We start from the raw sequence: 70,411 nt of genomic DNA, 5'->3' as shown, positions 1-70,411 counted from the left end.
CTTTGGGTAGTACTGACATGTTAACAATATTTGTTCTTCCTACCCAGGAGCATGGAATATTTTTCCATTTTTTTGTGTCTTTTTCAATTTATTTCATAAGATTTCTATAGTTTTCAGTGTATAGATTTTTCACCTCTTTGGTTAGGTTTATTCCTAGGTATTTTATGGGTTTTGGTGCAATTGTAAATGGGATCGATTCCTTGATTTTTCTTTCTGTTGCTTCATTGTTGGTGTATAGGAATGCAACCAATTTCTGTGCATTGACTTTATATTCTGCCACTTTGCTGAATTCATGAATCAGTTCTAGCAGTTTTTGGTGGAATCTTTTGAGGTTTTTGTGTAGAGTATCATGTCATCTGTGAAGAGTGCAAGTTTGACCTCCTCCTGGCCAATTTGGATGCCTTTTATTTCTTTGTGTTGTCTGATTGCTGAGGCTAAGACTTCCAATACTATGTTGAATAACACTGGTGAGAGTGGACATCCCTGTCTTGTTCCTGACCTTAGGGGGAAAGCTCTCGGTTTTTCCCCATTGAGGATGATATTAGCGTTGGGCCTTCATATATGGCTTTTGTGATCTTGAGGTATGATCTTTCCATCCCTACTTTCTTGAGAGTTTTTATCAAGAAAGGATGCTGTGTTTTGTCAAATGCTTTCTTTGCATCTACTGAGAGGATCATGTGGCTCTTGTCCTTTCTTTTATTTTATTTTATTTATTTATTTTTAAAAATTTTTTTTTCAATGTTTATTTATTTTTGGGACAGAGAGAGACAGAGCATGAACGGGGGAGGGGCAGAGAGAGAGGGAGACACAGAATCGGAAACAGGCTCCAGGCTCTGAGCCATCAGCCCAGAGCCTGATGTGGGGCTCGAACTCCCGGACCGCGAGATCGTGACCTGGCTGAAGTCGGACGCTTAACCGACTGCGCCACCCAGGCGCCTCATGTCCTTTCTTTTATTGATGTGATGAATCACATTGATTGTTTTGAGGATATTGAACCAGCCCTGTATCCCAGGTATAAATCCTGCCTGGTCATGGTGAATAATTTTTTTAATGTATTGTTGGATTCAGTCGGCTAATATCTTGTTGAGGATTTTTGCATCCATGTTCGTCAGGGAAATTGGTTCATAATTCTCCTTTTTAGTGGGGTCTTTGTCTGGTTTTGGAATCAAGGTAATGCTGGCTTCATAGAAGGACTTTGGAAGTTTTCCTTCCATTTCTATTATTTGGAACAGTTTCAAGAGAATAGGTGTTAACTCTTCTTAAATGTTTGGTAGAATTCCCCTGGAAAGCCATCTGGCCCTGGACTCTTGTTTTTTGGGAGATTTTCAACTACTAATTGAACTTCTTTACTGATTATGGGTCTGTTCAAATTTTCTATTTCTTCCTGTTTCAGTTTTGGTAGTTTATATGTTTCGAGGAATGTGTCCTTTTCTTCCAGATTGCCCATTTTATTGGCGTATAATTGCTCATAATATTCTCTTATTATTGTTTTTATTTCTGCTGTGTTGGTTGTGATCTCTCCTCTTTCATTCTTGATTTTATTTATTTGGGTCCTTTCCTTTTTCTTTTTTTTTTTTTTTTTTTTTTTTTTTTTTTTTTTTAATTTTTTTTTTTTTTTTTAACGTTTTTATTTATTTTTGGGACAGAGAGAGACAGAGCATGAACGGGGGAGGGGCAGAGAGAGAGGGAGACACAGAATCGGAAACAGGCTCCAGGCTCTGAGCCATCAGCCCAGAGCCCGACGCGGGGCTCGAACTCACGGACCGCGAGATCGTGACCCGGCCGAAGTCGGACGCTTAACCGACTGCGCCACCCAGGCGCCCCTCCTTTTTCTTTTTGATCAAACTGGCTAGTGGTTTATCAATTTTGTTAATTCTTTCAAAGAACCAGCTTCTGGTTTCACTGATCTGTTCTACTGTTTTTGTTGTTGTTGTAGTTTTGTTTGTTTCAATAGCATTGATTTCTGCTCTAATCTTTATTATTTCCTGTCTTCTGCTGGTTTTGGGTTTTATTTGCTCTTCTTTTTCAAGCTCTTTAAGGTGTAAGCTTAGGTTGTATATCTGAGACCTTTCTTCCTTTTTTAAGAAGGTCTGGATTGCCATATACTTTCCTTTTATAACTGCCTTTGCTGTGTCCCAGAGGTTTTGGGCTGTGGTGTTATCATTTTCATTGGCTTCTATGGACTCTTTAATTTCCTCTTTAACTTCTTGGTTAGACCATTCTTTCTTTAGTAGAGTGTTCTTTAGTCTTCAAGTATTTGTTACCTTTCCAAAATTTTTCTTCTGGTTGATTTCGAGTTTCATAGCATTGTGGTCTGAAAATATGCACAGTATGATCTCGATCTTTTTGTACTTACTTAGGCCTGATTTGTGTCCCAGTATATGGTCTATTCTGGAGAACGTTCCATGTGCACTGGAGAAGAATGTATATTCTTCTGCTTTAGGATGAAATGTTCTGAATATATCTGTTAAGTCCATCTGGTCCAGTGTGTCATTCAAAGCCATTGTTTCCTTGTTGATTTTTTGATCAGATGATCTGTCCATTGCTGTGAGTGGGGTGTTGAAGTCTCCTACTATTATGGTATTATTATGGATGAATTTCTTTATGTTTGTGATTAGTTGGTTTATATATTTGGGTGCTCAAACATTTGGAGCATAAATGTTTACAATTGTTAGGTCTTCTTGGTGGATAGACTCCTTAATTATGATATAATGCCCTTCTTCATCTCTTGTTACAGTCTTTATTTTAAAGTCTAGATTGTCTGATATAAGTATGGCTACTCAGGCTTTCTTTTGTCAACAATTAGCATGATAGATGGTTCCCCATCCCCTTACTTACCATCTGAAGGTGTCTGTAGGTCTAAAGTGGGTCGCTTGTAAACAGCAAATAGATGGATCTTATTTTCTTATCCATTCTGTTACCCTATGTCTTTTTATTGGAGCATTGAGTCCATTGACATTTAGAGTGGGTACTGAAAGATATGAATTTATTGCCATTATGTTGCTTGTAGAGTTGGAGTTTCTGGTGGAGTTCTCTGGTCCTTTCTAATCTTTGTTGCTTTTGGTATGTATTTATTTATATAAATATGTATTTTCATCTTTTCTCCCCTCAGAATATCCCCCTTAAAATTTCTTGCAGCGTTGGTTTAGTGATCACAATCTCCTTTAATTTTTGTCTGGGAAACTTTTTATCCATACTTCTATTTTGAATGACAGCCTTGCTGGATAAAGAATTCTTGGCTGCATATTTTTCTGAATCAGCACATTGAATATATCCTGCCACTCCTTTCTGGCCTGCCAAGTTTCTGTGGATAGGTCTGCTGCAAACCTGATCTGTCTTCCCTTGTATGTTAGGGACTTTTTTCCCCTTACTGCTTTCATGATTCTCTCCTTGCCTGAGTATTTTGTGAATTTGACTATGATATGCCTTGTTGATGGTCGGTTTTTGTTGAATCTAATGGGGGTCCACTATGCTTCCTGGATTTTGATGTCTGTGTCTTTCCCCAGGTTAGGAAAGTTTTCCACTATGATTTGCTCACATAACCCTTCTACCCCTATTTCTCTTTCTTCCTCTTCTGGGACCCCTATGATTCTGATGTTGTCCCTTTTTAATGAGTCACTGATTTCTCTAATTCTTAAATTGTGCTCTTTTGCCTTAATCTCCCTCTCTCTTTTTTTTTTTTTTTTGCTTCATTATTCTCCATAAGTTCATCGTCTATATCACTGATTCTCTGTTCTGCCTCATCCATCCTTGCTGCTGCTGCATCCATCTGTGATTGCAGCTCAGTTATAGCATTTTTTTTTTTAATTTTTTTTTTCAACGTTTATTTTTATTTTTGGGACAGAGAGAGACAGAGCATGAACGGGGGAGGGGCAGAGAGAGAGGGAGACACAGAATCAGAAACAGGCTCCAGGCTCTGAGCCATCAGCCCAGAGCCTGACGTGGGGCTCGAACTCACGGACCGCGAGATTGTGACCTGGCTGAAGCTGGACGCTTAACCGACTGCGCCACCCAGGCGCCCCCAGTTATAGCATTTTTAATTTCATTCTGGCTATTTTTTACTTCTTTTATCTCTGCAGAAAGGGATTCTAATCTATTTTTGACTCCAGCTAGTATTCTTATTATTGTGATTCTAAATTCTGGTTCAGACATCTTGCTTGTATCTGTGTTGGTTAAGTCCCTGGGTGTCGTTTCTTCCTGCTCTTTCTTTTGGGGTGAATTCCTTTGTTTGGTCATTTTGAAGGGAGAAAAGGAATTAATGAGGTAGAAAAGTTAAAATTAAAAAAATTAAAATTGAAAAATTAAAAACAAACACATACACACACACAAAATTGAATAAATGATGCTAGACCCTAGGTGTGTTTTGGTCTGGGTGGTGAAAGGGTCTTGGTAGAATAGAGAAAAAATGGGGTAAAAAAAGGATATCATTTGAAAATTTGAAAAAATGAATACACTCAAATATAATAAAATGAAATGATGGAAGTAAAATTGAATTTGAAAAATTTACAAAAAAGTAAAAAATATAGTTGAAATAATTAAAAAATATATATTTTAAAAAATAATTGAAAATAAAAAGATTTTTTCTCTTTCTGTATTTGAGAAAAGAAAAGAAAAGAAAAAGAAAGAGAAAAAAAAAGAAAATTGAATAGATGGACCAGTAAACAGACTGAAATACATTTGAAATTACTTTGTTTTCTCCTAGAAGTCTAACTATGAAGTGCTTTATAGTCCATAAACTAAGCAGGCAGAGAGATTTGTGTTCCTGAAGAACAAGGTTGGCCCAGTTGGGCGGGGCTTCATGTAATGGTCCATTCTCCACTAGATGGCGCTGCTTAGCCTACGCTTTGGAGGGAGTGTTGTGGTGCTTTTAAGTGTGTATGCGCATGCGCGGGAGTGGTGAAAATGGCGTCACCCAGCTACCAGTCTCTAGTATTGGAACTCTGTTCTCCTCGATCAGCAATCACACACCCATCTTTTGTTGTCCTTTCTGTCTGGCTTCCATCCACTTTCCACTTTTACACTGTCCATGACCAAGCCTCTGGCAGCACTTCCCTCCTGAGTTTTATCTCAGATGTGGCTATTTTTCCCAACCCCTTACTTCTGAAGCACTGCGGCTTTGACCCATTCTGCCCCTCTGTGGGAGGGTCTTACCAAGCAATGGCCGGGTGTCAGCTGCACCCAGGAACGTTCACAGGACCGTGCTGCTGCAGATGCCTGGAGACTGCAGCTGGGCACCAGCCTGCCCCAGAAAAAGTTCGCGTGATGGTGGCAGCAGCAGTGTTTCAGGGATTATGGAAAATCACAGCACACATCTGGCACATGGCTTCACCCCCAATGACCTTGTTCCAGCCCCAGCAAATGTGGTTGTTCTCCCAGGTCCGCTGGGGCCTTTGGGGGAACCACACAGCCTCTACCAGGTGTCCTCCCAGCAGGGGAACCACCTTTCCCCATGTGGCACCGAAGACCTCTGGACTTCATTCTGTTCCTGGGGATTCGCCCTTCCCTCCAGAGCACCACCAGGTATCAAGCTGCAGGGTTTCAGACTCTGCACTCCCCCTGTTTATAGAGTCTTAATGGAAGTTAAACCCTCTCCTTTCTCCTTTCTCCCTTTTTAGTTCAGTCCCTGTGGCTGTTTCCACTTTTCCACTTTCTCTCCAGCTGCTTTTGGTGGAGGGTGTTTTTCCCGTATTCCCCCCCACCCATCTCTGTCCTCTCTCCGCAAGCAAAAACAGCTCCCTGTCCTCTGTGGCTTCTCTCTCCCCCAGTTCACTCTCAGCGCTGTGTACCTCCTGAGTGCTGTGGTTCAGGTTGTGCAGCTTGTTGTGTTAATCCTCAAGTCAGTTTTCTAGGTGTGCAGGATGGTTTAGTGTTGGTCTGGCTGTATTTCATGGAGGCGAGAGGCACAAAAAACTTCCATGCTGTTCCTCCATCTTGGCTCCTCCAGTGCATATCCACCTTTATCCTACATTTCCCTACTTAGGATGATGTATTTTGTATGTTTTATGCAGATGTTCCATGTTGCTAAGTTATTTTCTAATTCCTTTTACTATGAGTTTTTTAAAATTATGAATGACTGTTAAATTTTACTGAATGCATTTCAGTGATCTATTAGAGTGGTTCTGTAGTTTTATTCTTTAAGCTATTCATGGGTAAATGACATTTAGCTATCTTCTTCTTTTTTAAGTTTTAATTTTAATTCTAGTTAGTTAACAGCATCATATTAGTTTCAGGTGTACTATACAGTGATTCAACACGTTTATACATTGCCTGGTACTCATCATCTTCTAATATTAAACTACCTTGCATTCTCAGATAAACCTGACTTGGCCATGGGTGCAGTACTGTTAGAATTTGTTTGCTATAGTTTCATTTAGATTTCTGGATATTTATGCATGAGGAAAATGGGCCTTTAGTTTTTCTTTATTGTATATCCAAGTCTGGTTTGGATACTAAAGTTATACTAGCCTCAGAGAATAAATAAGGGTGTTTATACAAAGAGGGAATATTCCCTTATTGGTTTTATATATGATTGAAATGATCATTTCTTTGAATGTTTGGTAGGAAATGTCTACAACATTTTACATTCCTCTTCCCCCACCATACTTATTTTTCTGAGTGGGAAGATTTTATTTTATTTATTTTATTTTATTTTTCTGAGTGGGAAGATTTTAAACTACTGCTTCAGTTAATTTAAGATTTATAAGGCTATCCAGAAATCTTATTTCTTCTTTTATTAGTTGTAGTAAGTTATACTTTTCTAAGAATTTTTATCTAAGTTTTCAAATTTATTGGAATAAAGTATTTATTGGAATAAATTCTCTGGTTACCTTTATAATGTCTACTACAGTTGTATCTACCTATTATTAATTATATATTTCTGAATTTCTCATTTTTTCATTGTTTTTACCAGAGCCTTGTCTATTTTGTTATTTTTTCAAAGAACCAAGTTAAAAAATATATATTTATCACACTGTATTTTAGTTACCAGTTTATCAGTATCCCATTTGACTGGGGGCTCCTTGAAAGCTAGAGAGTGTCACATTCATTTTGCCTTGAAGTAGGTAACAGATTATTTGCTAAATGAATAACAAACAATATTTCTATTCAAATTCTGTGTATTTTTCCATGATTACTGAGTGTTAAATCTCCAAATATGTATGTATGTAGGTATGTATGTATTTATCTATTTATTTATTGTCAACTTAGCTAACATACAGTGTAGTCTTAGCTTCAGGAGTAGATTCCAGTGATTTATCACTTATATACAACACCCTGTACTCAACCCAACAAGTGCCCTCATCATTGCCATTCACCCATTTTCCGCACCCTCCCAACCCTTCATGCCCATCAACCCTCAGTTCTCTGTTTTTAAGAATCTCTATGGTTTGCCCCTCTCTCTTCTTGTATCTTATTTTTCATTCCCTTCCCCTATGGTCATCTGTTAAGTTTCTAAAATTCCACATATGAGTGAAATCATATGGTATCTGTCTTTTTCTGACTGACTTATTTTTCTTAGTATAATACCCTCCAGTTTCATCCACACTGTTGCAAAGATTTCATTCTTTTTCACTTCCAAGTAGTATTCCATTGTGTGTATATATATATATATATATATATATATATATATATATATATATACCACTTCTTCTTCTTCTTCTTCTTCTTCTTCTTTTTTTACACTTATTTATTTTTGAGAGACAGAGCACTAGTGGGAGAGGGGCAGAGAGAGACAGACAGACAGACAGACAGACAGACAGAATCCAAAGCAGGCTCCAGGCTCTGAGTTGTCAGCACAGAGCCTGATGTGGGGCTCGAACTCACAAACTGTGAGATCATGACCTGAGCCAAAGTTGGACGCTCAACCAACTGAGCCCTGACATCTTCTTTATCCATTCATCAGTTGATGAATATTTGGACTCTTTCCATACTTTGGCTATTGTTGATAGTGCTGCTATAAACATTGGGGTGCATGTGCCCCCTTTGAATCAGCACTCTTGTATCCTTTGGATAAATTCCTAGTAGTGCAATTGCTAGGTCTTGGGTAATTCTATTTTTAATTTTTTGAGGAACCTCCACACTGTTTTTCAGAATCCACAACTATTCTATAATCTGATTTAAAATCCTCAAATTCAAAGAAGAAACTTATACCAAAGCTTTGGCTCAGCTTGTACTAAATCATTTAAAAAATTTGTAACTTTGAGGCATTTTATTATAAGAAGCTGGCACTCATACATAAACTAACAAGAACTTAAAATTCATTACACATTTACTTCATTTTTTTAGCTTGACTGTGTAGTAAATCTTTAGCTTCCTTGATTTTGGCTGCTATATAAGGAGATTCTCCCTTGTCTGGGTGATTTAAAAGGATACTTCATCAGCAAGCATCTCTTATTTTTCCTTTATTGGCAGTAGGGCTTGTGCCTAATATTAATGCTGCTTCTCATTTTGTCATTTTGGGTTCAAATGCAGCTCTATAATAGCCAACACTGAAAGCAGATTTTTGTAGACTTTGAAAAATTTGTTATGCTTGAGGTTCCATATATGTCATGGCTTGAAGAACATAGCAGCCTGCAAATCCTGCAGCAGCCATGGTCAGTCCAACTGCTGCCCCTATACTGGCCATGATTCTGGCTCAGCTCCCTGACCTCCACTGAGCACAAGCATGTGGTCAAAGAACCAACTTTTGCTTTTTTTTTAGCTTCTCTGTTATTTTTTGTTTTCTCCTTCCTTGATAGTTGTCTTATCTTGGTTACTTTCTTTGAGTTTACTCTTCAGCTCTTTTTCCTACCTTTTTTCTTTTTAAAGTTTTTTTTTTTATTTTTGAGAGAGAGAAGGAGAGAGGGTGTGTGCATGCATGTGCATGGGGGAGGGGCAGAGAAAGAGAGAGAGAATTCCAGAAGGTTCCACACTGTCAGCACAGAGCTCGACGTGGGGTTTGATCTCACAAACCACAAGTTCATAACCTGAGCCAAAACCAAGAGCCAGATGCTTAACCAACTGAGCCACCCAGGTGCCCCACTTTTTCTTACTTTTTAAGAAAAAAGTACACTTAAGTGTATACTTAGCTCATCAATTTTCAGTCTTTCATCTTTTCTGATGTATTTTAAGGTATAAATTTTTCTCAAAGTATCACTTTTTCTGTATCCCAGAGATTTGGTATGAAGTGTCTTTATTATCATTCTGATCTAAGTATTTCTAAATTTTCATTATTGTTTTTTCTTTGACCCAAGAATTTTAGAATAATGTAATTCTTTGATTCTGGAATATTCCTAATTATTTTCTCTTTGAATAGTGCTTTCCTCCATTGTCTCTAACCTCTTCTTCCTGAACTTCTACATGTATCTTCCTTGTATTTTTATTTCTTTCTTTATAATATTAAACATATCTATTTTACAGCTTCTGTCTGAGTCATCTTTTCTTTCCAGTCTTTGTGATATTCACTCTGATGTTTGCTTTATCTGCTGCTTTCCCTCTTGTGAACTATTTCTTGTGCTGTTTGTATTTTTTGACTGTGAGCTCATCTTTAATAGAGTGTTTTCCCTCTCTGGGTGTTTGGTGTTTCCACATTTGTGGAAGGTGGTTTTGTATTGGACTCTGCTGAGCCCCTTTGGATCTTACTGACCCAGAAAATTTAAAAAAAAATTATTGGCTTAGAATTCTTGCTTTGCAAATAAGTTGTATAAACTCAGGCTCCACATCTACACATGACACACATTTATAGTTTAATTTCTCATGGATGTCTTTTTTCCATCATCTATAGCCCTGAGTGAATGGCATGGTTCCTCAATGCTCCCCTAGGATGATGGGAAGAGTTTTTCTAGTCTTTTTATTGTTGTTGTTGTTAGAGTTGGGACACTTCTATGAGGTTCGGATTTTGTGCAGGGAGTTTAGCTGCATCTTCTATCTTGCATGAGCTGAGGTCATGTTCTCTCAACTTGCAGCGGTGGTAAACCCTGCTGTTAGCCACTGGAATTTGTGTCTGGTCTGACACATCTTTAACTCCTGCTCACTGTTCTGTTTTAGGCCTTCTTCTCCTTCTCCGTCTCCTTCTCCTTCTCCTTCTCCTTCTGCTTCTGCTTCTCCTTCTCCTACTCCTTCTCCTCCTCCTCCCCCTCCCCCTCCTCCTTCTTGTAATGTGAGGATTTCTTTTCTTTCTTTTGAATTTGACTATATATTTCAAAGAATTTTCTCTGTGCATATGTTTTTATAGGTAGAAGGGCCCTTCTGGATCAGTTCAATCTCCTGTTTTGTTGCTCTTTAATATAAGAAATAGAGATAGGGGCACCTGGGTGCCTCAGTCAGTTTAGCATCTGACTTTGGCTCAGGTCTTGATCTCACGGTTTGTGGGTTTGAGCCCCACATCAGGCTCTGTGCTGACAACTCAGAGCCTGGAACCTGCTTCAGATTCTGTGTCTCCCTCTCTCTCTGTCCCTCCCCTATTCATGCTCTGTCTCTCAAAAATGAATAAACATTAAAAAAAAAGAAATAGAGATCAAGGACAGAACCCTGGGGTCCAATATCACGTAAGGGACAGAAATAGGAAGTGAAACCCCCAAGGAGATGGAAGAAACAGAAGGAATAGAACAAGGAGAGACCTGGCCCTTAGAAGAAGGAGAGCAGTTTTTAGAAAGGTTCTCTTATTTGATATGAGGCCAGCTTTCCCAGAGATGGCATATTGTTTATCCTGCAGACTCAAAAGGCCTCCTTGGAAGGAAAACTCAGAGAACTATAAAAGGAAGGAGATCAGCTGAATTTATAAAGGGAATAAAGGGCACTAGTTCCCGCCCCCCCACTATCAGGGATTAATTTGGAAAATTCTGGTTCTTCTTGTGAACCTGGGAGGGACTCTTCTCTGCCTTTTTAACTAAATGTACCAACATCCAACCCACAGAGACTCCAGAGACAACAAGGAGGGAGTTGCATTAGTTTGTATGTTGGGGGCTGGCTTGCCTGTTTGTATTCTTCTCTCTCTATTTTCTTCATCTTGTTATTTTAGGGCCACGTGTGATCTGTGTGCTAAATAAGAGCAAGCTGACATTACTCTGACCCTGTTCGCTCCTAACCCCACCATTCCTCCTGGAATATTCTTAGCCGTTGTCTTTTTGGATAATGCCTTTTCTGCTTCCCAAGTATACAAATTCAGACATGTTAAGGTTCCTTTTAGGCTCTGATTGGAAAGCATTTGGAAACCCAGTTCTGGTTCTGTGGATTTTTGTGGCTGCAGAGGGGATCTTGCAGCTTGGAATGTATCTTTGGGCTGTGCAGGGTGAAGGAACCTGTGTGCAAGTATCTGTGAGCCTGCAGTGAGCGATTTTTACGTCACTATCTAAGTTTTCAAACAAGGACCATCTGTGTCATCTCACCACAGTCCTGGAAATGGGTGGTGCTGGTGTCAATATCCGCACTTCACAGATGAAGAAACAAGGCTAGAGAGGTGAAGCAACATCCCCAGAGTCCATGGCAAGTTAGAGATAGAATTGGATTTACAGTCTAGGCATCCCATCTCTGAGTCTGGCATTTTCCCCTCCATTCCATTCTGCTACGCAGAGGCTTAAGTGGAGACACTGATCTCTACACCCAGGTTTCTGCCAACGTGATCACAAACAGCCCGTGAAGCCCCTCTGCCCTTCACCCTTTCCCCATGCCACATGGTAGGAGAGACTCAAGTTCCTTCCTCCCTTTCTCTCCTGGTCCCTGTACCTTTCAGACATCCACTGCTGCTGCTGACGGACCTCAGACAATGCCAAATGAATTGTTAACCCAGCTCACAGAATTTACAACAACATTTTTATAGCATTTCTGGGTAGAAACAATGGCTAACACCATCTTTCTTGGCATTACTTTTTATTGAATACAGGCTTACAGTCTTTATTTTGAATATAGTACTTTCAATATACAGTCCTTTAGTCATACATATATTTCTTTAAAGCACAAAACTATAACTTAAAATTGAAAGACTATAAATACACATGTATATATTGCCATAAATCTAGAACAATTTTATAAAAATAGAACTCAAATGTCAACTTTATATATTTTGGCAACTTAGCAGTATTGTAAGGTGGCCACAAGCATTTTTATTATGCATCACTGCCCTGAAATGACTGTCTTCAGATTTCATTCTCCATCTCTCTGGGGACACTTGAAACAGTCTCCATTACCAGGGTCCCCCAGAGATGCCCATGGCCATGGCTCAGCATTGCCTTTGCATAAAGACTCAGGGCATCCACCTGTTCTTGGAGGGGGAAGACCAGCTTCCAGATTCTTCCTCAGAAAGAGGAGGTATTCCCTCCTGCCAAATGTCCACAATCCTACACTTCTTAAAGCCCTCACAGTGTATGGTTGATATCTGAATGTACAGAGTCAGTTTCCTTTCCCTATGCTCAGGGAATGACAGACGTGAGCTTGGTTCTTTCAAACCAGTGTAAAAGTTTGAAATAACTTCACCTGAACAATGCCTGCTGGGGTAACATCATACTGACAGTGGACACCAGAGCCCAACTGCTTGTGCAAGGCCCTTTACAGACATGATCTGCAATCCTCAAAGCATTGCAAAGTTGGGACATTCTTGTCCCCATTTGATGATGGAGGGAATTGAGTCTCTGGGTATTTAGGTCTCTTGGTCAGGTCAGTGGGGTTGCCAGACCCCAAATCAAATGTCCAGAAATCCATGGAGGGAAATCAGAAGAGAAATCAGATCTGTACTGTGGTCATTTGGTGAGAACAGACAAGTGGTTTTGGGTCAACTTACATCAGGTGGACAGAAATTCCCCAGACATTCTCAGGACTCTTAGAATGCTACTTCCCAAGGGGAGCAGGAAGGTGGAGGTCTGTAGGAGTATGCACCTACAGACCAGTGACTTTGAAGGGCAGTGCAGAATCTCCTAGATCATCCAACAGAAATCCTCAATCTAAAACCAGGGCTCAAGGAATTTACTGTTCCGGGCGGTTTGTGTTTTCAGAGCTGAACAAAGGTCCCCCATCTCAGCCCTGCCTACTTCAATACTGGTCAAAGTGCAGAAAGCTTGCATGGTTGTCCAAAGGGACATGTGCAGGGTCCCTGGGCTAGAATGCAGAGCTCAGAATGCCTCAGAGCACAGTGGGAATGGGGCGAGGGGGTATTTGCAGGAATCTCCCGCTGGTCGCACAGCAGAAGTTAGTGGTGAGAGCCAAGCTCTGTGCCTCCTCTGGACAGAGACAGGCTGCCTCAGCTGTTTGCAGTGTGGCCTTTCTAGTCCCTTGCCTTTTAGATTTACTATAAAAATAGTCCCCAACAGGAAGTGATTCTCATATCTTCTTGATGATCACAATCTCTCGGGACCACCTTAACTTTGGCTTTGTGCACTCTCTGCCCCTCCATCAGGGTTGTCTCTGGATACAGCCATTCCCTCCTCCTGGCCCACTCCCCACTAGCTGTCTCCTTTCCCCACCCTCCCCTGCTGGGGGCAAGGAGAGTCCTGTTCTGCACTCCTCCTCATGGGGTTTAGTTGGAATCCCTGGGTAACATCCTCCACATAAAGGGGCCCAGCTGTCTGCAGGTGTCCTGCTTGGGTCACTGAGATAATTTTCTGAAATTAATTATACGGTAGTTTTCTTAAAATCCTCTCTTAAAAATAAATAAAACAAGGGGTGCCTGAGTGGTTCAGTCGGTTAAGCATTTGATTTAGATTCAGGTCATGATCTTGGGGCTCATGAGTTCAAGCCCCACGTCGGGCTCTGTGCTGACAGCCCAGAGCATGGAGCCTGCTTCAGATTCTGTGTCTCCCTCTCTATCTGCCCCTCCCCTGCTCACTCTATCTCTCTCTCCCTCTCTCTCTCTCAAAAATGAATAAACATTAAAAAAATTTTAAAGATGAATAAAACAACACAAATGAACAAGAGCAGAAAACCCCCAAAGTAACCCTCTCCTCTGTAGAAGGCAGATCACCTATAGGGGCATGATTCCTGTGAAGGGGAGTGGGGAAGGAATGAGAAAAAAAAAATGTGAGTGGCAGGATCCTTGGGGACGTAGACTGGTCCTCCTTCCATCCCTGCTGCTTGGTGGGCACTGTGCTGCTTACTCTGCTGGACTGTCCTTAATGCCCCCCCACCCCCCACCCCAGGGAAGCAGAGAGCAATACCACTCTAGGGCAATGGCAGATGGTTCTTTTTCCCCTTTCAAAATAGCAGGACCAGATTTTCCAAACTCAATGGAAGGCTGCCCCTAGGAGATTAGATGAAAACCAGGAGACATGTGGTTTTGGGCCTGGGTCACTACATTTTAAAATAACTTGGGCTCTGTGTGTGTGTGTGTGTGTGTGTGTGTGTGTGTGTGTGTGTAGGGGAGGGGGTGTTTACAGCACTGTCTGGCTCAGTGCAGGTCACCCTGAATGCCATGATCAGACTGCTGTGAATCTGAAAACAAAGGCCCCTACTCTTCCCCCCCCCCCCCAAAAGAGGTAATGACCTGGAGTTAGCCTCTTTCTTCATGATTCATGTAGGGACACTGCATGTAATAGGTTGACTCATTCTTTTTTGGGGCAAAAATCTCACCTGGACATACTAGGTCCTGCTCGGGTAGCAAACACCAACATTAAGCTTCTGATACCACACAGGGAAGGCAGTGTAGACTTCCCCATCTCACCAAGGCTGCCTCAGAGCCAGGCCAGTCTTATTTCCCAGTACACAGGCTAGAGGGAACCTTGGTAAATGATGACAATTCCCATGAGTAAGGAGGGACACTTTCCTCCTAACACCCCCGCTTTGTGTGATGCCTCAGTGTGGTCTCTGTGTTGGGCCCTGAGGATGGGAGCTACTGAAAGCTGGGGAGAGGGTGGGAAGCAGGGGTTTGGCAGGGTCTAGCAGCGGCAGAATGCTGGGTTTGGGGAGGTGAAATCTAGTGGCAGGAGTCAAGGTTGGTGCCCTTGAATGGGCCTTGTTGCTTTTTCTTGTGTTGCCAATGGCCTGCCCACCATAGACTGTGACAGACTACACAGGTCCCGCATTTCAACGAGGCTTTCTTCTACCGCTTTTGCAAACTTGGTAGAAGATGTCTCTTTGCAGCCATGGAAGCTGGAGATGCAGAAAAGGATGCTCTCTGGCTGGGGGTTGTAGCAGGCCCCGTACCCGTCGGGCACCACGGGACCATAGCAGCAAAACATCTCCATGGTTGTGGGCACCTAGAGGAGAGGACAGGTCAGAAGATGCTTGTCCTGAAATGTAACCTGCGAACTTGCTAGAATGCAGGGCGTTTCAACAACCCAGAGGCCTCAACGGGATATTTGCTTCTCTTTTCCACCTGGGCGTTTGACTGAATTAACCAAATGAACCAATTGCTTCAGCATGGTTGGCCACAGGCAGAGTCATAAAAACAAACCTATCTAACCACACGATGTCAGAAGAAGAGGGTCCATAAGCCACTCCCTGGTAGGAAATGTGCTGTACTTGTAGAGTCAAAATCTCCCAGAGTGACCTGTGCTGGGTCTCAGGCTGAGACTCTGCTTCACCGGGAAGGCTGTTTGAGGCACTGAGGCAATCAGGGTAATTAACTCAATGGGACCCTGGTGGTACCCAACAGTTAGATGGCTTCCCAGAGGGAGTAATTTATGAACAGAAGGAAATCTGGCCTGTCTTCTTTGTCGATTTTCCCCACATCCTTAATTACTGTCAGTATTGCCTGGCTGGTCTGATTTTCTCCCCATAGCCCCGCCATGCACAATTACCCAGCATTGGGCATTTCAAAGAGTGCCATCAACTGGAGTTTTAGTTATGCACCTAATACATTTTGAATTTAGAGTGCTGAGATTTTGTAATCGGGATCACAAATCAGGAAAATGTGTCTCTGAAGGCCTTCAAGCCATAAATGTTCATTTCTAGTTGGGAGGGAAAAAACACCAAACCACCACACCCCAAATTAATTTTATTAGCTGGTCTGACGGGGAAAATAAAACACATTCTTGAGTACTTGCAGGATGGGGTTTGTTTTAAACCTAAGGTTTCTGGTGCTCTGTAGCTGGGCCTTCAGAAATGACAGCAGCCATTTTAATGGGGCAGAACAAACCATTAGTCTTGCTAATAGAGTCACCTCATTGTGAGATAAATTTGCCGTGCAACAGCTGAAGGCCGTAAAACCATTCCAAAGCACTTTTTGCCCACGGATGGTTTCCTGAAGAATTTATGTTGTTGCGTCCTGCCCTCGTTTATTCACGTCTGCGAGCTCACTGCCGTAATGACAAAATCAAATTACTGAGTGGGCTTTTATCCTCAAACACAACTTTGTCAGCCCCTTTTATTGCCCATGTCCAGCCTTCGGCAGATGAGGTAGAGTTTTAGTAAGCTGACTTTTGGGGGTTTATTTTCTTTCCTAAACTGCTGCCTTCTCTAGTGGATTTCATTCTTTCCAACAGTGGTCCTCCCACGGAGGGAGGATGTAGCACTAGTGAGGAGATGCTGGGATGACAGCCAATCACCTGCTGTTGGCCACACAGACCTTTATAATAATGTCTGTGACCTGATTAGAGGATCCTGTCCATGCCAGGCACTGGGCTAGGCTTTCTACCCACATCGTCACCTCTTGTTGAGTCAGGACTTCACCCTAGTCCTATTGGGCTTCAGAACCTGTGGCCAGCATGGTGGAACACTACCCCTCTAGTAACAGATTGAAAGGTAATAAGCAGTAATGATTAGGGCACCAGTACCCATCCAATCCACCTCTGCCAAGGTGGCGCCCATGATTACACCCATTTAGGCAGTGGGGAAACCAGCACTCTGAGCATTTAAGTCATTTTGCAAAAGGTCATGCAGCTTGTAAGAAGCAGATCTGGGACTTGCCTGACTCCAACCAGTGGGCTGTAGTCACTTGGTTACACTAAGTGGCTTTTTAGAAAGCGCACTGGTTACACTAAATGGCCCCTCGGGTGACAGTTGCACTAGGGCTGTACCTGGCTGGTTGAGAGGATGAACCGGTTACTCATCAGGTATGTTTCATCCGTGAACATCTCGGGCAACTCCTTGCACATGTCCCGGGCCAGCTCCCGCAGCCCCAGCAAATGATTGTCGATGGCCATCCCTGTTATGGCCTGGGTAGTTAGGGACAAAGAACAGGACATAAGAATGGGCTCCCCTGCCCTCCCCCTTCTCTCTAGTCCACAATGCTAATGGTGACTGCAAGGGTCAAGGCTTGCACTTACCCAGTGCTTGCTGCAGACAGTGGGTGTCGGTGGCCACCCAGGACTGACCACTTTACTACTCAGCCTCTGCTTCTTGGACCCTTCCTATGTGCACAGGGCGAGTCCAGAGCAGGCTGGGTTCTAACATGAGCATGTCTGAGTTAAAGGTCTATGAGTCTGAGTATCCCTCACCTCTCAACCCCAGCATGGTCACCGCTCTAAGTGGAAGAAGTGGGCCAGGCCATCCCCAGTAACTTCGTAGGTAGGAGAAGAGTTTGGGGAGAAGGATGGGTTCTGTGCCCTGTGGACGGATGGGGAGGGGTGCCCTGGGATATCACTGGACAGACTCTCACCACAACTAATACTTTATCCTCCAGCAGAAGTCCAATGAATGAGTGATAGAGGACATTAAGGTCTGTTTCTAAATCTTGGTTGCTATTTCATGGGCCCAGAATCAGCTCAACTAAACTGGATTATAATCTAAGAAATCATTTTGAGACAGAAACTAGACATCTTAGCAGAGGCTCAGCTGATGTTTGCAAGAGGAAAGCTTGTTGAATGTAAAAAGATTTTTTTCTTTTTATCATAAGACACTTGAATTCTTATCAAAGGATAAAATATAGCAGTGGGGACTCCAGGATTTCTACAGAAGAGGAACTCAGAAGTGGTGGTGTGGCCGGTAGTGGGGCCGGGGCACTCATTTCATATCCTTCCCACTTGAGTTGGCATGAGTAGCATGCACACTGGTTTCACTTGGATTACATGTTTATTTGGGGCAATTATGGGAAGTGGTGGAGACTTGGGGGCCACCTCTGGCCTATAGTAGTGACCTATGGGTCCACGTCAGGGTAATTGTAAATCATAGGGGGTTCACAGTTGCATAAGATGCCCACTTAGTTGTTAGAGCCCCAGCGAGGAGGAAACCTCCATCACAATGAACTCTGTTCAAGTTTACAAGGCACGCTTTGGGATTTGGCAACTGTTCTTTCTCAGTACAGAATGAATGCATAAAGATGACTCAGAGGCCCCAGTCTCTTCCAGTGCACCTAATTATAGGTTAAAAGACATGTCACACAACCTCAGCTCACTTTAGACGTGCCCCGTTAGAACAGAGGGGAAGAACTATGAGCCTATCTTTGAAGTGGGCGTACTTCTAATTTCTCTGGTTACCTCTGTGTCATCGCTGATTGGTGGCAGATCTGGAGAAGCAGCCACTCTCTGCAGCAGCCACCCACCCGTCTTCACCACCTCAAGCTCACTGTGGCAACTGGGGTTGATTTAACAGATTGTTTGGATTAAGGCCACAAGTAGTAATGAGTAGAATGATTCATCACTCAGTCTTTCTTTCATTCATTCAGGGAATCTTACTTGAGCACCCACTGTGTGCCCAAGCTACTGGGTGCTGGGAGTGTGCGTGCTATGAAGGAAAAGCATAAGGTGCTGTGAGAGTCTGTGATGGGGCATCTGGCGCACACCTGCTCCTTCACTGGGATGTCCTTTCTCCACAACCATTCCCAGATACACCAGCCAGGGAGCTGGAGCTGCCTTTGCTTCTTTCCCCCATCCCTTACCCCATGTCACCAACCAAGCACCAGATTAACCTTCAAAGCATCCTTATAGCTCTTTCCTTCCCACCCCATCTCTTTTATTTAGCTGTTCCCACAACTTAAAATAGTTAACACAGCAGAAACCTAGGGCAATGCTCTACAGGATTTTTTTAAAGTTTTTTTTATGTTTATTTATTTATTTTGAGAGAGAGAGAGAGAAAGCGAACAGGAGAGGTAGAGAGAGAAGGAAAGAGAGAATCCCAAGAAGGCTCTACACTGTCAATGCAGAGCCAGATGCGGGGCTCGAACTCACGAACTGTGAGACCATTCCTTGAGCCAAAATCAAGAATCAGAGGTGAGGCACCTGGGTGGCTCGGTTGGTTAAACATCGGACTTCAGCTCAGTTCGTGATCTCATGGTACGTGAGTTCTAGCCCTGCATTGGGCTTTCTACTGTCAGTGCAGAGCCAGCTTCAGATCCTCTGTGCCTGCCTCTCTCTGCCCCACGTCTGCTCGACTTCATCAAAAACAAGTACACATTAAAAAATTAATTAACTAATTAAAAAGGAGTCAGATGCTTAACTAACTGAGCCACCCAGGCACCCCACAATGATTGTCAGTTAATATATTGATCACCAGTGAAAGTAGTAGTTTATCCTCTGTTGTTTGTGTGTAAATGATGGCTCTGCCATGCTAGAAAATAAACTATTTCTCTAAATAAGGGAACATTTTCCTTAAAATTTTGATTTCACTGTTAATTTTCAGCAAAGCCTTTTTATTCATAGGCAATATGAATAAATAGAAAATAAGAAGGCAAAACCAGCCCTTGGTGGGAATAAATACTGCCTCACCTGCGATCATGCAAGGTGTGCAAGCCACCCCAGTTTGCCAGGCTTGGCCACCATCTCTCACATTTGACTTCTCTTGTATAAACTCTAAAGTGCTATAACATATTTGCTATTATTATCATTTTTTTTTCAAAGACCATTCGTCGTATTCTTGTAAAATCCATGTGTAAAAACAAGTGCTCTGTTGGGGCGCCTGGGTGGCTCAGTTGGTTAAGCATCCAACTTCAGCTCAGGTTATGATCTCGCAGTTTCTGAGTTTGAGCCCTGCATTGGGCTCTCTGCTGTCAGCACAGAGCCCACTTCAGATCCTCTGTCTCCATCTCTCTCTCCCCCTCTCCCACTTGTGCTCCATCCCTCTAAAAAATAAATAAACATTAAAAAAAAAAAAAGAGTGCCATGTTATCTAGTATCTAAAAATAAGAAAAAGGAGGCTCTGAGAGGCATGGCCTTGGCCAAGCCACTGGGCCCAGCTCTCACCCAGGTCCTGTGCCACGGCCCTACTCTTGAAGGCCCCGCTCTGGGCACAGCCCACAGTCATGAGTTCACCTGAGAGGGGGCGCCACATCACTCACCATGACTGTGTACTCAGTCTGGGCTCGGATGGCATCCTTCAGGAGCAGCAGCTTCTCTGAAGCCTGTCGACAGACCAGAGATGGGGCTTTAAAGGGCTACTCAGTGGCAAGCTAAAAGAGCTGGTTGTCACGGAGCCCAGCCAACAGGCAGCCCACTGCTGCCCCTCTGGCCTCCTGGAGACTCTTTAGACAGAGCAGGACTTACCGGCACAGCAGCCTTGTGGTCAGTGATGGCTCTCACAAAACTCAGCGCCTCTGGAGTTGCCGATCGAATGTTGTCCACGCGGCCCTCCTGGAATCGGCGAATGGACGCGCTCTCATAGGTGGGGACGAGTCTCCTGTGGAGCCTGCATAAGATGCAAGATGAATGGCAAATGGTGATGCAGTCTCAGGAAACCATAAACGCTGAAAGAAAAATAGCCTCGGCAGGCTTTATTTTTACAGTCCTGACTCTACTTGGCATAGTATTTCATTTTAATGTTAATAGAATTCTGGAGGAGATTTCCCAAAGAGGAGTGTCGGGGAGTCGCTAATATGACTTTCATACATTTGGTGACACTGCGTGGTTATAAAATAAAGAAGTGACTGGTAACTTTTCAAAAAACCCCAGTCTGGTGGGGAACCTAGAATTTTCTTCAAGATCTGATGAGTGTTTGATTAATAGCACAGAATGGAATAATTGTGCAATTAATCATTCACACCCTTGAGGGAATCCTGTTTTATTTAGAACAATTCAAGCGTGACCTACGGATGGAGGCAGGGAGGGAGCTTCAGTGGTCACGAGTGGAAACTGCAGCACAGGCCCGCCTGTCCAGGGGCAGCACCCGTGGGCACCATGGCTGTGCCTCTCCTCCCTGACGTCTGGGACAGGAGCCACTCCCCACACCAGCCAGGGAAAGTCCTTTCATTAGGCATGTGAGCCGTGAGCACTCCTAGGCTTGCATACCTGGCTGACACACATCTTTCTCACCAGTCAGTGAAGTCTTTGGTGTTGGGGGTGGGGAGGAGAAAGACACAGAATCACAGAGGGGCAGTGACAGCCCAAAGTCACATACAAGTCATGGTCCTGCATCTTGGCCTTGTCAGGGCATGTACCTCCCATGCTGGGTAAGCTCTAGGAGGAGAAAGGCCAAGTCTGATTCAGCACAGTGCTTTGTCCTGTAACTTGGTGAGAAGGTCAGTCAACTTCCTGTACACTTATGCCTCATTTCCCCAAGGAGAAAGGACTCTGGCAGGGAGCTCATTTCTTCTATCTCTATGGCCCCAGGAGGCAAACGCCATGCTGGGCACAAAAGTAGATGCCATCACTGGCTAATCACTGATCAACCCCAATTTAGGCAGCTTCCAGGCTTCTGTAGACTCTAGGGGCAGATTAAAAAACTTTTTTTTGTTATGGCTTAGACTCTTGAAGAATGTTCTCCATGAGAAGCAGAGAAGCCCTATTTGGGCTACTCACAGGAGCCTTTGGCCACATCCACTGCTGGCCACATCCAGTGCAACAAAGATCATTAAGGGTGGAGGAGGCAGAGCTCTGTACAGGGTCCACTAGCCCCCTCCTAGATTTGGGTCCGAAGGGCTCTCTGAAGTAACACCTGCCGGCATCTCTGGTTGTGGTTCCAGCAGAACCTTGACCTCATGGCCCATTTCAGCCATGTGCCAGTATCAGAATGGTGACTGTGGTTCCAGACACCAGGACCTGCCACAGCTCAATGCCAGTGAGGCCTTTGTGTCCCCACGATGAGCACAGACCTCGTGTGGGGTGACATCAGCCTTCCCCAAGGAGTCCCAATGCCCTGAAAGGCCGTAGCCACTTCCCTTCCCTGTGAGTTACCACCCCTCCAGGGGAAACTGGGATCTGGGTTGCTGTGTCCACATGAGTGCTGTCAACCCTTGCCCCAGCCTTATCGCAAGATCACTTTATGCTCCCCCCCGTATATGGCAAGATGCAGGCAGGTCCTGGTGGGGTAGTGCTATTTATCGCCTATGCCGGCTGATGAGTGCTGCTCCAGGAGCACTGGAGCCTGCAGGAGCCGGCCTTGTCTTTAGGATGATCCACTTTGCATTTTAGTTTCAGCCTCCTATCAAAGACTGCTTGGGCTCCCCGCCTTCAACCCTTACTCCCTTACTCCCTACTTTGCTGCCAACACAGGGCTACCACCACAGGGACTTCTCTAAGCTGCAGACCTGACTGTGCCGCCCCCCAGATAAAACTCCTGTCGTGTATTCTCACATCTGTGACTCAGTCCCTGATGCCTACTCTGTGCCGGGTGTGTGAGAGATACCCAGAGTGTCAGGCTTGGGAGAGACAGGCTAGAAAACAAAAATCAACAAATCAACAAACAAGGTAGCTCACACAAACAACTGCTATGAAAGAAAAAGAGGACACAATGGGATAGGCTAGAGAGCTGGATGGCGAGGGCCTGAGGTGGCTGCTTTAGATAAGGGGGTCAGGGCAGGCCTCTGAGAGCTGACGCCAGAGCAGACCCTGGCAGAGGGGAGGAGGTGGCATGTGAAGAGTGGTGATGGCAACGGGTGGGTGGGCGGAGGCACAGCCAGAGCAAAGGGCTTGGGAGGAGGGCCCCAGTAGAGGCCAGTTCACAGGGAGACTTTCTAAGCCTGGACTTTGTTCTAAACATGGTGGAAAACCATTGGGAGGGTTCAAGGTGGTGAGTGATAGGATCTGATTTGCATATTTCAACGTTTTGCAAAGATGGGAGTGGAGGCAGAGACCCTGGAGAAGCATGCTGCAGTTAAGCAGCACCAGATGATGGGGGCGGGGGAGGGGCCGATGGTGATGGAGAGGGAAAATGGGGGGTAGGGGGAGAGGTTCTGAGAGACATCTGGAGGATGACATGGTGGTGTCACGGGTGGGGAATGAGAGACAGGGACAAATCAAAGATGAGTTCAGATTCTTTGACTTGACCCACAGTGGGCGGGGGTGGGGGGTATGCTGGTTCCATGTCCTTATAAAGAAACAGGGCACAGCCAGAGGCTGGGTGAGGGCAAGAGTAGGAGCGGCCTCCATCACCGGCGTTGTTAGCTCAGTGTTCTGGCGCTTTGAGCTCTGTGCACCTGTGCCATCACTCGGGCAAATTCCTGACTTGATGTCTTTCCTTCTCTTTTCTGAGACTGGATTCACACTTTGATGAAGTGGCACCTTCTTTCATGCAGCCTGCTCTGGTCCTCCCATCTCCTAGGCCCACAGGAAGTCATTCCTCCCTCTAGGATGCTTCTAGACTCTAGAGTCTAGGGCAGCTTGTCAGTCAGCCCGCCTGGGCAGCGTCATTCCGCCAGCAGGCTTTGCTCACCTGTAGAAGGCCAGCTGGAGGGCCACCTGAATGAAGGCATCAGGACTGCATTTCTGCTTCTTAATGAATGTTTTCCCGAAGATGTCAAACTTATAAACAGTAAAGTCGAGATTCTTTACTATTCTGTGGCAGAAGAAGAAGAGGTGCTATTACATGTAAAATGGAATGCACACACCACAAAGTCTAACCAAGTTGCTCAGGCTTGGTGTACAACCTAGTGCTCTGGAAGTTGAGGACACAGTCCTTGCCCACCAGGAACATATTGGGTGTCAGAGACAGGCCTTGACATACAGAAGTGGCAGAGGGCATGCCAGACCAGGGATCCCTGAGCTGAAGGTGAGGCTTGGCCAGGCAGGGCAGTGGCCCTGTTCTGGTGGTAGGGGAGGGGCCTGGGAGCACAGGGGCCTGAGAGGCATTTGCATGGGCAGGGAGAGCAGTGTCCTCAAACAAAATCCTAGAAGCCTCTTGCCCACAGAAGCAGGCCTGAAGGAGGCCGTTCATTTGACCTGTTTGGGAAGGTGTGTCCCACATCGTCAGACTCTTTTGGCATCCTGGCTATTCTGCCAGACTGGGCATGCCACCTTTGCCCAGGAAAAAGCCTATTTCTGAGATGGCTGTAAGCCATGTCTCTTCACAGAGACTCTTCCCTGTTGTGTTATGAGAGGAAGACCTGGGGCCTCCCTGTTGGTCATGGCCACCCCAGCAAGGGCTGCTCTTCTGGGCTTGGCCACTGACTATAAACCCCAGGAACTATTACTGAGCCTCTCATGGCATGCCCAGGTCCTTACTGCCCATGAGTCACTGTCAGAGTAACAGGTAGATTCCCTGAGTCTACACTGAGACCCTTGAGTACCTGTCATCCCCTATTGACCAGTCTCTTCCTTCATGAGTTTGGGGTCTGGGCTGATTGTCCATTGCAACATGGTCCGGCAGGGTCCACACCATCTGTCCACTGGCCATAAGTGAACACAGAGCCTTGGGCAGGCAACCCCAAGCCTCCATGCACATACTTCCTCAGGTCGCAGATGCTGCCTGTCTGCCCTTCCTTGAGCTATTCCCCCTTCCTCATGGGAGCTCAGCTCTCAGTGGGGCCATGTCAGGTTCTGAAGACCCATGGAGGCCCACCCCTCAGTCCAACCTGTTAGTCAACTGTCTCTAGACAGGCTGAGTTCATGGTCACACAGCCACCTGGAAACCTCTTGCCCAGGCCCTGCCCACACAGACACTGCTCCCTTCCACAGGTGGCCCAGGACCCCCAAGGCTCCTCCTGCTTTCTCAGCTTCAGGCCTCTCCTGGTTCCCCACTTCTGAAAAGAAAACTTCAGGGGCCCCATTCAGATCTCTGAAAATGAGTGGGGGTTTTCTCCACCCAGGACTTGCCAGTCTACCAACTCACTCTCCTAGAGGCCTGCTCATCCCAAGAACAGCCCCGTAAGGTTGTGATATCAGCACCATTTGTAGATGAACACCTGGGGCTTCTCCCACTCTCCTGCCACAGCCAGTCATCCTCCACAGCAGCCTGCAGTGGCCTTGCCCTTTCTACCCTTCAAGCCTGGCCATGATCTGTCCCACTCACCCATGCGCTTCCCATAATCTCCTCACTGGCCCCCTGAACCCCCCTGCTCAAAACCCTCCAGGGGCTCTTCACCACTGAAGGACAGCTTCCAGGTCCCATAACGCAAGAACAGCAATGTATTCACAATGTGGCCTCAACGTCCCTTTAGTGCCTCAGTTCTGCCAATTCTCTCAGTTGCTGGTTTCCAGGCCAGCCTGGATCTTCTACGAACCTGTACAAGCTTGAACAAGCTGCCTTTCTGCCTCTTCTCCCCTGCCTGCACCATGAACTCCTATCCATCCTTCAAGGCCCATCGTTGCAAAGCCCTCCCACAATGTCCTGGTAGAATTCCACTCCTGTAGCCTCTGTGAGTTCGGGTCTGTATGCCTTTCCCTGGTTTTGGCACTTTATTGTGTCACACGTTTTGGTCTGAGGGTCTCCTTCCTCCACTGAAGCATGGACAGCAGGCTCCGTGGTATATTCATTTTGGTGTCCTCAGCCTTTCCACAGTCCTGGCACACTTAAAATTCTGTACATGTTTAATGAATGAGTGAATGAGTGAATGAATGAATCATGCTCACTTACCGAATGAGGGAATGAACAACCAAGGTCCAGATCTAGTTGCCAGCCTACAGCTCACTCCACAACTTGCCACCGTTCTAGTGCTGGCCCACCCAGAGATGCCCAGACCCATCCTGGGCCCTCCTGCACGGTCCCGTTAGGGCCTTGACTGCCTCCCTCCTCTTGGGAAAAAAGGCCCCCTTGTCAAGTTGCAGTGTAAATTCAAGCAAATCAAAATAGCTTGGATTCAAATGACCTATGCAAACCAGTTGTTTACTACTCCCCCCGAAAGGAGGGGGATGATTTCCCCGTCTTGACTCTGCTCAGTCAGGTGAAACCCACGAAAAAATAGCTCCATGTTTGCATTTTATGGAAACGATGGATACTCCAGCAAGGTTATTTCCCAGAGAGTTGTAACTCCCCTTTAGTTTGAATACATTTCCATGATGGGGGTGGGAGGGAGTAGTGCAGGTGGGCGAGGGGAGGCAAAGAGCTGGGGTCTTTAGAAACTTCCAGGCTGCCTCTGGATATCCAGCCTGGATAGAGGGGGTTGTGGTGAGGTGGTAGTAATCGCCCTAAAAGAGACTTGGACTTTGTACCGTTGAAGTTTTTCTGCTGAGGAGGCTAAGAGGCCTTGAATTTCCGGGGAGCATTTCCAACGCAGCCTCCTGGGGGCCGGGAGCTCGCTGACGGAGTCGGCTCGGACCAGCTTCTGGCTGCTCTTCACCCTGCAGACAGAGAGAGGTGACCTCGTGCGGCCCTGCCACATGCTGTGGGCTGCCGGCAGCATGCGTCTTAGCTGTTGGAGTTTCAGTGGGTATGAGCTGTCCCTGGAAACACAGACTGAGGGTCAGCGGAGCCACTCAAAGGAGCATGGGGCAGAGCCAGGATTCCAGCCAGTTCTGCCTGACTCCAGAGCCCCGTATTTCTTTTCACGCTTTCCCACTCCACCGCTTTCCACCACTGGCATTTATGAAACACTTGGAAGGAAATTGAAGAAGCAAATTGTGTTGTTTTGTCCATGAGGGCTTTTAGGGATCCTAAAGAGTTCTTAAATCATGGTAGAGATTTAGAACTTAGATTCAGAGAGAAGATTCTAGAAGGAGAGAATGGGTAAACCACAAATAGAGGAAAGGGGTCGGTGTGTTTAAGGGATAGAGAAGCACTCAGTCTGGCCAGCTTGGAAGCTAGGGAGAGAGACGCAGCCCAAGGGGATGGAAGGAGGTGGGACCTGCCCTCCTCTGTGCTGGGTCAAGCCAGCCCAGCCCTGACTCTGAACACACTAGATGTTGCTCTGGGCTTCACTGGGCCAAAGCAGGTGTTCCTTTTTGGCTGAGAATTCTTTGCCAAGCTTTTTTCTAACCGCCCAAAACCTGCTGTCCAGTCTGCCCCCCTCTGTCCATGGCAGATAAAGTGTATGATGTCAAGCTGGTTTTCAAACCCATCTTTTGCTAAGACACTTTCCGGACAAATGTGGCCCCTCCTCCCCCGACGGACACCCAAATTTTTCTTGGCCTAGCTTGGCAGCCCCTTGGCAGTCTGGCTTTGACTTCTATGGCTGTTGCAAAGGGGCCCCGCCCCCAGACTCACATGTGTTTGAGCAGATGCTCTGTGCACTGCACCAGGACGATGCCGTCGAAAGGGGAGTGTTCGCACACCACACCACAGGTGCCGTCTCGGCTCACCACAAACTGCAAGAAGAAGAGGTGAGGCACGTCTGGTAGCGTCTGCATTTCAAACTGGCCCCTTGGCTCCAGGCCAGGCATCCTCAACCTCTCAGGGACCTCTCCTCCAGGGACACCAAAGCACATGATCTCCCCAAAAAGAATGCTTCTGGAAATTGCCAAGACTTGGGAATATGGGGGCCTCAAGGCAGCTCTGTCGTGTGACCTCCTTCCCAGAAATGCTCTGGGCAGTGAGGGTGGAGCCCAAGGTTCCCTGGCTGAGGTAGCCCAGTGATTCCTGAGACCTCACACGGAAGCTGTACATACTTTGCTCAAGTCCTGGGCAAGTTCCTTCAGCTTCTGGTAAGCCCTGTTTCCCCATCACAGTGGGCACTGGGGCCACAAGCCTGTACAGCTTTGTGTGGTTATGTATCTGAGTCCACCCTGTGTGTCTGGCTACCTTGGATTTTATTCCCAGGATCTAAACCAGTGTCTACCCCATAGTAGGTGCTCAGTGATTTTGTTGAATGAGTGACTGAAAGATAATGATTCAATTCGGATGGTGTGCAGATTCCTAGGGAGAAACAAATTGTCTCTTGGTGGGAGTGAAGGAAGGGTGTTCTGAGGATGCTCTGCTCCCTGCTGCCTGGGCTTCGAGTCAGGGACCCAGATTCCAGCTCTGCCATTGCCACCTGCCAGCTGGGAGACCTTTAACCAGACATTTCAGCTCTCTGGCTTCAGTTTGCTCGCCTTTAAAATGGATGCAATAAGGCCCAGTTCACAGGATTGCTATGAGGATTAGAAAGAAGGTATAGGAAAGGTCCACAGGCACTGTAAAGATTTTACCAAGGCTGTACTTAGCCAACTTAGAAAAGGAACATACTCAGCATGTACAGAAGTGCTGGCAGAAAATAATGAGATTGAGATTTGATCGTTAAAGCGTACCCCAGATAAAGTGGGGCTGCCTATAGCGGCTCAGCACAGCATCACACTCAAGAGAGTCTGGTCCACCGTCCATAAACAAACAAGCAAACAAACAAGCTATTGACATTTTTACTGATACTCTTCCAGGATGCTGTAACAATCACACGTGAGCTGACTCTCCTCATGTCTTGCCCAGTCTCTCACATCACGTGCCGGTGACCCGAAGCTTTCCTCCCATTCTTCAATCTTCCCACGTCATCTTTCTCAAAACTCAACCCTTGCAGATTCTTTTCTCTTTTCCCCAACATCCCCTGCTTTCCTGTCCTGAGACTAGCTCTTGATCCTTTCAATTCACGTCCCTGGGAGCCTCTTTGGCTCCTCCAGCTCACCTGATCATCTGTCCTGCCCGTGGAAAGAGCCCAGAGGTGGGCACAGTCACCCATGTGAGGCAGGAGGGGAAGGCTGTGCCCACTCATGCATTAGTGATTTTCTGTCCCTGTCACTAAAAGAAAGGAAGGAAAACGGTGCCTTTTAAAAACCACTCCCAAGGCTTGCTATGTTTCCGGTCCTGTACATCCATTATATCATTTCTCTCCCACAGCTGCTCCATGAAAGATTACAAGCCATTAGCACCACTGGTGGAGGCTGAGACAGCCAGCACAGCAGCAAGAGAACTCATCAGGAATAGCAGAATCAATATGCAAACCAATAAAAAAGGATAACCAGAACGTAGGGGCCAGAGAAAGCGGAAAATGAGATGTTGCCTAGAAATGCTTCTCAGTGTGAGCAATGTTAGCCCAAAGCATAGAGATTGCTGGCTATTTAATATGGTCATTATGAAAGTGATGTCCCTCACCTTATAGTGCGTGAAGGGAGATAGGGAATGAGCCCCAGGTCTGACCCAGAGGTCCCACATGCCTGGCACAGGCTGCAGGAAGGTTAGGGGTTTGAGTTGGTTTCGGGCACTTGCTCCAGAGAAGCATCCTGGCCAGTCCAGGGGCTGACACCAGCAGCACATTTCCAGTGCCTTCAGCTCCCTTGGCCCCCGATGCAGCATCCTGGGTAGCACAGGCCAGTGAGCCAGCCTGCTGGATGTAAGCATGTGCTGGCTCGGGCCCCTGGCCACGCCACTGGGGAGGCTTACCTGCAGGGACTTGTCATACCAGCGGTTCGCCCCATTCTTGCTACAGCCTCCGCCGTGAAGGAGCTGAAGTGCCCTGTTGGTGTCGCTGAGCTCCATGCCTCCCGGGGCATCCAGGCATACCAGGCAGATGCAGCGTTCAATCATGTCCAGTGCGTCCCGGTTGGTGGAGTCTGCGGGCCAGGCAAACAAGGCCTTATCACCTACCCCCAAACCCTAGGCTTGAGGTCCCCTCCACAGAGTGTCACATATCACAGGCAGACACCCAGCCCTTGAGCCAGTCCCGACCCCTCTTTGAACCCCAGCGGGTAGGCGGTGAAGTCAGCCAGACTGTCCTGAGCTTCTGTGCGAATCCCAGCAGCCGGCTCACTCTCAGGGTCTCTGCGAGAGTCCCACTCACTCTTCATCTGTGGCCAGTTCTGCCCCTGGATGGGTGGTCACTGGCCCTGCCTTCTAGGATGAGGGGGCTCATGCAGGGCCTTCTCCATGGATGTTAGACCCACTGGCCAGATTTTGCCAGGGGAGGAGCTCCAATTCCCCCATCCAGCCGCACCCCCACCCACCCCACTGTGGCACTTAAGAGCCACATGTGGCACATAGGCATGTTTATTTGTCCTGAACTACAGTTTTTGAACATTAGTTGCTGAAATTTAAAAATCAGTCAGTTTCACACGAAAAGCTGAAGGGAGGGATTCAAGGTGTTGCCCTCCCTGCCCCCTGCCACCTCGGCAGTTATTTCAATGCAGAGGGCAGATGGAAGGGACAGGCTGCCCCAAAGCCATATGCGGGTGAGCCCATTGGGGCCATTTCAGGCATGTCACTAAAAGCCACTGAGTTGTGCAGGAGACATATCACCAAGGCAGCTCAGCTTCTCCATGGGGGACATTGGGCATGGGGTTTCTCTTGGAGTAGAGCTGGCCCGGCCAGATGGGCTGCCCTAGGCAGCCTCCTCCACCTCCACCACGTCCTCTATCCAGCCTTTTGGGCTGGATGCTGTAACAGGATGAAGTGCAGAGTTACCCCTCCCTCCAAGCCTCAGAGTATTCTATGCATGGAAGATGGGGTGCAAGGTATTTGGAGGCAAAGGGGCACTATGTGGCAGAGACTGCTAGCTGCAGATGGCAATATCCATTCTCCCTTTAGTCACAGAGTGCCTGGTTTTTGGTTGGCACAGGGAGAACCAGAACTCAAGCTACATTGCCCACTGCCAACAGCATTTAGAAACACAACGTGACAGCTTCTAAGAGAGCTCCTTAAAGATAACTAGCACATGCTCTTTGCCCCTCTTCCCACCTTCCACTATCCACTGCTTGGAACACCGGTGTGATGACTGGACCTCTAGCCTCCATTTGGACCATATGGATGCAGGGCCACATCCTTGCAGTGAGATGGAAGAACCCTAGACGCCATGTATTAGCTTTGGATGGCTTACTTCTGGTGTACACGAGAGAGAGAGAGAGAGAGAGAGAAAAACCTGTTTTCTTTAAGCCACTATTATTTTGGGCTTTCTGTCACACATGGCCAAATCTAATCCTAACTTATACCATCTGGTGATGTTGGGTTCAGATTCTCACACTGCAAGAATTGGCTGGAGCTGAGAAGCTGCACCCTTGGTTTATCATAGTCCTTTCTCATTCATTCAACCCCCTTGATCCCTGTGGGTATTGAAATTCGAGGTCCCTGTCCAGGAAGCTATTTGTCAGAGAGAAACATTCTGGGGGCCAAGGAGCCCTCCAAGATGACAATCAGGACCACCCCCACCCTGCTCCCTCTTGTCCCATTAAGGCAGGCACTTGGGCAGGCCCTGGTCCTGAGTGCTGGCTCTCCTATTTCCTGTAGTCAGCTGGAGTCCAAGCACACAGCCCTCTGCCTGTCCAGCCACACATACCTCTCTGCTCCTGCCCTTCCCCTCCTTATTGGGATCCATTTACTGATAGGTCAGAATTCTCTCTTTCAGAGCCCTTGGCTCTGGAAGCTTCTCTTCTTCCAGAGCCTCAAGCCAAAAATTATGCCCATCATCTCTCACAGCCATCTGGAAACTGCTTTTCTGAAGTCCAGGGAATGTGTGGGAGCAGGTGTGGCTTAGGTTCAGGATCTCCCCATAGCCTCTGTCCACCAGCCAGGTCCTGCCTGTGGGTTGGAGCCAGGCCAACAGCACCTTCCCCAGTCAATAGGAGGCTGAGTCTATATATAGCTTGATGCTGCCAACGGTAGTTTGTCCTTCCTTCTATCCAGCTAGGGACCTGGGGTGGCCCTCGATAAGGTTCTGTCTCTTCCTCCTTGCTCTTAGCCTCACCCCAACCTTTCTGGGCTGCACCCTCACTGGGGTGTGTGGTGACTCTCCCCCACCCCAGTGGAGTAAGACTTGAGTGGGGCCGTTGTGCTGGGCACACAGATGTCAAGGCCACTTGGGTGTTGTCTGCTCTGCCCACATGATTTCTCCAGTTCATGAGAAGTGTCCACATATAATCTCATGTGAAGAGAGTCTGCAGTCCCCACCCATCCCCTCCCTCCCACTTCTTGCAAATCCCTCTCACAGCGAGTCTTCCACTCTGGGAAGGAGGTTGACAGGCAAGCCAGCCCATCCTTGGGTCATCTGCTCCCCACTGCCTATCTAGATGAGGGCTTGGAGAGCACTGCACTTTCAGCACCGCTCTTGATCCCAATGGTGCCAGGATGACTCATTATCTTCCACATGGCCTCCTGGGATTTCCTGGAATCTGATCAACTTCAAGGCTTTAGGCCATGTCCTGAGGATCTAAAGATTTACCAGCTGAAGCCTTCGGGAATTGCCCTTCCCTCTACTCCTCAGTGTGGTGCTGTCACTGGGTTACCCTCTTCAACCTGAAATGACTTCTATTGCCCACAAAGTTGAATCTAAGTATAGCCCTTTGGGCCCAATGGCTCATCATGTTGCCCTTCTGGGGATCACTTCCCCTGAATCCCTGCATGGACCTCATACCTCCTGCTACTCCCTAGACACCTGGGCTCATTCATCTCTACATCATAGGATGTATGGGGGCTCCTCTCCTACTCCGCCTATCAGAGCTCCACTCATAAACACCTCCCAAGCTCCCCGATCCTCTAACAGGGCTGGTACTGTGCCTGGCATGGGGGGTGTGGCCCAGACAGAGTTCCTGCACTCCAGAACTCCTCATACCCAGAGCATGCTAGCTCAGCTGCTTGCTTGGGGCATACAAGGAACCTCTGCTCTGTCCACCAGGCTGACCTCATATGGTGCCTGGGTTCAAGGCTGGACTGGTCCCCTCTATACCTGTTGTCTCCTATTGCACTGTGCATGACCCTACAGCAAAAGGCCCTGCTGCTGACCTCAGACCTCCCTATACTTTAAGCAGTCACTGCCAGTCCAGCTCCAGAAACCCTGATCTAGTCCACTCTCCCATGTCTGTGAGCTTGTAGAGGGTGAGGCCTGGGTCCCTAGTCCAGGTGGGCACAGGAAAATGTCCATGGCTGACAGTGGACTTGAGAGTGTATATAGACAGGTGAGGCTGAGATCTGTGTACACAGTGCAGAGTGGGAGCCTGGAGGAGTCCATCTGGCTAACAGGAAAGGTCAATGGCCTCTTGAGGGTGAGAAAACCACTACCCTCAGGGCATAGAGCCTCGTGGGATGGGAGAATGGTGAGAGATTGGGAGGGGATGGAGATTTGGAAGGGATTCCTCACCCTTTGCAAGGTTCCCAGGCCTGCCCTTCTCTGCTCCAATTGGAGTCCCTGCCAATGACCCTGGTGCCCGGCCCTGCCCTGTGTGCTATTCTGGGGGTTCCTTTTGGCTCCCAGGCTGGCTGGTGACTTCAGAGAATGGAGAAGCCTTGGCCAGGCTGGGATCAGATTTAAACAGGCAGAGAGGAAGGGAAAAACATGTCAGGAGGGAGATAACAGTGCTGGAAAAGGTTCTAAGGGCTGGGGTATAGACACCCAGGCTTATGGGTGGAACTTTTGAGTGAGCAGACCACCCCAGGCTGCAGTTCATCCCCAGATTATAGGTAAAGGCATGCAAGATTTAGGTGAGGCTGAAAAAATGCAGTGAAGTGATGCTATTAGCTAACCTTTGTTGAGCACCTACTATGTGCCAGGCATCTATTGAAGCCCTCATATTGACGAACATGAGATAGGCATTTTTATCATCCCCATTCACAGAGAAGCTAAATGTCTTGTCTAAGGTCACCCAGTAAATGGAGGGAAATAGACCTGATCTCAGGCGTGCAACCACAACGCCCAGGCTGGGAACAGATCATCAAGGGCTGTGAATGGCAGGATCTGGAATGTGGGTTTCATCTAGCAACAACAAGGAACCACCAAAGGATCTTGGGCTGGGGTTGATATGGTCAGAGCAGAGTCTAGGGGATGCCCAGCAGCTTGGGAAGGATGTGGGTCTGGAGGTCAGTTAAAGGGCCATGGGAATCCCCAGTGCTGCATACCTTGGCCCTGTTGGTCATGTCTCAGTGAGCTCTGAGACCCCAGGCTGGGTATCTGCCTACACTAAAATTTCCTTGGAAATACCCCAAAGCCAAATTCCTTAGAATAGCCTTGAAGCTATTTCCTTAGAATAGCTCCCAAAGTGGAGCGGGCAGGCTATAGCTCCCCCAGGAAACTCAAGGCAGGCCTGTCCATCCAGGATGCTGGGGAGTAAGCCTAACACATCTTCGCAGGAGAGTGGAGGCTTTGCACACTCCTTCCCAGATGGACAACTTGAAGCAACAGACAAGGACATCTCCCCAGGCATCAGTGCTGTAGCTGCCTCCAGGCAGGAGAGATGGGACCCTGAGGAGGGGCTGAGCATGCGGGTTGTGCAGGTCCCCAGAGCTCAGCGCCAACCAACAGTAACCAGGTCCTGGCTCATTAGACAGGGTGAAATGGGAGCAGGACAGCAGAGCTGGGATGCCAGGTGGCCTTGCAAATGAACTCCTGCATACAAGTAGCTGATCGGTCAAAGGCTGACAAGTTTATCGTGTAAGGCAGAAAATGAACTACACCCAAACTCATCCACCATGAATCTGGCCCAAATGTAATGGAAACGGGGGGCTGTGGGCTGGAGGCATGCGGCAGGAGCCGTTTGTCTTGTGACATTCTCATCGAGCACATGGAGGCTCGTTTAATGTGGTAAATCAATCTTCCTCAAGGAGCCCCTGCTTAATAGTGAGAAGTCGGAGTTGAGTAATAGGAGGAGCTTGCTCTGCCACCCACGCCTGGGGAGTTGACAGCTTCGGTGACACAGAAATTCCAGAGGCCACAGGGCCTTGGAGGGCCCTGGAGCTTCTGTTAGAGACTGAAAGCTTACAGACTGTGACTAATGTGAGCAAAAATAAAAGGAACACAGCACCCCTGTTGTGGAGGGCTGCAGAACTCAGGTGCTGCTCCCCAACACCTCCACCTGTGCACATGTGTGCACATATACACAGCTCTATCTCAGACACTTGCCTTCTCTGTTCTACACCCTGGGAAGGTGGCTTAAGTCAGATCCCTACTGTCTTGCCTCACATGGTCCAAGGAGATGGAGACACTGGCTCCTTTTCGGAGGCTTAGAGCTTCTAAACCTTTGTCAGTTCCATCTGAGCAGATTTTCTGCCGAGATAAAGGGATTGTCTCTCCTTTTGGGATGGAAATTTGCCATCACACATCCCATATTCTTCTCTACTCTATGGCTTATGGAATAATCTTTATGCTCCCAGTTCCCAAAGGCTATGAAAATTCCGACAAAAGTATTTCTTGCCCAATAAGACCTGGCTCTTGCACAGCAGAATTGCTTTGAATTGAGTTCCAAAATCCTCTTGAAAGAGCTCAAAAGGAAGGACTTCTGCTTCCAGGAACATCAAGTTGACTTTTCCCAGTTCCTTCTACTAAAAACCCTGGATATTACATTTAAAACAAACATCAGAAGACTCTGAAAGATGGAGAGAGATGGACAGGCTGAGGTTCTCAGGACCCAAGGAACAATATGATGGTGAATTCCCTGCCTGTTCTGGACTAAATTGTGTTCCATCAGCCCTGAAATTCATATACGGAAGCTTTAACCTTCAATGTGACTGTATTTAAAGATGAGGCTTTATTTAATGAGGTAATTAAGGTCAAATGAGATCATAAGTGTGGGGTCTTAAATGTATATGACCATGTCCTCACGAGAAGAGGAAGAGACACCAGAGATGTGTGTGCACAGATAAAAGACCATTTGAGGATGCAGTGAGATGGTGGTCATCTGCAAGCCACAGAGAAAGGCTTCCGGAGAAACTAATGCTGCCAACACCTTGACCTTGGACTTCTAGCCACCATAATGGTGAGAAATAAATTTATGTTGTTTAAGCCACTCAGACGAATACACTGGGTTTTCTGTTTTACCTAAAATACGCCAGGCTTGGAGCTCAAATAGCCAATAACATAAAACACAAACAAATGTAGACCAAAAAGAAAAAAAAAAAAGCCCAATAAAAGCCTACTTTCTTTAGCCAAAGGACCAGGAAAGAGGCATACTAGCAAGACAGGAAAACTTTTAGATAATAACCTTCCCCCATGCCAACAAAAGCAGAGTGGGGAGCCTAGACTTCTACCATCAGCAGTCTGTACTGAAGCATGTCAGCTTCTGAGGGTATCGGAGAAGGCATGGTCTCAGATAGAAGCTGGGACATCCATTTCCACTGGGCAATATCCACCACCTCAGTTGCTCCACACACAGCGTTAGTCGAGAATATGTGGGATCTTGAATTCCTACTCCCACCATGAGTAACAAGGAACCTCCCCTGGGGTGTTAATATAGGTCTCATGAGAAACTTGGACTTCTATCTCCACCTGGTTGCATCAAGGCAGAACCCATTCCCTGCTCCTGCTGGAGTGGTGTCAGAGAAAGCCAGCTAAAACAGAAGGTTTAAATAACATCCAGAGTCTTACAATATAACACCTCCAGGTTTCAATAGAAAATCACTTATACCAAGAACCAGGAAAATCTCAGCTTGAATGAAAAAAGACCATCAGTATATGCCCACTACTGATATGACCAGAATGTTAGAACTATGTGAGAAATATTTTAAAATTAATCATCATAATACTGAAAAATCCGTGGGACAAAAGACCTTAACAATCATGTTATTGGAGTCTCAGAAGGAGAGGAAAAAGAGCAGAGCAAGAAAGCACTCAGAGAAATAATGGCCCAAAACTTCCTAAATTTGGCAAAAGACATAAACTTAATCCCACACAGGATAAATTCAGGGATTCAGTTAATCCCACACAGGATACATTCAAAAAAATCCACATCAAGAAGACATTATCATAGTCAAAGTTCTGAAAACTAAAGACAAAGAAAAAATCTTGAAAGCAGAGAGAAATGATGCTTTATTTTTAGGGAAAAACAATTTAAATTACTGTCTATTTCTCATCAGAAACCATGGAGGCTGGTATGAAGTGACACAACCTTTTTCAAGTACTGAGAGAAAACCATTAATCCAGAATTCTATATCTAGCAAAAATATCCTTCAGGAAGGACGGGGAAATCAAGACATTTAAGATGAGGAAAAACTAAGAAAATTTATCCCCAGAAGACTTGCCCTAAAAGGAAAGCTAAAGGAATTTCCCCCCAAAGAAAGGAAATTATATAAAGAAAGAAACATGGAAACATTAAGAAGGAAGAAAGAATAACAGAAAGAGTAAATATTATAGTAAATAAATTTTCATTCTCTTTTTGAGTTTTTAAAATTATATTTCCCTGCTGAAACAAAATTATAACGCTGCCTGATGTGGTTCTAAATTTGTATTAGAGGAAATGTTTAAGACAATTATATTATAAATGGGGGAGAGTAAAGGGTAATAAACTTTTTACATTTCACTAGAACTCGCAAAATTTCAACACCAGGAGATAGTGATAAGTTATATATATATATATACACACACACACATATATGATATACTATAATATATGTATAATTTATCAATATAATATATAAATACCTATAGAAACCACTAGAGAAAACTATACAGATACACTAAAAACATTACAATAAATCAAAGTGGAATTCTCAAAAATGTTCAAGTAACCTATAGGAAGGAAAAAGAAAGCAAGAATTGAAAAACAGAGGTGATTGGGAATGCAAGCTGGTGCAGCCACTCTGGAAAACAGTATGGAGATTCCTCAAAAAACTGAAAGTAGAATTACCCTATGACCCAGCAGTTGCACTACTAGGCATTTACCCACGAGATACAGGTGTGCCATTTCAAAAGGACACATGCACCCCCATGTTTATAGCAGCACTATCAACAATAGCTAAAGTATGGAAAGAGCCCAAATGTCCATCAATAGATGAATGGACAAAGATGTGGTATATATATATATATATATATATATATATATATATATATATATACACACACACACACACACACACACACACACACAATGGAGTATTACTCAGCAATCAAAAGGAATGAAATCTTGCCATTTGCAACTACATGGATGGAACTGAGGGTATTATGTTAAGTGAAATGAGTCAGAGAAAGACAAAAATCATATGACTTCACTCATATGAGGACTTTAAGAGACAAAACAGATGAACGTAAGGGAAGGGAAACAAAAATAGTATAAAAACAGGGAGGGGGACAAAACAGAAGAAACTCATAAATATGGAGAACAAACTGAGGGTTATTGGAGGGGTTGTGGGAGGGGGGATGGGCTAAATGGGTAAGGGGCATTAAGGAATCTACTCCTGACATCATTGTTTCACTCTATGCTAACTAATTTGAATGTAAATTAAAAAAAATAAGAAATAAAATTAAAAAAATAAATAAAAATTAAAAAAAAAAGAACAACAGAGGTGACGAAAAATAAAATGTTAACATGAAATCCCAGCATATCAATAATTACAGTGATAGAAATTGACAAAGTAGATTTAAAAAGACATCCTGGTTATATTCTATCTATAAGAAACTCACATCAAATATAATGATATAGACTGGCTGAAAGTAAAAGAAAGGAAAAAGATATATCAAGCAAACATTAATCAAAAGAAAGCAGGAGTTGCTGCATTGATATCAGATTAAGTAAACTTCAGGGCAAAAAAAATTACCAGAGACATTGAGGGGCATTACATAAAACAAAATGGTCAATCTACCAGAGCACCATGGTGGCTCAGTAGTTAAACATCCAACTCCTAATTTCAGCTCAGGTCATGATCTCACGGTTCATGAGTTTGAGCCCCACATACGGCTCCACACTGATAGTGCAGAGTCTGCCTGGGATTCTCTCCCTCTCTGCCTCTCCCCTGCTAGTGCTGTCTCTCTCAAAACAAACAAACCAACCAACCAACCAACAAACAAACAAACATTTTAGAAAAAACCTAAACATGCAGATATCAATTTTATTCCTGGACATTTTTCCTAAAATGAAAATTTATGATCGCACAAAAACCTTTATATATAATATAAATATATATAATTTATATATAATATAAATATAATTATATATCAATTATATATTAATTATAATATATAATTTTTGGCTATTCAAATAAAGCTACTATAGTAATAGCTACTATGCATTTTACAGCTATTATATACGATAGTAGCTTTATTTGAATAGCCAAAAAGTAGGAACAACTCAGATGTCCTCTAATGGGTGAATGATATCAACCACATACCAAGGAATAAATAAAAAGGAATGAACTATTGAGACATGGGACAGTGTGAATGAATCTCCAGAGAATTATGCCAAGTGAAAACAAGCCAGTCTCAGAAGGTTACATACTGTATGATTCTATTTGTATAACGTTCTGAAAACAATTACATTCTAGAAATGAAGACAGATTCTGGTTGCCAGGGGTTAAGGAGGGATGGAGTTGGAAGGGAAATGGGCTGTGATATCCTGGTTGTGATATCATACTAGAATTTTACAAGATATTAGCAGTGGGGGGAAAGGGTACAGTGAGATTATTTTTATTTTTCTAGTTTTTTTGTTTTTTTGTTTTTTTTGTTGTTGTTTTTTTGAGAGAGCAAGCCAGGGAGGGGCAGAGAGAGAGGGAGAGAAAAATCCCAAGCAGGCTCCAAGCTGTCAGTGCAGAGCCCGATGTGGGGCTTTAGCTCACAAACTGTGAGATCATGGCCTCACCAGCTGAAACCAAGAGTCAGACGCTTAACTGACTAAGCCACCCAGCTGCCCCCCTGGGGGAGATCATTTTTTACAAGCGTGTGTGCATCTATAATTATTCCCAAATAAGTTTAATTTAATTAAAAAAAAAACCCCTCAAGAACCAAGAGCTGCTTTTTCTTCTGGGTTTGAAATACCCTTCCCACAGAGGCCGATTTAAAGAGCTATCACACTTCCAGAATTAGGGGAGAGGTGGTGAGTTGAGAAGGGCAGGAGATTAAAAAAAAAAAAACTTCCCACCTGCTTTGTACCCCAAATATCATAAAATGGAAAGTGAGAGCCAGAGACACAGCATCTGAGAAGAAAGGAAATAACAGAGGTGTCTGAGTGTAAGCACACAGAGTATGTGCCATGTGGGGAGCCCAGGGGAAGCACCTCCAAGGGTATCTTGGAGTTAATAAGGGTTAGAGTTCCGAGGCAAGGAGTACAGGCCATTCAGTCTAAGGCCATGGGTCACTGTCACTGACCAAATGGACGTTCAACAGGTATCCATTTGCAGTTCACCAGATTTTTCCATAAAGTGTGTGGGCCTTGGATAAACATCCCCAGAGTGTTTTCCCAAATCTAATAAGAGTTATCATTTAGCAAGCAGCCTCTATGCACCAGGCACAAGACCACCTGCTTTGTAGTCCCTCTGCAAACCCTCGGTCCTGTCTGCAGGGCAGGGTGGCTATCCCCATGTCCTGGCCTAGGACACCAGGCTCCAGGGCACAGCAAGGAGAACCAGGTCAAGCCCAGGCCTCTTGCCCCTGAACCTGTGCCTCTCCCTGTCTGGATACCCTCATCCACAGGAGCCTTCGTGCTTCCACTGTGGGAGGACAATGGCCCCTGCAACACCACCCTCCTACCCCCAAGGAAGGAAAACAGCATTCAGCCTTGGGAGCCCAGGAGGTATTTCTGGGCCAATTAAATCAGAAAGGCTGTTATTGCTAATGTGTAATTGGTTTTAAAATCAGCAGACTTGTCTATCTCTGGATGACAATATTTAAATAGCAAAATGCCCATCCCGAGTGGTTCTTGTAAACCATGACTGAGGCCTTCTCCAGACGCAGCCGCCTTCTGTCAGTTCCCTCCTTGAAAGCAATGGCTCAGCTCTAATTGGCTGCTGGGGATAAATATTTACGGCGCTGTGTAAACAGAAGCATCTGCCCAAAGTCTGTTCACAGGATCTCCACGCAGCACCCAGGAAAGCCAGCGGGCTCCAGGGTGGGGGTGTGGGCTCTCTGAGTTGGCTATCCTTTTCCTACAAATTGACAAGTGCTGTAGTCTTCCAGACTCAGGGCAGAATGTCTAATTGAATTTCCAGACCAGGATAACAGTGTTGGACCTCCTGGGTTCAGGAAGGCCAAAGCTTCGAGGCTGTGCAGGGAGGGAGGTCCTGAGAGGTTATGCATGCCCTTCCTGAGGCCCCAAATCCCACCCTGCCTGCCAGGCCCTGAGGATCTCAGGCTTGGGGGACAGATACCCTGATCCACCACTGACCACCTGTAAGGGTGAACACTACCTCAACCTGTTGGAGACACAGCCTCCTATGTTCTGTGGGGATGAAATACCACCTCACAGGCTATACTGAAGACTGAAAGCAAGGGACAGAAAGGGCCCAAGATAAGGTCAGCATCAAGGTGGACCTCCATACATAGTAGCTGCTAATATCTGCAGAAGTTGGTCCCAACCTGAATTGCATTCAAAGGTATTTTAAAAATATAGATTCCTGGGACACCTGGGTGGCTTAGCTGGTTAAGCATCTGACTCTTGGTTTTGGCTTAGGTCATGATCTCACGGTTCATGAGTTGGAACCCTGTGTCGTGCTCTGCGTGGACAGTGTGGAAACTGCTTGGCATTCTGTCTCTCCCTCTTTTTCTGCCCCTCCCTAGCTTATATGCACTTTCTCTCTCTCTCTCTCAAAATAAATAAATACACTTAAAAAAAAAAAAAGAAAGAAAGATGTGGTCCGAGGCCATTTAAAAAATATATTTTCAGATTCCTAGGGCACCTGGGTGGCTCAGTTGGTTAAGCATCTGACTCGGTTTCCAATCAGATCATGATCTCACAGTTTTGTGAGTTCAAGCCCCACATCAGGCTCTGCCAGGCTTGGGCTCTGTGCTGGCATTGCAGAACTTGCTTGGGATTCAATCTCTCTCCCTCTCTCTGCCCCTCCCCTGCTTGCACTGTCTCTGTCTCTCTCAAAATAAATAAATAAACTTAAAAAACAACAACAACAAATTCCTTGGCCTCACTCCTATCACCCTGCAAAATCCCTGGGACCCCAGAATCTTTTTTAAGGGTCTCCCTAGATGATCCTGATGTTGTTGGCCAGCCCCAGTCACACACACCTCAACCCACCTGGGCTTAGCCTCATGTCCCACTTGGCAAAGGAAGCCCTCCTGAGCTATGACAGGCAGATGGGTAAGGTCCCCAAATTCCCTCTGGACACCTGTTGGAGGCACTCCTTTGGTTTTATCCTGTCCACTCTTGTTCTAACAATTATGCTTATTCCAGTCTCCCAAAAAGACCTCAGGCTTCTGTGGGGCAGTGATGGTCCTGCTGGGTTTCTTAGCTCTTGGACCCCCAGGAGGGCATTCTGTGTTGGCTGTTGATGATTAGGCTGAAGATAGAGATGACAATACACACACTTGTCTTGTAACATATTCTCAGAGATTTCATGTAAGAAGTGCTGGGGGAGTGTCAAGGGGGTGTGGAGACATGGGGTACAGAGAGGGAGCATGGGCTTTATGGCAGACAGCTGGCTCCACTGCTCTGTGAGCTCCACCTTCTCAATGTCATAGCAGAGGATTGGGTGGGGGAAACTGTGGGCTGGCAGTGGGAGCTGTCTTGGTTGGGAGGCAGGGTGAAGGATCAGGGTCCCGTTTTCTAAGGAGAGAGTTGATAAAATCAATTGCCCCACTGTGCCTCAGTTGACCCTATGACAATTCAGGGGCCGATTTTGTCTGAGCTCAGGTGCCTCCATCCAGGCCTCCACCATGACAAGAGGAGCTCAGCTTGGCTGAAGCCTTTTGTTAGACAGCACCTGCCTGGGCCCAGTGCCCATGGGCATTGGTCTCTGCCCAGGTCCGAGGAAGGGAGGTGGAGACCTTGGGACTTGGGCTTTCCATTGTGCTAGTTGTGATACTGTTGTGGGCCAGTCAGATGCCCACCCCAGCTCCCACAACCACACTGGAACCAGGAGAGTACCTCCACAGAAGTTGAGGATTTGAGAGTGTTGTTTGCAATGATCACCACCATCCCTGGGACTCTCAGTAGCACTCCCATGCCATGAGTCCCCTCCATGGGCTCATTTTTCACTCCCCTCTTCTCCCCCTTCCTGAACCCCTTATGACATCTGAGTAGTGATGGCTAGTCCCCTTGCATTGCCAATCTTTTCTGAAAGTGTTCTGTTCACCTTCTGCCTCAACAGGAGGGGGCACCCTCTGAGGGAAACACTTCCCTATGTCCTCTCACGGGAGACTATTTTCCTTCACACTCATGCACCCCAGTGCCAGGTGGGGTAGGTGGCTTTCTTCTCCCTGTTCCTGCTCCTGAACACGTCTTCACTGCTTTTCCTTTGGAGCCATAGCTATTAGACTTCTACCTTCCAACCCCCATCATTGTCACCCCTCTGTTGCTGTGTTCCCCTGACTCCCTCACAACACCCCCTCATGCAGATCTGAGCTCCTGGTTCACCTTTTTCCTCCCCATAACCACTCCAGTCATCTTTCCTACAGCCTGAACACCTATGCAGAGGATCCGGCCCACAGGGACCCTCCTTTCTCAGTCCCTCAATCTTCCACGTTTAACAGTCCAACCTTGGCATCCACTCCCACAATCACACCTGGGAGCTCATCACTACCAGGAACTGATGCCTTTGAAGTCTCAGTCTCAAGCATCCCACACTCAGACCACACTCTTGACTTTCTGATTCACAGGCTCTGTTATTCCACACTCTGCAACATGTCTTATCTCACTGACCCCTAAAAATCATCAACTCCACCACCTATTTCCACTATCAATCATCCACCTTTGTTTTTTACTTCCCTCCTGTCATGGGCTGAACTGTGTCCTCTCGAAGTCCCCAAGTTAAAGTCCTAACCCCCCCCCAATATCTCAGAATAGGACTGTATTGGGAGATGGGGTCTTTATTGAGGTAGTAAAAGTAAAATGAGGTCCTAATCCAATATATCTGGTGTCCTCATAAGAAGATATTAGGACTCAGACACATACAGAGGGAAGATCATGGGAAGACACAGGGAGAAGATGGCCATTGACAAGCCAGGGAGAGAGGACTCAGAAGAAACCAACCATGTCCACACCTTGATCTCAGACTTCTAGCCTTCAGAACTGTAAGAAAATACATTTCTGCTGTTTAAGCTACTCAGGCTGTGGTACTTTGCAAAGGTGGCCCAAGCAGACTACTACACCTCCTTACTCATTTCAGATTCCAATACTGTAACTATTCCCTTGCCCTATCTTCCACTTCTCTCCCTTGGTTATATTCTCCTACCTTAGCTGAATCTGATGACCCACTTCTCTTTGCCTGAACCTGAGGAGCTGAACATTGTAAGGAAAAAAAATTGCGAAACAATACTAATTAGTTTCTCTTAAAATGTATGGCCCTCAAGCCCTCAAATATGAGCTCAACACAGTCCATAAATCTCATCAAGTTTTCCAAGAGGCTATTTCTTACATTCTCTTTTGCCTTCAGAACCCACCCTGCCTCTCTCAGCTCATGGCCATAGCTCTGCTGATCTGAGACTAGAAGCCACCAGTCAGGTACCTCCTCATATTCCTACCACCACAGCTACAGACCCATGGACCACGGGCCCAGCTTTTGGTTTTCCCGGTACCAACCAAAGCCTCTTATTCTCTGGGTTCCATCTCATTTTGCCTTTGCAAGAATCCCATGCGTCTGTTCATCTCTTCTGTCCTCATTAATGATTTCTCTTACCAAAGTACTTCCATACATGTGTGTACATACAATGATGCATTTGCCTCTCCTACTAAAGACATTTTCCTTGACCCCCATCAACCCCCAGGAACAGCCCCATTTTTCTGACTTTTTAATACCAAAATGTCTTAAAAGAGTCATCCACACTTAACTGATTTTGCTCATTGACAGTGTCATCAACAATTTCTTCCTGCTGTTGGATCGCATTCATCAGCATGCAACCATTTGTTCTTCCTACTCCCCAGCCTGACTTTGGTGAAGGTCACCGATGACTTAGGGTTGCCAAACTCTGACTCCCCTCTTGTCCAGCTCTGCTTGGAGCCATCAACAGCATTCCAAGTAGTTGGCCACTTCCTCCTTCCATTTGAATCTTTGTGACTCATCTCCTGGTTTTGCTCTTGACTTCATGGGCTGCTCTTTCTCAATCCTCTTTGTATCTTTCCCTACCTGACCTCTGAGGACCCATTCTGCTGTTTCTAGATGATCTCACCCAGGTCCATGACTTTAAATATCACTTATGTGCTGATGGCTCTCAAATTTATGTCTCTGTACTGACCTCTGTCTTGAGCTCCAGACACATAGATCTAATTTGACATCTTCACTTAGATGACTCAAGGCATCTCAAACCTGACACACTTAGAAAGGGCTTCATTCTGCAGCCACTTCCCCAAACTGGTTCCCATCTCAGTGAATGGTACCACCATCTACTCAGTTGCTTGAATCAAAAACCTCGGAACCATTCTCTTTTCTTTTCCTCCTTGTTACTTCTACTTTGCAATATATCTGGACCTCACCATGTCTTTCCATCTTTACTCTCAACCTTAGTCCAAGCTGCCACGATCTTTCACATCTATACTGAAGGACTGGTTTCCTGCTGTGCAGATGACACAGTCAGTGCTAACCAGATTAATTGGATTTCCGAAGGGAAATCGTGTGGGCCCCTCTTTTCTGTCACACTTCCCTCAGAAACAGCACTTCCATTCAGAAAGCCAGATCAAGTGCCATTAACAAATTAATTCCGATTAGCACAGCCCAAGCACTTAAACCTCAAGGCAATCCCGGTCAGTACTGCAGGGAGATAGCTTGGCCTGCTAATAAAGTGGAAACTGTATTGGAAGCAAAAGCGATTGTTTGATGCCTGTCTCTGTCCCTGGAGGGGAGGAGAGTGGGATCTGATTACACTATGGTCTCCTGAGGGAATTAACTCACTTCCCAATGACAAGTTATTAATTCCCCCATTTGGTGGTCAGGTCTGTGAGAATGGGGTCAGCTCTCACACCCTCCTGTGTCCCATGCATCCCCTGATTTAGGACTGAGCATTCCTTGGGTACCCAATAATTGAATGAAAAAGAATTAACTCGTAGGTAGGCAATAGGTCTAGGGCCTAGTATCATTAGTAACCCTTCATTCATTTATTTAACAAATATCATTGGGGCCCAACTGTGTTTGGCACAGCAGATTGAAAAGTTAATCCAAACAGATGAGGCCCCTGTTCCCCTAGAACTCATAGACTAGGGGAGGGAGGCAGATAATCAGCATGCATCAAACAGATGAGATGCTGGTTTCAGAGAGTTACAAATGCAAACAAGGTAAGAAAATAGGACAAGGTGACAGAGTGTGCTGAGTTGGGGATGCACTAGGAGGGTCTGAGCCAGTGACACCTAAGCTGAGCTCTGGATGGTGCAAGGAGCCAGTTAACCCTGGCAAAAGAACTTTCTAGGGAGAGGGATCAGAAAATGTAAGTGCCTACTGCCCGAGACCCAGGCCCTACCACCTTTTCATTCTCTCAACACGTCCAGCATGGCCATCTTTGCTGGCTGGTTGGTCTCCATGTGGAACCAGGCAGGGCAGACATGTCCCTGCTGGGCAGTCGGCTTTGCCCACAGCCAGCCTGCTATCCCTCCCTCCTGCTCTTCTCACTCATGTCTAAGAGCTTTGCAAAATTCGCACCTCTTCCAATGAAATCTTTCAAAAGCTTCCCAAGTGGAAGGGCTCCCTCTCCTCGCTGAAGTCCCGGAGCACTTATTTGGTACCTGCTGTCTCTATTGCTTTACATGGGTAGATGCTGCCTTACTGTGTACCTGAATCTGCTCCCCCATGCCTTCCCTTACCCTGTCCAGTGGGCTGCTTGGGGGCAGTAGCTTCATCCTCTCTGCCTCTTAGACTTTCTACGCCTAGCCCAGACCCTCAGCTGATAGACACTCAGGGAGTCTGAATGGACATCTGGCCAAATGAGAGCCCAAGGGGCAGATGGAGGTCCACAGAAGCCTCCCTTTTATTCCCCAGTCTCTAATAGAGGCAAAAAAGGAAAGCACTCCATCTAATTCCTGGGAATAAGGCTGGCTTTAGCTTTGAAAATTAGTTTCCGGAGGATGATTTAAAATTATTACGACTATTACCAGCTTTCTTGTGGGAATGCTTGGAAACTTTCATAAAAGCAGCAAGCCAGCCACAAGGATAGGTCAGCTTGAAGATGAAAAGTTCTAGGACTGAGAAATCACATGAAGGAGGCAGCCAACCATGCTCCCAGAGCTGTGCTCCATCCCAGATCTCCAGGTGACAGCTCTCCCAGTGACTCAGACCCCTAAAATGGGTACCATTGCTGCCCACCAGTAAAACACAACTGCTTAATTGTAGCCAGCCTTCCTCCAGCTCAACACTTCCGTCCCTCAATATTCCCAGACATTCCAGGATTCCAGTGCTCATCAGCCTCACCCAGGAAGCTAGAATATTGTCAGATGAAAAACGAGGTGCCTGTAACTTCCAGGTGCCTCAGCTGACTTTCCATAGGGTCCTGAGTTGGAGGGAGGCCTGAGCTCCCCATGCTATGGCAAATGGGGATGAGGCATGGTGCCCAACCCTGGAGGAAGGAAAGCCAATGGGCATGAGGATGAGATGAGCGTGGAGACGCGCTGGGCACTGCTGCTAACCTTTCACGAGGACCGTCCTGGCCTCAGCCCACTCGCTCCTCCCTTCTGACGTCAGCAGGCCGATTGGAGGCAAGCGTTCATCCTCGTTGGAAGCCATTTTGACTATCTTTCTCAACTGAGTGAACAGATCCCCCTCACTGAGACGGCGGAAATTAATGACAACATCCAAGACAAAGAACTGTGGGGGAAACAGGTCAAACACGTCACTCATGGCAGCCGGCCCAAGGTGAAGGGCCTTCACTGAGCCTTCACACATGCGTATAGATAGGGGATACTCAGGCTCAAGGTATGTGATGGTTCCCTGAAAAGTCACATGTTGGGGACCTATCCAAATGCTGTTGACTGGGCTGGACTCAGCATTTGGGGACTCTTTCCCCAAATCAAAGAGGGCCAGATTAACCTTAGCTAAAATAAAACCTGTTTCTATGGTTCCTACTTCAGGTAAAACTATTATGTTTGTGGGGAATTAAGTATAAATTGGTACAATTGCTATTGGAGGGCAGTGTCTATCAAAACTGAAAATGTGCATACCTTATGATTCAGCAGTCACTCTTATAAATGCATACTTTAGCCTTAGGCTTGGAGAAACATACACTCTTGTGCCCAGATATGTGAAGCGGTGGGCATATAAGCCTTATTTGCAATAGCAAAATGGTAGAGACAGCCTACGTGTTCTTCAGAAGGGGAACAGCTAAATTAAATGAGTTTATTTATCTAATGCATGTCTACTCATTGGTAAATAGGAATGAACTAGCTCTAGATACAGCTAGAGATAGATCTCAAACACACTGGTGAGTGGAGAAAAAAAAGCAAGTCAGCAAATGATAAGCAGAGGAAGATTCAAATGGAAAAATAACACACAAAATGCTCTATCCCTTTGTGTGCCCATATACAGGTGTACATGCATGTGCTTTGTATGTGAGACCTGTGAGCTATCATTAGTAGCTTTGAAGCCAGAGTCTTGGTCTTTGTGAAAGGTCTTATCTAGCCCCAAGTCAAGATCCCTTTTCTGCTGGTTGACATAAGTACCTGGTCCCATGTCCTGAGAAGCATACATGTGGCCTGGTTCTGAGCAGGAGCCCCAAGAGCATTTCTGAAATGGATGGATACTGCAGCACATAGGGGCTGGGAAATGAGTTTGACTTTTGAATGAAGACGGAGAAAGTTTCTTGTTTGTGGCTAAACTGTCATGTGGGCTTCCAGTGGGAACGCTAACCTAGGATGGCAGACTTTCACTGAGCTCCTATCCTAGAAAATGTCAGATGAACCCAAGAAGAAAACATTGTAGCACAAATAGCAGGGGAATCCTGGGGGGTAGGTTTTTAGCAAAACCAACCACACAAACAAAAAAAACAAAAAAACCCCACCAAAACTCAAAAACCAAAGCAAACCCAAACAAAACAAAACAAAACCAGAAAAAAAAACCAAATCCTAAACAAAACCGCTTTTTGTCAGATGAAATCATGAGGTGGAGTCTCAATATACAGACCAAATCGCCTAGTGGGCACTGGTAAGGGGTCAGGAGCCCTCATGCTAAGACTATCCCCTGGGGCCCCATGGGTCCTTGTTGGTTCCTGGAACCCAGTATGAAGACGTGAGCTGCAGGAGATGGGGCATTGGCCAGGCCTGGGAGTCCTTCTCAGTCTTGGACAGGCCACTCAACTTGTCTAAGTCCCCTTTCCCCTTTTTTCAGATGGAGATTTAAAGGCCCCTCTGCAAGGTTACTATAGAACCAGGTGGGGTGCATACATGTAAGTGCCAAGCCTAAGGCCTGGACATGGATGTCCCGATGGGCAGTCTGTTAAGCTGTCCATATGTCTGCATGTGGTCTCCAGGAAGGCCACAGCCTGGGTGATTCATGAGGAGTTGCTAAGGCCATGCAGGGTCTCAGTCCATCCAGGAAGTTCTTTTGAGTTGACCTGGCTGGTCAGGGCCCATATAAGAGCCCACATAAGTCATTCTCAATTGATGACTCTCCTTGTTCTTAAAATCTAATTCATGGAGAGAAATGGGACTGAGTAGGAATCAAGAAACCCCACTTTGGGGTCATGCTGTCCCAGCTCACTGTCTGCCTCTGAGAGCGGGCTGAGCATGCCTGGTGAAATAGGAGTGGGTAAGTACTCATGCACCCTCCCCAAGCCTGAGATGCAGCAGAGAGGGGCGACTGACCTGGTTGCAGCAGGCCACAATGACATGCTCTGGCTCGGGCATGACACTGCTCTTCTGGGCCACCAGTGTATCCTGGATGTGGCCAGGGAGGCGGTAGGAGGAGAAGAGCCCGTAGTATTGCTTCATACAGAGTGGCTGCCCTGACAGCTGGCCCTTGGCACAGTCGGTGGGGATGGAGTGACTGGAGAGGGAGAGCAGGGAGGGAGGCAGGGAATCAGAATTGCTTCTACTTGACTTGATCAGGCAAAGCAGGGCACAAAAACCAGAACTGCGTTAGGATGGTAGTAAGAGAGCTGGATTCCTCACTTTTTAAAGTAGTGGAGTGCCCCATTTCCAAGGTCCATGGACACCCTCAGGGTTTGCTCAAGCCTCTGATTGTTTCCCTCACCCCTGCCTCAGGCAGCCCTGTGCCTTCGCTTCTGCTGATCTTTGCCTGGCATGCCTTCACCCCACCTCTGCACTCAACTAATTTGTTTAGGAAAACTTCCACTCCTTTAAGAGCCTACTCTTCCATCGCCTCTTCCAGAAGCCTTCTCTAAATTCAAGGTAGAAAGTTCTCTTTCTCCTGTGCTCTCAGCGTATCTTGTGTCCTTCTTTACTTCCTCCCTGACCTTTTACTCCTCTTCCTCCTCCTCTTCCTTTCCCTATTCCTCCTCCTTCCTCCATCCCTCTCCCCTCTCCTTCATCTTTGTCTGTCTCCCCTTCCCTCCTTCCTTCTTTCTCTTCCCTTCCTTCCTCCACTTCCTCCCCCTCCTCCTCTCCCTTCTCTCTGCTTTTATCTCTTTCCTCTGTCCTTCCTTCTTCCGTCCCTCTCTCTTCTTCCTCTTCCTCTTCCTTCTTCTCTCCTCCCTCCCTCCATCTCTACTTCTCCTCCCTCCCTTTCAGGCAACAAATGTTATTGAGCATTCCTCTGTGCCAGGCACAGGGGTAATAGTGGCATCTTTCTGGGATCTGGGATTATAGTGGCAAGCAAAACACGAGTCTCCTGTTCTAATGGGGCACAGGTCCTGGGATATGTAGGTGGAACATAGGCAATAAGCAGCAAGTTGATAGATGGGAAGGTTTTGAATAATGAGACAGGGTGATAAGGACCAGATATGTAAGCTGAGCCTTGAGGGGAAGAGGCAGCCCTAAGATGAGCTGGGGCAGAGTGAGGGTAGGGTGTTCCATGGCCCTGCTGCTCAACGTGCAGGTGCCACACTGAACCATAGGAATCAGTGGGAGCTCTCAGAAACTTCTACAGCAATTTGATGGAGGAATTTTATGTCTATTGAATCTATAGTAAACATAAGATATGTGGTTGTGTATTTTGTACCTCTGTACCATTTTTCTGCAAATTCATTTTGGTAGAGTGTGTGAGTGGGGGTGCATTTTAAAGAGATCAAGGAAGGAGAGTGCTTACCCTAGGAAGAGGAACCACTAATGGTTGGGTCAGCTGGGGTAAAGGTTATCCTGATGCTGCAGGAGTTGGGGCGGGGGCGGGGAGGGGGGTTGGTCCACCTGCTCTATGACATGAGCCAGGAACACAGAGCTGAAAAAGACAAGGTCTCTGCCCTCTGGTTGCTCCTTGACTAGTGTAGCAGGGAGACAGATGACTCAACAGGCTGTGCCAAAACAGGGCTCTGCCCTTCCCAGCCTGGGCCCCATCCTACCTGTCCAGCAGGGTCTTGTAGCTGAGCACGCCAGAGATGAGGTTGGCTGCGAACCTGCAGAGACACATGAAGCCTTAAGTTCTCCTCTCAGGGGCTCAGGCCCCTTCCCTTTCTCCAACATTCCTCTCCCTCCCCTCCACCTCCTTTCTCCCAAACTCAAGGACCACCCTCCAGATGCCAGGCCTCAGTGGTACACTAATCTGATGGGATTCCTGCTGCCTGCCCACCCCCCTCCCCCGTATCATGCTGTCAGTCCTTCACAAGCCTTGGATTAAAAATGGTCCTGTGGAGATAACTGGGAGGAGGAGAGGAAAGCAGAAGGTGAATGAGAAGGAGAAGGAGGAGGAGGGAGAGAAAACGAGCAGAGGCCACAGAGCAGGCAGGAGAAGGCTGGATGGTCAGGGGTGGGTTTCGCCCTAGGAAAGGCCAGTGCTGGGGCTGAACTGGAAAAGGAACCTGGGTTTGGGGAAATCCAGTCTCCCAGGAAAAGTCAATTTCATTCGGTGCTAATGAAAATGAAAGTAAGTGCTAGGGGGAAAAGAGTCACCAGAGAACTGTGCCACAGGGCCATGTCATCTTAACTGCCCATGGGTGATGGCCCTGGCTTAAGGAGGAAAAATGTCCCCTTGTAAGCAGTTGGAGAACTGTTTTCAGCAGCTGCTCATCCATTTATCTGCATACTTCCTGCTGGCATGGGAAGTCCAGGCTTGCAGGCTGCCTGACCAGCAGTCAGTTGGGCTAGTCTCAGTGAGGAAGGAGGGGATGGGGGTCTAACTAGCATAGCTGAGCCCTGCCCACAGGCCAAGGTAGGCCCTGCCTCTTTTGTTTGGTTGGTTTTTCCTCTCTGAACTGTCCTGATGCTGTGCCACATTGGATTTGGCTCTAAGAGACTCCTGTAGGGAGACCTTTCCTCCCTGCCACATCCCTGTGTAAACTCCCCTCCACCCCCCCATCAACATCAGTGGGCCCAGAGGCCATTCCCGTGGCTCAGTGAGCCCTGAAATTGCAGCAGATGGAAAAGGCTCTGGCGGCGGCAGCTGGCAGGAAGGAACCATTTCCACCCCCTTGGAGCCTCTGTTTAGATAGCCTGGTGCAGTGCATCCCAGTGACAAGCCCAAGACTCAAGTACTGGTAGGGCAGACATGCATACCTCCTTCCAGGGCCTCAGCCAGGTCAAGAATGCCATGGGGACACCTGGGGGCCCATGACCTCCATTTACTGCCCACTCCACCTCAAATAAATATATTCCGAGGAAGACCCTGTGTTTGTCACTCATATTGTAGCCTCATCTAACCAATTTCCCAAACCCATAGCCTGGACTGCCTCTGTCTCAGAGGCATTTGGTCTCAGAAATCTCAGCCAAGGCACAAGCGTTGACCTTTCCTTCCTGCTACTGGAGCCAGGACCCCAGGCAGGCTCTCAAGCTGTGAATTCAGGAGCATGGTGGCCTCCTCACCTTAGCTGGTCATTTGTATCTTGAAAGTGCTGGCGGGCAAAGATCACAGCTGGACTGGAGTTTACAGGCAGGGCCAGGCGGTTATTGAGATACATGTCATTCAGCCAGTACTCAGACACCTGTTGGGGAAAACGGGAGGGGTGCCATTACCCCACAAGGTCACACACGCCCCTCTGAACAAAGGCACCTTGCCTCGAGAGCACCCAGTCCCATCCTGGCAGGCCCAAGGGACAACCGAGACACTTTCTTGGACCATGGACTTTGTTCGTTCATTCCGCAAATGCACATGGAGCCCTAGTGATGCGCTAGGGCCTGTGTGCTCTCCAGCCCACCATGACTATCCTTCATTTTTGCCCCATGCCATCCTTCTCTTCCATCCCAGTTTCCCATTCTGGGTGTTTGGTACTTCATCCCTGTTTCCTGCCCATCTTTATGTGTGTCTTGTTCATGCTTTTCACCCTTCTTTGTTTCCCTGAACTTACCTCTATCTTCTGCCACCCCATCACTATCTGCCATCCCTGTCCCTATCTGTCTCCATCTCTGTACCCTGTCTTTCCCTATTGCCCCATTTCTATCTCCTGCTGCCCCCACCCCTGTTCCCCTTCCTTATCCCCCATCTGTCCTCCATCCTTGTCCTTGTCTGTCCCCCATCCGCAACCCCTAATGTCTTCTACCTGTATATCCTGTCTCTCCCCAGCACTCTATCTCTATCCCCATCTGTCCCTTTTTGGTCCCCATCCCTATCTCCCATCCCACACACATCCTGTCTGTCCCTTGCTGTCCCCCTGTTTCTCCTCTCATCCCTATCCCTTCATCTGTCCATCTTTGTTACCTACCTGCCTCTCATCCAAATCCCTGTCTCCGTGTCTGCTCCCTGCCCCCCACCCTGTGGGTCCCTTGTCTGCCCCCACGCCCTAGTCTGCTCCCTCTCAGCAACTCTTACCCAATTGGCTGTCTTCTCCTGTCGTTCCAGGAGCTTCTGCTGCAGGGTCTCACCAAGGCCACCAGGGGCCCCAAACCGCTGCACAATGGCCTGGCTCCTCTTGAACTGTTCTTCAGGTACTAGGTGCTGCATGCACCGCAGGTAAGTGGCCAGGGTCTGCTGCAGTGGGGGCACTGGAAGTTTGGGCAACTCCTGGAAGAGAGAGTTCACCAGCACTTGCTATGCCTGTTCTTGTGTGGGGTCCATGCCTGTCCGCGAGATGATCCCCACTGTGTGTCTCCATCTGGCCTTATCCTTGTTCTACACTCTGGGTCTTGCCTATTTCCAGGGCTCAGCTCAGCAGAATTATGAACTTAGGAAACTTCTATTTGTTTTTTTCTGGTACCCCAGTCCTGCCCCCACGAGGGGATAAAGTGTAGAGGAAAATACCTTGATGTTGGCACCAGACAGACCTGGGTTCATGCACTGACCCTGCTGCTAACCAGCTGTGTAATCTTAAGCAAACCACCTCACCTTTGTGCCTCAGTTTCCCCTCCTGTAAAATGGGGATAATAACCTCTACCTCTCATAGGATCAAACAGATCCTATGTGAAAAGTGCTTTTAAATCATAAGGAATGGGTCTAAGATGAAGCAGATCTGTTACTGATATTGGATACTTATCACTCTTAATTTAGGGATTGTTTCCAGCTGGGGCTTCAGAAGTCAGTTGATCTCTGGACCCAAAGGGTATAATACTAATGGAGAGATTTGGACAGGTGAAAGATGGCGGGAGGCATAGTTCAGAATCCTGCAAGTTGTTTCCTAAGAAGGTGACTAATGTCCTGGCTCCTTACTAAGCCCTTCCCAGTTATGAAAGCCGGGAGCCCCATTCTGCTCCATGTGGGTACAGGGCGGGGGAGGGAGAACAGAGAGTGCTGTGGATGTTCTTCCTATCTTAGCCTTTCTGAGCCCCAGCTTCCTAATCCATAGGACATAAATAACAATTCCTACCTGAGTGGAGCACAGAATTAAATGAGAGAAACCACTGGCCCCAGATAAGCACATCATAAAATGTTATGATGTTACTGTCCCCCTCTAAAAGGGATTCCTAAAAGGAAACCCATAACTTCTGGGGACTCCCAAAGTGTGGAGAGAGTCTGAATAGAACTCTCCACCAATGTCTCCCCTTTCTGGATGCCATGCTTCCTAATTTACCAGCTGTGTTCACCCAGGGATCTCATGCTTGTGTTCAACCATGTTACGGCTGACCTGGGCAGGGATTTTCCTTCCATTTTCAGATGAAACTGAAGCCCAAAGAGTGGAGAAACTAGTCCATGGTCACCCAGCAATATGATAGCAGAGTTGGGACCTGAAATCAGTCTTCATCCAACATCCACTCTGCTCCTTCCTCCTAGATTGTTCTCTCCCTTCCTCCTTGGTCCTTTTTCCATTCCTCCTTTTCCTTCTTCCTCACTAAGCTAGTTACAGTCAGAAACCAGGACTTTTCATATTACCGATAAAGTTTATAAAGTTGGCAGTAGGTAGTCACCTTCTTTCAGGGGTTTTTCCCCTTGGGGTGGGGGTGACAGTGAATTTCCACCCCTGGCAGGCTGTGGAGTAAAGGGGTCCATTCAAAGCTTGCCTCTGCTTTGCTCCTGCCGCTGCATGGGCTGAGGCCCTCCCCAAGTGGCCCTTGGCAGACAAGGACCAACCACGGGAGCCTGTGCTGATGAATGAATGAGAATCTTGCCTGCCTCATCCTGTCTTTAGAGCTCACTACTCTAGGGGGAGGGAGGAGGGTGTCAGTGCCAACTATGTGCTATCCTGCCCCAGGGAACTCTCAAGGACCAGGGTGGTCTGGGTAGCATTCCAGGTTCCTCAGCCCACTTCAAGAGAGCCAGGTCCAGACCCCCATCCAGCTGCTCTGGTTCCCCCTCCCCTGTCTTGGGGTCTGGAGGCCTCTCTGGTGGGTGAGTGGGCAAGTACCTGCAGAAAGCCAAGCCCAGCTGGTGGCCTTTCCAAGAGTGCCAGCTGGCCTGGCTGGGGTCCCAGCTAGAAACAGGTCACCCTTCCTCAGGGCTCTGACAGGGTGCTGGGACTCAGAGTTATGGGGAATCAGCGATGGGTAAAATGGAATGAGGCAGAAAATCTCTGCTCACATGTCGTAGCCCCATGGGGCTCCTCCCCAGACTCTCCTAGGTTTCTGGCCCACACCTGGGGCTAGATAGAGGCAGGGAGGTGTACTAATGAGGGTCTTTGGACACTAGGGTCCCAGGTCAGTACACATTTCCTGGGAAGTTCATGTGAACCAGGCCCTAGACTGGACTTAGGGACAATGGAAAGAAAAGGCCTGCTCCCAGGGAAGCCACATTTCAATGGGAGGGACATGCCATGGCAAGACTCAACAACAGAGATGTTTGTGGGCTGCAAAAGTCAGGACAAACAGCATGGTGAGCAACTTCATGGGTAGAAGCCTAAAAGTTCTGATTAGGATTTCAAACGAAGCCCTGGGTAAAGAAGTGGCAAGAAGACTAACTTAGCAGAGGGGCCAGCACTGCAACAACTCACAGACTAGATAAGCTGCTCCATCACTTAAGAAGGTAAGGAAGGAGGATGCCTGCCTAAGGAGGGGTGGCATTGTCTTAAACCAGTGGGGAAGAGAGTGCCCAAGGCTCCAGGGCTGAACCAGTAACAGTAGCCGGGACTGGGAGGTGACCTGGCTTAAGGTAGAAATTCAGCCTCACCCTAAGGCAACTCCACTAGGCTCAAAGCCATTGGAAGTGGAACTTGGGGAGGGGAAAAAGCCCTGGGAGAAGAGAGAGTACCTGGCCCAGGTCAAGGGCTCTTCCTGGCTTTGGGGTTAGGAAGTGTGGCTGTCAGAATTCCATCAGCATCCCCTGAAACCACTCCCAGCCCTTCGAGGCGTTCCCAGGCTCCTCAGTGGGCTCAGAGCAGGACTGCAGCCTGGACTTCATGCCCTGGAGAGTGCAGGGTTGGGGGCTAGTCTCACACAGGACTGTTCTGGAAGCAAGAGTATGTGAGTAGGGAGAACAGGGATGAAGGAGAGAGCTCCAAAAGTCACTCACAGACTCCTCCTCACTGCTGGGCGGTTTTGCTGCCATCTTATGGGGAGCTTTTTCCAGTATGGGCATCTTGGTGACTCCTGGCTGGGGAAGCAGAAGTGCAGACCTGGGGACCAAGAAGCAGAAGGGCATCAGCACAATAGCCACATAAAGCTACATGGACCCTTCACCCCCACCCTGTGAAGAGGCTAGAGCTGGACATGGGCCCCAAATACACAGGGCCTCATTGTAGACCTGGTCCCAATCTCCCAATCTCTGGACCAGGCCCCCTGACCACAGTGTCCTTTCTGAGTCCCCAGATGGGATAGAGTGGGGTCTAGAGTGAGCCTTTAGGTGGTCCCTACTCCATAAGACTGCCACCCAGGCTCAACCTACCACCCCAGAGCAGAGTGGGAGGGAGCGGGGCTGGACTCGCTCACTCCAAATCCATAAGGATTGGAGCACTTGCTTTGTTCCTGCCTTGGACCCAACAGATACCCGTTTTGCTGATTACAATCTCTCTTTCCCACTAGACTGTGAGCTTCTCCTGTTGTGTTCAGTGCTTCATCTCTGGGACCTAGCTGCGTGACTAGCATGGAGTAGGATCAGTGCTGGGTAGCTGAGTAAAAGGAATGCACGCATGCATCAATGCATGTGTAAATGAACACAGGTCCTCTAAGGCTGTGGGTTCCAGGAGCACTCTGGGCTGACTGGGAGCCTGGCCTCTGGCCAAGGCAGGGGTGGGAGTGGAGGACCCTGGGGCCTGCTGGACAGACTTGGACTTAGGCAATTTTTGGTTCCCAGGCTCCTAGAGCAGGTGGCATGGGAATGCTGAGGGAGATGGGACAGGGCAGCTGCACAGTCCAGGCCCCTAGAGACCACCTGACTCAACCTGGAGAGAAGAGGATTAATTTTTTATTCACAGTACAAGTGACACAGGCCAAGAGGGGGCAAAGGCCTATTTTTAAGGCTACCTTCTACCTTCAGAGAATGCGCTAAGCATAAGCCTCAGAGCCATGCATCCATGATTTCCACTCACCCATTGCCTATTCTCTCCCAAGAGCAGAAAGCTGATGCTTAGCCCATTTTATCCCCTGCGCCCTCCCCCACCCCCCAGGCAAGCATGGCCCAGGTGGGAGCCAGGGTCCAGGCACAGTTGACCCAAGGGCAGAGCATCCAGAAAGATGGATGAATCAGGCTCCAGAATGGAGGAACCTAGCCTTCCTGGCAGTGCTAGGCAGAGACTATAGGCAGAGATGTGAACACTTTGCCAGGATGCTACAGACTAGGTGGTCCCTGGACCTTCCCTGGAGGGTAGTAGCTGCTCCCACTCCCAGTAACATAAAAGCAGCAGCATCCAAGTTAGGGTCTATCACAGCACCGCGGAGATTGGAAAGGTTGTTGAGGGCAAGGGCAAGTTGGTAAAGGCCCTAGTGCTCTTGGAGACCCCATATCTTGGAAAGGTGTAAGATTGGAGCAGGGACAGCTTCCTGGGGACCAAATGGGAGGGCCTGGTCCTTGTGAGGCAGCAGCTGCTTTCCCTCCTTGGGCCATGGGCCCACAACAAGGAGGCGTATGTGTATGTGTGTGTATCTTTCTGTCTCTGGTGCTCTCCACTCTCTGCTGCCACCAGCATGGCTTCCGAGGACTACCAGGAGGGGTCTCTGCTCTGCCCAGGAGGCCCAACCCCAGCTCCGCCCGGGCAACACAGGCAGTCCGTACTCTCTAGAGACTCCTTGGGACCCAGCTCATACTTGCCACCTGCGGCGGCTCCCCACCTCCGCCTTCGCGAGAGTTGGGTGCGCTCACCCGCGATTCAGAGGGGTCTGGCTGGGTGAGATCCGCCAACGCCTTGACTGGGCACAGAAAGTGCAGACCTTGGCATTTAGCAGATGGGGATCTAGGAGAAGAGAGAAGTGAGGATACGCACGTGGAACCTCGGAGCCTGATGGTCAAGTTCTCTCCAAGCCCTTTCCCCCTAACTTCTCACCGTTCAGCTCCCTGTCCCCCTGCCCCCACTCCTGGTGGGGAAGAGCCAGAGCCGCGGAAGCCCAGTCTCCTGGCAGTTCCCCGACGGCCGCTTCAGTTCAGGGCTCGGAAATCCCGAGGATCTTGGGGTCTCTCGCCCCCGGCGCGGTCCTTGGACGGAGCCTTACTCCGCGGCCCTCCGGTCTCTGAGCTTTGCTTGCTCCCCGCGCTGCGGTCCTCCAGCCCAGCCCTTCTCACCTGCCCTCCTCGGATCTGCCGCCTCTGCCGCCGCTCCACGGCACCAAGCAAGACTGGGGGCGCGAGTGTGAGCCAGAAGGGATCCAGGGGCGCGTCAGCAGTACGGTGGTGGGGGCCTCTGTCCACCTTAGAGCCTCCGACGTCGCCGGGTCCCTGCGGCCTCCCTACTGGCTGCCGGCGAACCGGCCGCTCTTGTCTTCTCCTTCCTCCTGTTCCTCCTCCCTCCCCTCTCTCCTCTTTCCTCCCTCCCTCAGCCCCACCCCGTCTCTCCCGTTCTTCCTCATTGCCCCCGCCCCCGCGGCTCCCTACCGCGATCCCATCTCCCGGCCCCTAGCCCCGGCTCGGACGGCTTCCCGGATGAGTTTGTGTAAGGGCAGCGGAATCCGGGCCGGGGAAGGGTGTGCAGAACATTGCCTCCCCGCCCCCCCCCCCCCCCCCCCGCCTTGCCTTTTGCACCCCGCCCAGCCATCCCCAGTCGCCGCGCTCTCCCAACTCCATTATCCAAGCCCCGGTTGCGTCCGCACCACCCTGGGAAGGGTTGGGTCTGGAGAAATCTGCCCTCCCCGCCGTCTAGGACAGGCTCAAACCGTACCACAACTTCTTTCAAAATCATCATCATCATCATCATCATCATCATCATCATCATCATCCTGTTTGTTGATCACTGCAGGTCCTCCTTCCTTTTCTATTCCCACCCCATCCTTGCTGGCACTATGGGGTGAGGGAGTGGAGATACAGACCTGGGGATGCTCATAGACACTCCTCCCAGACAAAGCACTCCTCCCCCCACCCCAGATACAGATCCTTACACACCAACACATACAGACAGACCCACAAAGACAGACCCTGCCCAAACGCACGCAACACAGCCCAACACACAGACGAGGACAGACGTGCACACACCAGCAGTGAAGACTCTCGCAGGCATTGTTTAATACACAGGCGTACCCCAACTCTGCTGCCTCTCCTTGCCAGAATTGGAGGGCTCTTCGGCCTTCATCAGGCCGCAGGCTCCAGGACTGGGAGTGGCCTGCAAACGGGGGCCTGCGGCTCCGGAGACCTGCGCTCAAGGTGGGGAGAATTCTGACAGCCTTGGCCAGCTGCTTCCACCAAGGCCAGGGTAAGGGTGGGGGTAAGGGTGGGGGGTTGGCACCAGCTCCCACACTGGCACCCTCTTCAGTCACGACTCAGACCCGCACAGCCAGGACAGAGCAGACACATCAACAGTTTCCCCACTCCTCGAAGGATAGAGCCTAACTCTCTAACGAGCACACACGACACAAGCGCTTTTCCAGAGAGCGGATCTCTGCCCGGAACAGCTCGGCCCCTACTCCTCACTGGAGCCTGGACCGGGCAGGATGCGGGGCTCTGGCGTTTCAGAGCTCAGTGGCTGACACTGGGAGTGTCCTCAAGGGGCGGGGACTAGAGTACCCGGAGGGAGCGGATCCTCAGGCTCCCTCGGGCGTCGCCCTGGGGCGCTGCGTTGGGACTGGGAGGGAGGGGCTGTCTCGAGGGAAGAGAGCCATGTACAACACGGTGTCTGAGGGTGGGATCCCTTGTTGGTTTTGCTTCTTTCATATCTCCTTTACCAGGTAGCAAGAGCCACAGGCTTCCCGAGTGCTTGCCAGACCTGGATCGGGGCTAGACTCAGCTCACCCTCCCCTCTGCCCTCCCCTCTGCCCTGGCCCTGTGCCGGGCCGCCCACCCTCATCAGTAAAGAGACTCGGTCTCGAACAGATATAGTTTATTGATTCTGGCCGGAAGCACCGCGGTGCTGCGGGCTAAGTTGGCACTGAGAGGAACGGAAGGAAAGACAGACAGACAGACGGACCGTTCTACACAGGGGAGCCCCGAGGTGGCGGCTTGCGCACCTCTTTATCTCTGCCAGGAGTGTATCGTTTTGTATGCTTCCGTGCTCCACGTCCCACTGGACTAGAGGGAGGGAAACACAGAAAGGGTCAAAGTGGGGGGATCCCGGCAGGCAAGTCAAGATGGGCGAGAGTGTAGGATACTCGTTGGAGGGGTGGGCCTTGAGTCTAAGCTGGCCAGTACTCTCACAGAGTAGCCACCTTGACCCGGGGGGTGGGCGGTGAGGGGATGGCTCGGGAGAGTAGCTGGGCTGCTAGCTGTGGGTGTAGTAATTGTTGTAGACGTCCTCGCACTCGTCAAAGGGGCCCGAAGGGCTTCGAGGGGCGCCGTCTGGGTCGGCCACAGGGCGCTCACGCAGGCGCACAGCATCATACAGACCCTGCGGGGGCTCATCCAGCAGCACGTCGCGCTCAGAGCGGGAGCGCCTCAGGAGGCCCACGTTGCGCAGCAGCAGCAGGACCGGCGCGTAGAGCAGGTTGGCCAGGCCCATGCCAAGGCTAAGTTGCACAAAACCAAGCGAGTGCACTATGTGCCCCGCCACTATGGGCCCGAGAGCATAGGCCACGGAATAGGAGATGTCGGCGATGGCATAGACGCTGCCGTAGACCGAGACGTGGCGCACGTCCACGAGAAAGGCGAGCGTGGGCAGCAGTGCCGTGTCAACTAGCGCGATGCCGAAGCAGAGGCCGCAGAGTGAGATCACCAGTGGTGCGAAGGAGCGGCAGGCAGGCACCACGCAAGAGCTGGCGCCGATCACTGCCAGCCCTAGTGCTCCGTACAGCCACTGCAGGTGTGGATAGCGCGCCGCCAGGCGCACGGTGAGGTAGACACCTAGCACATGCGGCACGAAAGCTGGCAGCCAGGCCATGCCCGTCTGCCATTCAGACGCCGCCATCGTGTGCTCCATCCACGTGGCGATGGTGGGCTCGAGGAAGGCGAGGGGGATGTTGCAGGTGGTGAGCGCCCCGGCCACCACGGCGATGTAAGGGTCCAGCATGAGGCGGTGGATGGGTGTGCCTACCGGCAGGTTGGCTCGCGCCCGCGTCACGGCCGAGAAGGGCTTGGCCACCACCAGCAGCAACAGCGCGTCGAGCAGCGAAACAGCGGCGAGCACCAGAAAGGGCACAGGCTTGCCCGCGAACCCGTAGAGGAAGCCCCCGAAGGGTGGCGCCACCAGACTCCCGAAGCTGATGAAGGCCAGCGCCACGCCCAACGCACGACTGCGCTCCGGCTCTTCAGGATACTTGTCGGCGATCATGGCAATGCCGGACGTATCCGCAAAGGCTGAGCCCAGGCCTTGCAGGCTGCGTGCAGCGAAGAGCATAGCATAGTCCTCCGCGAACGCGAACAGCACGGTGGAGGCGAACAAGACGCCCAGGCCGATAAGCAGCGGCACGTCGTAGCTCATACGGTCAATGAAGGGCCCACTCAGGGGGTTCACCAGCAGCTGCAGGATGGCCTTGGAGGCAAACAGCACCCCGATCTTCACGTCCTCACTCTCCGTCGGGGACTCTGAGGTGTTGCCCATGTTGTCACTGCCACTGGCTGGAGTGGGCGCCTGCAGGGTGTGCACTTTGGGGCTCATGGTGGGCCTGCCGGCCTTATGCATGTGGGCAATGTAGTCGGGCACGATGGGCACGATGACCATGTACAGCATGTTGTCCAGGAAGAGAGCCACGCACACGATGACCAGCACCAGGCGCCGCTGCCGCCGAGGATCCTGCAGCACTGCGCCCATCGCCTCCGACAGCTTGCTGGCTGCCGCCCGGGCCTGGCCCGCGGGCGCCGCGGGTTCCATTGCCTCTACTCCTCCGCTCTTCCGAGGACGCCTCCGCTGGGGCCGCCTGGGCGCGGGCGCCCTGCAGTGCAGAGCCGAGGGCACGGAACTTCGCGGGCGCGGTCCGCGCGGCGCAGCGCCCCCTGTGTCTCAGGTGGCTGCAGGGCTCATGGCCCGTTGTCCCGGGAAAGGCAAAGACCCTGTCCGGCGAGACGCCTCCGGCCGTTCGCAGCCAAGCCCGGACCCGCCGCTGCTGGGCTCGGGGACTGTCAGGGAAGGTGGGCGCGCCGAGTGGCTGGGGCCAGAGACCGAGCGCGCGGCGCCTTGGGCTCGTCAGGCGCGGTCCCCGAAGCGTTGAAAGGCCGCCCGCGCGGGCCGAAGGGCATGCTGCTGCCGCCCGCCCGCTGGCTCACTCGCCCCGCCGCCGCTCTCCCCTCCCTTCGCGTCGGCTCTTGCCTCCTCCTCCTCCGCCTCCTCTTTTTTTCCTTTCCACTCGGGGCTGTGACGCGGCGAGTCTCGGCCCCCGAGTGGTGCCCGGGCCACTTGCGTCGCTCATGCTAATGCGACGTCGGCGGGGCGGGGGCCGGGGGCGGGGCACGGCCGGGCAGGGGTCCCCTTCCCAGAGGCGCCAGGACTGGAAACCCTAGAAAGGGGTCTTGGTGTGAAGAGAGTACTGGTCAAGCCCTGGAGGATGGATGCGCCGCGCGAGGAGCGGGCTGTCTGTTCCTCCGCCCCCTCTCAGTTCTAGGACCCGAGGGGTTTGCACCCCTTCTTTTCCCCCCTCCCCAGAGGGTCGCTCAGCGGCCGTCCCCCAACCCTCCAGCCCTGCTGGAGAGAAAGGCGCCGGGGACTCCAGATCTCCGCCTCAGCCTGGATCTCCGCGCACAGCCGGCAAAGAGCCCCCGAGGTGAGCCGCCGCTGCGTCCATCTGTTCTCGCAGCTGGAATGTGGGGCTGCTATCGGTGGGGGGCCCGGTATAGATCCCCCCAACCCTTTCTCCGGCCCCACCCCCTTGGCCCCTTCCACCTTCGGGAAGGGAGGGGGAGACGCAGAGACTGCTGGGCCGGGTTCCGACAGACCGGCCCTTCGGGAGAATGTCATAGCAGACAATTCCTGACTATTAGCTTCCGGGGATCGAGGGGAGAAGTCACCCTCCTCCCACCCGGGGCCCCGAATATCAGCCTTGCCCCTCCCATCCTCCCGTACAGCTTCGCCACCCTCTCCCAGCCCGTACTCCCCCTTTCAGCTTTAACTGTCCGGGTTTCCCAGCTCCGCCTCTTCTCCTTTCCTTCCTCCTGACCCCTCCCCATTCTAACTCCTCCCAGACCCTCTTAGCACTCGAACAAGTCCTCCCTCAGTTTCAGTGAGGTCCCGCCCCCCGTCTCCAGAGCTGCCTCCAAGTCCCAGGTGGGCTCTGGGAGTTACGTGGCCGGGGTCCTCTCTTGGCAGCTGTAAGAAAGCCCGTGGGAGTGGGTGCGGCGCCCACTCCCATGGCAGGACCCAGCAGCTTTGCTCTCATCAGAGGATGGAGGGAGGCTCACCTGCCGGGAGGGCTGCAACGCCCAGACACCTCATTCTCTGCAGACTGGCTGAGCCTCCCTGGCTGTGCGCTGAGCCTAATGTGTTCCCCCAAAGAGCGTGGACCCTAGATGGCACACGGAGTCCGTGTTCCAGTCTGCGGGCTGGCAAGGGAAAGGCTCTGAGGCAGCTGGGACTGGGGGACTTGTGCTGTTGAGATTACAGTGTGTCCTTTCCAGAGTCAGAGAGGAGTCTTCCCGTTCTTCTGGTCTCAAAAGTAAACTAGCATTAGATCCATCTTCTTTCTCTACCGTGCTCCCCACCCTGAGGGAGGCACTGGTGATGCAGTGCAAAGAACTTGGGCTTTAGAGACAAATGACTGAAGATGGCTCCCACCTCTGCCACTTACCAGTTAGGGTGTCAGGGAATGACTTCACCTCTCTGTCCCCCTGTTTCTTTATTTGTAAAACGGGGTAATCATTGCATCAACTGCCCATAACATAGTAAGAGTGATGCAAGTGCTTGCTATTGTCATTATTATCTGTAAAATGTGTTCTTTTATCTTCCTTTTCCACAGTAGTGGGTCTTGTAAAGAGCAGGTAAAAGATACAGGGACACCTTGGCTTCCTGGCTAGTCCTTGTGATTAGGTGGGCGTTGTGATTCCAGGCTCTGTCCTAGCTGATGGGAGGCCCAAGGGCATTGGGAAGTTATCTTCTATCCCTGAGATGGCTGTGGGGTGAGATGATAGAGACCAGGGTGTCAGGATGACAGCCGGCAGCTTTGGTACCTGTTACTCAATCTCTCCACCTACCCAGGCACCCCAGAGAGGAGGAGAAACCCTTCCACTTCAGGAGTTCCCAGCATGTGCTCTGCAGTGGCCAAATTGCCCCGTGTCTGAGACAGGAAAAGAGCCCCTTATGGAGACAGATCTGGCTCTGATTGACCTTGGGCAAGTCACAGCCTCTCTCTGGACTCCAGCTTTTGTCTCTGTTAAGTAAGGGGTGAGAGGAAAGCCCCTCCCCCGCTGCATTTCCTGGGGAAATGGGTACTGGAGAAGGGCTTTTCAGGGTGACAGAATTATTTTAAATTTTATTTGAAGGCCTTGAGTCAGCACACACTCTTCAGCTTATCACAGTGTCCCTCCGACTGATTTTGCACATTTAGGTCACCTACCTGCTTGTCCAGTCATTTGAGTTTGAAACCTGGGGATGAGAAAAACAACTTTTGTTTTTCTAAGTTGCTGCTCAGGCATTTTACAGTTTGATAGCCCTACTCATACCCAGAATCTGGACATTTAAACACTTAAAAAAGTTTTTCTTAATGTCTATTTATATTTGAGATGGAGGGTGGGGAGGGCAGGTGCAGAGGGAGACAGAGACAGAATCCGAAACAAGCTCCAGGCTCTGAGCTGTCAGCACAGAGCCTGATGCAGGGCTCGAACTCATGAGCCAGGAGATCATGACCTGAGCCGAAGTTGGACACTCAACTGGCTGAGCCACCCAGGCACCCCCAGAATCCGGACATTTAGATAAGGACTTGAGTTTAGGATTTCTGACTTAAGTTCTCACATGGCTTTTCCTGGGGCACCTTTAAAAAGAACCACTTAAAAATAAGAACACAATGGGGCGCCTGGGTGGCGCAGTCGGTTAAGCGTCCGACTTCAGCCAGGTCACGATCTCGCGGTCCGTGAGTTCGAGCCCCGCGTCAGGCTCTGGGCTGATGGCTCGGAGCCTGGAGCCTGTTTCCGATTCTGTGTCTCCCTCTCTCTCTGCCCCTCCCCCGTTCATGCTCTGTCTCTCTCTGTCCCAAAAATAAATAAAAACGTTGAAAAAAAAAATTTAAAAATAAAAAAAAAAAATAAGAACACAAAATGTTAGTGACCTCTGCCTCAACCACTTTATAAGTAAAAAGTGCTTGCTACCCTACTGTCTATCTCCTGCTCACTGGTGACCTGGGACAGAGTCTGCCCTTCCCGCATTGCTCTTTGCAGCCTCCCCTCTGCTTCTGGGATCTGTAAGTCATATCTGTGACTCTACTTCCTTTGTATGGGTGTATTGAAATTGCACCTTCAATTGAGGTGATCCCATGGGTTTCACTTTCCCAGAGTGAGAGCTCAGCTGCTGGGGAGGTGGGGGGTGGAGGGTGGGGGGCTACCTGCTGCCCCTGTGTGGGTGGCTTACACTTCCTCATTCAGCAGATCATAATCTGCATATTCTCAGTTGAGTATACCAGCTCCAGCTTCCCAAAGCAGACCTCTGGCCTCTTCTGACTCTGCCATTGTGAGGCTTTTAAAGGGTCAGAGGGTTTATGGGTGAGGGGCAGGGGAGGGGAAGAAGGGTGATGGACATTGAGGAGGGCACTTATTGGAATGAGCACTGAGTAGTTGTATGTAACCAATGAATCACAAGAATCTACCCCCAAAACCAGGAGCACACTGTATACACTGTATGTTAGCCAACTTGACAATAAATTATATTAAAAATAATAACTAACTAACTAACTAAATAAATAAATACAAATAAAGGGTCAGTCTTCCAGCCTGCAGAGCAATTGTTATTTATGCATATATTGTTTGCCCTGTCTGCTTTAATGGGGGGGGGGACGGTTTAAAGCAGATGTTTTTCTGTCTATTGGCTGAAGAATTTAGAACTTAGAGGAATCTTAGAGAAAGGAAACTTTTCCAGAGACTTCAAGGTGCAGACACCTCTCCCAGCCCACTGGCCCTCATAATTCATGACTCTTCTTGAGCGTGGAACCAAGTTATCTCTGAGATCATGCCCAACTCTCCAGTCCTCCGTTCACCAATGGCAGGAAACAGACTCATTTATTGAGGACTCTGTGCCAAGGGTGTTATGTATGCTGTGTTATTTAATTTCACTCAGTCCTGGGGAAGTGCAGGTGTTCTTTTCCCTGTCTTACTGATGAGGAAGCTGGGCAGAGAGAAATCATGTCACTTACCTAAGGTCCCAACACCACCTGTCTTGTGATTTTCATGATGCCTTCCTATTTCCTGTGCTTCACTGTGCCTCTGCTGCTCCAACTGCAAGGCAGCCACACCTGGCAGTGTAGGGGAGAGGGACAGATCAAGATCCATGGGAGGAGGAAGGCTTGGCTGGTCCCTAAAGAAGCTCCTGGGACACTAAACTCCCTCACCCTCAAACTTCCAGTTCAGAAGGCAACCCCCTACCCCTTTGATCAGCAGCCCCAGTAACTAGGGAGCAGGCATCTCTGGGAGTTGAGGACCCCCTGCTTCAGGGAAAGGCTAGGGCCCTAGCCTTGGCAGAACTTGGGAAGGATTCCCTTCCCTGGCTGGCAGGGAGCTGTCCAGGGTGCTGGTCCCTGCTCCGTCTCTGGCCAACCAGCCTTACAGAAAGGCCCTGCTCCTCTGGGCTTCCTGTGTCTGTGGCTTGCTCTTCAATAGAACTCTTGGTAAATTCCTTTCCAGAGACTTCTCTATCTGACCATAACTTGCAGGCAAAAGAGAACTTCCCATAAAATCCTGTTGGAGAAAATGGCAACATTTTCTTCTCTCCTTTCTCAATTAGATATAGGAACTGTTGCTACAGAGTACCTATCTGCTACTCAATGTAAGTCAAATGAGGAAAGGAAAAAAAATTATTTTTTAGACACATAGAAGTACTTATAACATTCTAGACACTGTTCTAAGCATTTTACAACATTAACTCATTTAATACTCTTATCAAACTTCATATTGCCTTTTTACAGGCAAGGACACCAAGGGACAGTAATTTAACCACAGTTGGAGAGTTCATAGGTGGTGGAGACAGGATTCTAATGCAGGCTATCTAGCTCCAGCATCCAGCTCTCAACTGCCATGCTGTCCTGATCCAGGGTGGCTGAAGATTATGAGTCAACTTACTTGAAAGTATCTAGTTCAATGCCCGATACTTAGTAGGAGCTTAATTATTATTGTTTTGTTTAGATAGAGACAGCTTGGTGATTTCCTGACAACTTTTCTTCTCCTTTTATCCATTGGATATGGTTGTGGCCTCTGTCTGCTAGAACATAGTCCTTTCCTCAAGCTTGACCTGGTGTCCCAGTGTTGCTTGCTGTGGACTTGGGGAGTAGTGGTGTCCATGAGGAAGGTGTGGAAGGATAGCCTTCCTGCACCTGTGCCTGGGTGAGGTATGGCGTGTGTATTCCAGAATGGATCTTGAGGGACTTGTAATGTGGGTGCTGCTTTGGAGGAAGGCATCAGCCCATCCTGGAATCTTTTATAGAAGGTCATGGGCCAAGTTAATTCCAGGGCCACTCCATTTATTGTTTCACTGAGACATCTGGACTCAGAGACTCAAAATGACCATGTTTCTGTAGAGAAGCAGGTTGATAGTGGTGGTGGCGGTGTGTGGGCGGGGCACCTGCTTCTGATTTATTATTTCTTTGTCTCCCTGGAACCACTTAAGTGCAGGCTTAGTTCCAATGAAGCTCAGAAGCCTCTTTGGATTCCAGTACTGGGGGAGGGGTGCCGTTTACCCTGATCTTACTACTCACCCTGTGTGCTTCCTCAGGAAGGCCTCAGGGCCTCAGAATCACTTAATTAATTTAGGCTTCCTCAGTCACATATTCTCAGATTCAAAGGAACAGAGCAGTCCCTGTCAGCCTTTCCTGGAAGCCTGTGAGTCTGGTGGCTAGAAGCCAGGAGGACTACGTGCCTGCCTGCCTGCCCTTGGCTAGTGTGTCCTCAGGACTCAGACCTGTCTTGTGCACTGCACATCTGGGTTCTAACTGGGGAATAAGGGGGCTGAAGTTCCTGTACTGTGAGCAGGACTTGGAACACCTCTCTACAGCTCTCAGAGAAAAAGCTGCCCTTACCTGCTTTATTTCTGGCTCCTGACACTTAGGAAGTGGAAGCAGGGCCTCAAAATCACTCCGTTTCTTTTCCCTCCTGTTTTCTCATCACAATCCAATGAGTCTCTCAGGCTCATTTTCCTCCTCCATTGAGGCCATCCCTCCCCAGACCCCTAATCTTCCCTTAAACCTAATCTTCCCCCAAACTGTGGAAGTCAGTCACCTCCTAGTTTGTCCCTTGCCTCCTGACCTGACCAATCCACCTGTGCACGGATGCCAAACTTCTTTTCTGTAAAGTTTCAGGCAGGTTCCCGTGTGATTATGGACCTTGCAGGGCCCCCTGCTGCTTAGGACTGGACTCCAGCTTCTTCTTCCAGCATTGTGGCTTTCCACAATGAGTCCCCAACCTTTCATGTCTTTCTTGTCTTCCCTAACAGTCCCCTGAAACTCCTGCCTCTGCACCTTTGAAACTGCAGTTCTCTTAGCCCATGCCCAGCTTTGCCTTTCTCTTTCTCCTTCTCTTTCTTTCTTTCTTTCTTTCTTTCTTTCTTTCTTTCTTTCTTTCTTTCTTTCTTTCTCTTCCTTCCTTCCTTCCTTCCTTCCTTCCTTCCTTCCTTCCTTCCTTCCTTCCTTTCTTTCTTGAAAGAGAGCGAGAGAGAGGGAGAGGGGCAGAAAGAGAGACAGAACCTTAAGCAGGCTCCATGCTCAGTGCACAGCCCCTTGTGGGGCTTGATTGCATGATGGTGAGATCATGACCTGAGCAGAAATCAAGAGTCTGACACTTAACTGACTGAGCCACCCAGGTGCCTCTAGCTTTCCTTGGTTGCAATAGATGCTTCCCTGATTCCTAATATATTGTGAACACCCTCTCCTTCCCCCCACCATGACTCCTACTGCATTTTTCTACTCCTCTTCAGGAATTTTATTCCACACAGTGCTGGACCTATTCCCTCTACTCTCTGCCAGCCTGAGAGCTTCTTGAAGGCATTATCTACCGAGTGTGTCTAAAAACAAGATTTGCTTGTCATGTATTCTGCAGAGCATCAGCCACAGCACTTTGCACAGAAGTGGATATGTCAGTGGTTTTTAAATCTATCTCTACATTTATTAAAATGAAAATTAACCATGTAAGTATACGTGAACAGAAATTGCTCATAGAGATACTCATAGAAATTAGAACATTGTGAATATTTGTTTGTGGCCCCCAATCCTGGTCCTCTCTGCCCCCCTCTCAGAAGCTACTACCATTAACTGTTTTTATGTGTATTTTCCAAGATCTTTCTAAACCCTTTTCTAGACTTATCTATGAACACCTATAAAATGCAACATAAGCAGCCTTTATGGTTAAATATGTATATTTTGACATAAAGTTTGTTATAAATGTGTCATTCTGCAGTTCTCTCCTTTTCCACTCAAGAATATTTGTCCATAAAATTTAGTCCATAAAAACTAACTCAATTTTCTTAGCTGCTGCAGAGTATTTTTTGTTATGAACATACCCCAGTGTTTACAGCTATTTCCCTATGATAGACATTTCAGTTCTTTCTTTTTTTTTTTAAGTTTATTTACTTTGTGATAGAGAGAGAGGAAGGGGCAGAGAGAGAGAGAGAGAGAGAGAGAGAGAGAGAGAGAGAGAATCCCAAGCAGGCTCCACACTGTCAGCGCAGAGC

The 70,411-nt window shown here is 48.4% G+C and overlaps 2 protein-coding genes and 1 pseudogene across 3 annotated transcripts; all 3 read right to left on the bottom strand.

The window, feature by feature from the left end:
• Positions 1-8,266: 8,266 nt before the first annotated feature.
• On the bottom strand, positions 8,267-8,623 carry LOC112854357 (mitochondrial import inner membrane translocase subunit TIM14 pseudogene; annotated as a pseudogene).
• A 3,204-nt stretch (positions 8,624-11,827) lies between these two features.
• Positions 11,828-58,977, bottom strand: CHAT (choline O-acetyltransferase). 2 transcript variants are annotated; one of them, XM_086680257.1, is made up of 16 exons: positions 58,768-58,977; positions 58,351-58,441; positions 56,566-56,668; positions 53,500-53,691; positions 52,557-52,675; positions 51,101-51,154; positions 49,449-49,629; positions 47,280-47,457; positions 29,269-29,438; positions 27,127-27,227; positions 26,136-26,264; positions 23,422-23,544; positions 20,319-20,460; positions 20,114-20,176; positions 16,920-17,057; positions 11,828-15,158 (listed from the first exon to the last, which is right to left on the bottom strand). In XM_086680257.1, exons 3-16 carry the CDS (start codon positions 56,629-56,631, stop codon positions 14,889-14,891), a joined length of 1,926 nt encoding a protein of 641 aa, XP_086536383.1. In that variant the 5' UTR covers positions 56,632-56,668; positions 58,351-58,441; positions 58,768-58,977; the 3' UTR covers positions 11,828-14,888. The 2 variants fall into 2 exon arrangements, with proteins under 2 accessions (XP_086536383.1, XP_086536384.1); XM_086680258.1 differs by lacking the exon at positions 58,351-58,441.
• A 1,521-nt stretch (positions 58,978-60,498) lies between these two features.
• Positions 60,499-62,826, bottom strand: SLC18A3 (solute carrier family 18 member A3). The gene has a single exon (XM_025918348.2). The coding sequence runs from the start codon at positions 62,432-62,434 to the stop codon at positions 60,890-60,892; it is 1,545 nt and encodes a 514-aa protein (XP_025774133.1). The 5' UTR covers positions 62,435-62,826; the 3' UTR covers positions 60,499-60,889.
• Between the last annotated feature and the right edge of the window lie 7,585 nt (positions 62,827-70,411).

This window comes from Puma concolor, chromosome D2 (assembly GCF_028749965.1).
Source record: "Puma concolor isolate L17-30 chromosome D2, mPumCon1.1.hap2, whole genome shotgun sequence".
In the NCBI taxonomy this organism is placed as follows: domain Eukaryota; kingdom Metazoa; phylum Chordata; class Mammalia; order Carnivora; family Felidae; genus Puma; species Puma concolor.
Note: the sequence above shows the minus strand (reverse complement) of the source record. Positions and strands in the feature narration are given on the sequence as shown.

What these genes read in the sequence shown, in the direction of transcription:
- CHAT (XM_086680257.1), bottom strand. Translation starts at nt 56,631, where the DNA reads ATGCCCATACTGGAAAAAGCTCCCCATAAGATGGCAGCAAAACCGCCC. An exon ending in CCAGCAGTGAGGAGGAGTCT is followed by an intron (nt 53,692 to 56,565) that starts GTGAGTGACTTT and finishes TCTCTCTTCCAG; the next exon opens with GAGTTGCCCAAACTTCCAGT. An exon ending in TTGTGGCCTGCTGCAACCAG is followed by an intron (nt 47,458 to 49,448) that starts GTCAGTCGCCCC and finishes TTTCCCCCACAG; the next exon opens with TTCTTTGTCTTGGATGTTGT.
- SLC18A3 (XM_025918348.2), bottom strand. Translation starts at nt 62,434, where the DNA reads ATGGAACCCGCGGCGCCCGCGGGCCAGGCCCGGGCGGCAGCCAGCAAG.